The following is a 71,240-nucleotide window of genomic DNA, read 5'->3' on the forward strand; positions in this document are numbered from 1 at the left end:
ATGCTGCTGCTCCCTTGCATTGGTTTGGACAAATAAATCACAGAATCATAGAATCATTAAGGTTGGAAAAGACCTCCAGGATTATCAAGGCCATCCCCCAACCCAACACCCCCAGGCCTCCCAAACCATGGCCAAAGTGTTATGTCTACACATCTTTTAAATACCCCCAGGGCTGGTGACTCCCCCACCTCTCTGGGCAGCCTGTGCCAGGGCCTGACCGCTCTGGCAGGGAAGGCATTTTCCCAATATCCAACATAAACCTCCCCCGACGCAGCTTGAGGCCGTTTCCTCTCATCCTGTCACTGGTGACTTGGGAGAAAAGACTGTCCCCCACCTCACTACAACCTTCTTTCAGGTTGGTAGAATAATGCTGGTAAATTTGGTTTTATAACACCACATCTTGCAATTGAAATTGTGCGCATTAGATTCTTTTCACTGATTGGACCCCACATTTCAGTTTATAGAGCAGAAGAGTCCCTTTGCTCTGTTAACATGAAAAATGTATATAATTCTTTGATACTTCTGGATTTTCAAGTGAAGGGAGAGATGCGAGTGCACACAAAAACACGAATAGAGACTGAACGCTTTTAACCTTTATTGTTTTAGACACATAGTCTGAAAAAATACTATGCATTCCCAATTATCAATTCTTATTAAACAAGCATATACATTTGGTTATACTATCACCGATTTAAAATAAAAAAATGAAACCATTACAGAAAGACTGCTGCATCTTCAGAGAACTTTGCAACAATTTTTTCGTAGAAGATTGCTAAAATCAATCTCAGGTTCCAATATTCCTTTGGTCATTATTTTATGGTTGGTTTTTTTTTACAACACGTTTAGTATACGCACGCATTCTGAACGACTTCATACCGATTGTGAGGACAGAGTGCTGGAGTAACAACAGGTTTTATAAAAGAGCTTTTATTGTATGTTAGTCCGCGAGAAAATCTTATGAGCAACTTTTGAGAAATGTGACAATTTAATTCTTTACAAAAGTTTCCCTAGATGTAATTTTGATGTACATGCTAATATACCAAAACCGAAAAATCTTTAATTACAGTTAAGATTTTTTTTTTACACAAATGTATATGTTACATTTTAACCCCTTTACTTTCAGTTGAAAATAGAATAGGCAACGCTTACGAAAATGCCTCATTCATTTGCACCTTGGACTTTGCTAAAACACATAACAAAAAGCTGAAATGAAGTGCTTAAAGGGGTTCTAGATGCCTCAGAAAACATTTTATTTTGGAACAATTCTAGGGATCTAAAACATTTTCCTTCCCAGGCTACAAGCATCCAGTTTTCTCCTCCCGAAACCATAGCCTCAGCTTCACCATTTAACAGGAGCAAAGGTGGTGTAGAAACCATTGAATGTGCAAAGTACTGAAGAATGTTAATTCCAAGAAGAAACAAAGATCTAATTCTGATATCTTTTTTTTTTTCGCGGACAAAACCAAAATGAGCTAAAGATACAAAAAGTACGCAGATAGAATTGCCTCTAAATAAAATGCTTTTCCAAATTTTCTGTAAGGCATCAAGAGGTCTTTAAGTAATCTGTTACCATGCAAAAATAGTATATTCTTTTCCAGTTTACATTCATCTTGTAGCAGTTTATTTACATATAGATCACCAGTTTGTGCTTTTAACACATGGAAAATAATAATTAAAAAAATCCTATAGTTAATTTGTTTCATTCCAGAAGATTAAGTCAGATTATTTTCTGCTCTACGCAAGAATGTCCTATTCATGGCAAAAATTACACTGGACTTTACTGATGCTTATGTGTACTGACAGTGATGACAGATTGCAAAATAGTACTTCTATCAATAAGCAACTCTCCATCTCTCTCTTGCCTGAAGCGTATCAACCATTTTAACCTGCAGACGTGCCTTTCAGGACAGAACAACGCTTGTATTTCCTGCCAACACGGGGTTAAGACTGCTGTGGTTTCTGCCCACACGTGTGTGTGTCTTTGAGCATTTCTGTGGCAGACCGGTATTTGTGCAATATATTGAGCAAGGAACATACAAAACATGTAACTAAGAGACATTCTCTTCCTGCAAAAATATTTTATTCTGGTTTTCATATATGAGCACTGGAGACGGTCTTCCAGTGATTTCACAGGCATAGCACCAGGCCCAGGAAGAACCTCCCATATTTACAATGTCCGAGAACAGTGAACCTCGGCCCGCAGCGCAAGCCTTCGGGGGAGAGGGTGCAAAACTGCTTTGTCCCGCTTGGCTGCTCAAAGCAACGGTGCTTTTGCGACACCGAGTAACGGCCCCGCCGCAGGGGCTTGACTCCGACCAGCGCCCATCCCGCCGTCCGTGGCAGGCCGGAGCTGCGCTCACGTCACTGGGTTTGTGGTGTTTTGTGATTAATTGATCATGGAATGAACCCCCAGGTGACAGTGATTAGTTAAAACAGTCACCCTGAAGCCACCAACAACACGGTTCTTTACAGAGAAGGGTAACTTGCATTGCCGCTTATGCAATGGCACTTGAGTCTTAACTCTTTCAGTAAGATGAATATTAGAAATTAATTTTGTAATTGGTTATCTTCAGGGGAAAAAACCCTGGTAACTGGACAGCCCTTGGGGTTTTTCCTTGGTGATCGAAAGAAGTATTACAGTTTAAGACAGCTCAGCGCAAAACAAATATTCCCGGAATTTGAAAGGAAGCCTGTTTGTACCTAGCTCACGCAGTACACACGTATTCTCTTCAAGTTTTAATCTCTTACAACGTTGCTATGGCGAGAGAGAGTGACCTGCAGAGGAAAATCTGATTACACGAGTAAGTATTAAAGAGAGCTTTTCATTTATTTATACAGCTTTTCACAAGTTCTGGAAGTATTCACACTTTTGGTGTGACAACACAATTTCTCCCAAATTTTGCATCGGCCTAGTGTGGCCAAGTCTGTATTTTTCCTTTCTTACTCTTTTGGTGCTCTTATCTTTGGCTCTAGTACATCTGACATTTTGCATCAAATACCAGAAGAATACAGATATATTATTCAGCATTATATATGTAAAAATAACAGCCATCTAAGCCGTAAACAAACTCATACTGGGATCTTCTATACTTACACAAAGTCAGGGTTTAGTTGTCTAGAAAAGTCTAGTAAACTGAAATCATCTTAGGAGAGAAGTAAATTAAATCCATGTGGTCGAAAAGGATCAGCGGAAAATAGCTTTTCTGTACTTATTTAGATGACTAGTTGTTTTTGTTATTTATTTTAAAAGTACGTCACATTAAACCAGAGAGGAAATGGTACTGAATCTAACTGTTCATTGCTCTGAAACATGCGTATGAAACGACTGTCTTTTGGCTGATACAAAAAGGAGATGAACTAGACTCCGCAGAGATTAAAATCCTTTGTGACTTGACCTAAAGAGGCAGATTTGATACCATAATTCTTACCCTCTGTAGACGTGGCAGAGACAAATTCCCCAGGGGTGCTCTTGCTGCGTACATTGGTAAAAAATGAATGTACGGTGCCATCAGATCACAGTAGCCGTATTTCTTATTTGCTTTGGACTGATATGAGTCATTGCACTGGAATCAAATGAGGAATGAGGCGCAAAAAGGGGTTAAGACAAATACTTGCACATTTGATAAATCACCGTGTTCTTTATGTGATTACGTTAGCTGATGCAGTTTCCTTTGTATCATTCGGTTCTGAAATCACTGCAATAAATCAGTCTTCGTGTAACGCTAACTCATTAATTCAATTTATTTCATTTTGAAGCATGCATTGGAATTTCAGAGGAAAAATAAGAGGTCATTTAGATTAAAAATTTAAACTTTTAGCATCAAAAGTCTACGGTGGATTCCAGTTTAAGAGAGAAGATAAGTGTGCTTTCACTGTCCTAGCAGAGAAGATCTAGCAGGCACAGCTCCATGCTAGTATTCACTGGTGCAACAAACAGCAGCTATTAAAATACACATATATATTCAGGACCCTGTTTAGCAGAAGGAAGCCACCGACAGTCCAAGTATTCAAGCGACTCGATGTTCCAGTTTTCTCATTGTTTTGTACTGTGTTTTGAATCAGGAGAGTGCTCTAGAGTCCAATCCTGTTCCACATGGGACTTGGCCCCTTTCTCACAGCTACAGCTGGTTGTGAAATCTAAGGTTTCATCCAGACTACTTGCTGTTTATTCCAGAAAAGCCACTGGGAGTGATGACAGTGGGAACTGAGACTCCCAGATGTCCGAACTTAGAGATGTTTTCTTAGCAGGCCTTTCTGCAACTACGTCCAACGTTTTACCGTACCACGACACCTTACAGCAGCGAGGGCTAACACAGCCTCTCACCCATCCCTGCGGGCCTTTTGGAGCAATATTTCTTCCTCGTCCACGGCCAGCCAAGGGATGCCCCCCACAGCTGCATCTCAGGCCGGCCTTTCTCCCAGACCGATTTGTTTTTCTAAGCCCCGCTCAGAATCGCAGCTTATACCCTGGGCTCCGTTCCTTTAGCGCTGTTTCTGAAAGGGAGTTAGTCCAACTGGACTACGCAGTATTAGCAGCATGTAAAGTAATAAATTAGGGAGCGGGAGCATCTGGGTTAACGTGAACTCCCACAGAAAGCCGCCACAGAGCCAGCGATGCTTTTGCAACCTTCCCAGTTTGAGTAGTTCAGATGTCCATGAGTGCACTGTGCTGAAGGAGGCCCCAACATAAAACCAGCGTGCCATGTATAAATTGAGTTTGGATGAAAAGGAAATAGAGGGAATTCTATCGCTTCCTAACCTGTTCCTGTAATTTTAAGGTAATATTAATCCCTTAGGTGTAATATACTAATAGGTCTATTAAGTACAAATAGCAGGGGATTCATTCCTCTTTCTGTTCTGGTTGTTAGGTAGGTCATTAATGATTACATCAAATCAATGTAATTTATGTCCTGGAAAATACAAAATCTATCTCTCAAGTTCCAGATCAGGGAAAACAGACTTTCACCATCGATCACTGATTGTTTGAGGTAGAGCACATTATTGAATTATCCACGATGTTAGTTTCTAATGTATTAGGTTATATACAATCAAATATCAACAGACATACCTGAAATTTTCTCTATTTTAATTAGAAATGTTTGTAGTTATTAATAAAGTAAGTTTCCATAATTTACTCGGTCATAGATTGAAAGTTCTGTATATTTTGTGGCAATTTAGTGTAATTCTTAGTAGTACCCTACTGTGTACGTGGAGTAAAAAATGAATTGTATCACACCTGATGGAAAAAAGAAGGAGAATTATGGTGAATGGTGAAATCCTAGAACAAAGAAAGGCTCAAATATGAGATTCAGATGCTTATCCGTTTCAGCTGTGTCATCCTGGCTCAGTGTTTTTGAGTGTTATTCTAATATTGCTACGAAGTCCATTACTCAGAACATTCCTCCCATGGTTTCAGATGGAGATGCTTGAATATAGCTCTTCTATTTGTTTTTTGAAGTAATCTCTTAGTTCTGGTCTCTTAGCCTTTAACGTTGGTGTCAACAAACCGTTTTGTACCGAGAACATATCAGAGTGAATGTAAATGGCTTTGACCTAAAATAAAAAAGGGATATATTTATAGGAAAAATTGCAAGCATCCCACTGAAAAAGCATAGCCGCTCACACCAGCCTTGCTGTGGTTGCCTCTGGCTGGGCCTGGAGCCCAGGGGACCCTTCCACCGGGTCCCCAGGATTCTCCTCATGTGCCCAAGTTTTCCAAGGTGGCACTAAATCCCCACACCCCCCACCCCTCACCACTCCCGGCTCTCCTGCTTGTTTCCCCGTGTCCGCCCTGACCCGACAGCCGGCCAGCACAGAAGGCAGCTCTCCAAGAGAATAAACCTCTTTTCGGGATGAAACCAAGGCCAAAACACAGCGAGGCAGAGCACATGGGCCACTATCACCATATGTGGTGTTGTAACTGCAGAGTTTCACACGGTTGAAAGGCTGTGGGAGAGAGGGGAGGGGAGGGAGGGCAGGGAGTCAGGCTAAGAAACACCACCTTAACTGAACTGCAAGGAAAGTAAGCGGCACTAACTCAGCCTTGCAAAATTATAATGAAGGCACAAAGAACGTACATGATTATCATCTTTACAGAAGAAGAATTGATGGTGTTTTACTTGCTAATTAAAATGATATCAAATCATTCATCCTAGGCAAACAGGATTTTACAAGGCTGCCCTTGTTAGCGGCGGTGTCTCTGAGCACCGCAGGGAGCCTGGCAGCGCAGATGGGAGCGAGCTTTTCCTTCCAGTGCATTTGTGGAACTGCTGGTGTGGGAGAAAGCAGAAAACTGCTGCGTGACTGGTCAGAGTCCACCGATTTAAGACAAAATTCCCCAGCCATCTGCTGCTTTCGTGATTTCCCAAACCAGACCGGTTTGCATTTTGTTAGACTGGGAGTTGCAGGAATAGAGACTGAGAATCAAGTTTTAAATTCCCATTAGCTCTGCGATTCATTTTTTCCCCTGTAAGCATTGTGGTGCAGTTCCTCCCCCAGTGACATCCTTCACAAAAATCAGTGTTGGTGCTATTAATGCTTCCCCTGCTTGCAGCACTGCCTTTCAGAGCCGGCGCCCTGGAAGCTGTTGGCTGTAGAAGCCAGAGCTGTGATTTCCAAGCCACAGGTTGGCCTCTGGTGCTGCAGACAAGGACGAGGGTGATCGAGAGTGGCTCTTCCACATAAAGGGGATCCCAGCCCACAAGAGCATTAGCTGTAATAGCTGGCTCAAAGCTCGGCTTTAAGATGACGTATTGCAAGAGAGGTGTAAAGTTTGAAGCCCTTTTGTTTGGAAATGCGAAACATTTCTTCTTAACTTTCAGAAAGATGGCAAGGCTTTCCTCCCTACTTTATAGTTTATTAATTGCTAACTGCTGGTACACTAGATTCCTTGAGGATATTTCACACCGTGAAGGTTATGGCAGGAGCAAACCAGACTTATTGCTACAGACAATTTTGTGCATTACAAACCATGCTTTATATTGAATCCCATTTTTAAATTAATTTCTTTTTACTATCCTCCATTTGCATATGTAATGGAGAAATGAAGAATAACAAGTTTATGTTTAATGGTGTTTCTGCTGCACTCGGATATGGTGAATTACTCATTAGAATTACCACCCAGAAACAGTATAAACTGTTGAAGCAGTCTAAGCAGGAAGGCCCTTGCTAATTATATGTAACGATCAAGATGTTCGTTATTTTAACAGAAATAAGCGTTTGACATTTTAAAATGGGGTGGATTTTTTAATTATTATTGTTGTGTTTTTAATGCTATGTGTGGTTGATTTCACTTCTCCTGAAGTGTTTGTAGCTCTGCTGCAGAAATATTTACACAAGTACCAGAAAGCAATTAGTTCATGGGCTGAAAAGAAATAAACCAGTAGCATTTCCTAGGTCAGTTATAAGAATGGTAATTAGTGACCCAGTTTCTTAACAGTGCTTTCAGTGGCAGAAGCATCAGAGTCCTGCAGATATTTATTTTGACCCCTGGTTGTCAGACTGGAGATTATCCGTGTCCCTGGATTAGATTTTTACCTCTGCCCCCAAAACTCTCACTAAATTTAATTCAGATTTCAAGCATGAGTGGAAGGCGGAATCGCAGCATGTGCATTTTTCAAAGGAACAAATATAACTTGCCAGCGATGAAGCTCGCTCTCAGAAAACACTGCGTGCAGCTGCAACGAGGATGTGTGGTAACATAAGGAATGCTGACAAATCCCCATGCAATGCAAACAGACAAATTGCCTGTTCGACCACGCTGAACGACGAATTAATTGTTTCCTTTTACCTGCTCAAAGGAATGAAGTCCGCTCTCCTTACCTAACCGTACCATGTCTTCCATTATTGCTTGCTGCAGTTCCTGGGTTAAAACAAATAAGTTCCTTGTGAAATTTCAAAGTCAACCTTACACACAGTTAGCGTCATGGTTCATCAGGAGAACAGGTTTCTGAGTAAAGTTCAAGTGCCTTAGTGATAGTGAATACATAATCAGCAAATATTCTGTTAAAGAAATGTACAAACATTAAACTTAAGTGCGGGGAAGTTAACTCTTTCCTCAATATGAAAAGTAAAGTTATATTTTCAAACTTATATGACATAGATGCTTAAATTTGCCATCCATCAACTGTCTGCCAGACTTAGATGCAGAACTATCTCCCACAGACACCAGTGGAATGACTCGCTGGCATTGGTGTTCACAGGCGTGATGCAACTCAGTTACTCAGTATTAGAGAGTGTGTGTAAATAAGGCTGGGGTCCTTATTTAAGCCATCTAAATAAATACAACCTCTCCTACTGCCGAACTGTTGTTCTCGGCAGGACAGACCCTTGGGCCCGCCCAGGCAGGAGTTTGCAGAGGTCTGTACCATCAGTCAGCACACATCACACTATCCAGGTCAACCCTGATTCATTTTCAGTGAAGAGATAATTCTTGTCACTGAAATCATTAATAACAGACACCAACTCTTAACTAGGTTATGCTACAGGGAAAAAATGTCTGTACTGCAGATAGGTGGAAAGACAAACCTTATTTTTACAGAGTTCTGCATATGTTCCATCAAACCCTCTTTTCTTTGCCCAGCCTGGCATCACTTCAGAATCAGGCACCACAATTCCCACCAGAAAGGCCTGTAGGTGAAGGAGAAGGAGAGCTGCAGGCAAAGGCTGGATGACATTTGAGGCCTTACTCCGAAGTGAATACATCAGCAGGTTGAATTTGCTATGTCTTAATCACTTCTTGTTTAATTATGTCAATAATTTGCTAATATATCATGCTGAAGTACATTTTGCTGTATCTATCTGCACCTTTGCCTCAGATAAAATGGTTCTCTGTGACTGTTCCTGCATTTGCCAATTAACACCTACAGCTGGGGCTATGTTCTGCTTGGACATTAATTAAATTAATTACTTTTTCACAGGAGTAAGCCAGAGCAAAACACAGCCCGTATCATTTCTACCCATGCAGTTCATGGGCCTGTGAGTCTCAGGCAAACACCGATGCCAATGGAAGCCTCGTGTTTGTGGCCAGCGAATGAAATTCAGTGAACGAATTCGTCAAGGGATGAATTGCAATGGTTTCAGAAGCTGAACGTGTTTGTATAAATACGCGAACAAACAGGACAAGATTGGTCAAAATGAGTAGGCAGCAGGCGTGGAGCAGGGCTGGCTTTGCCTTCGTCTGGCTTTCCGCAGGCAACGTGGCAAAGGAGAGCGTTAAGGACCCAGAGGGTGACACTGGAGCAAATTTAAAGGCTTGACCTTTGGCCACAACATCCTCCAAGCTGCTTAGGGTCACACCAGCAGCTCAGCTCCTGCGTGGCTGCCAGCCAGCTCCAGAACAGGAGGGAGATATCAGGGCAAAGACGTGGCGTGAGCCACTCACGCTTTCCCCTTACTTCTCCCCAGCTCTCCGTCTTCTGTTTACAAAGAATAAAGTAAGATCTTCTGAAAACCTCATTTTTACCTGCAGGCTGTCTCCATGGACATAGATCTGGGCAACAGGGTCACTGCGGATATAGATATTCTCTATCTTCTCTGGTGCAATATATTCTCCCTGAGCAAGTTTAAATATATGCTTTTTCCGATCAATAATTTTAAGAGTCCCATTCTGTTAGGAGAAAGAAATGAGAGTTCCCAGAGAAGTTATTTAACTGTAGAGACTCAGTAAGCAGTCTGCTTTTAACAGAGCTCTTTAAATTGCCAGAAAATGCTTCACTGACATTGAGCTTACTCTGCAAAATATAAACTTAATCCTTTGTAAAGATAGATCTGGCTGGAAACTTAAGTTCAGTACTTGAAAATTTACGTGGGATCATACAATTGATGTAAGAACTAAGCATCTGATCAGTACGCACGGGTAACCATTTCCCGATGTCTCCGGTGTGAAGCCAGCCCTCCTGGTCCAGCGCTTCAGTGGTCTTCTCTTCATCCTTCAGATAACCTTTGAAAACATTGGGTCCTTTCACACATATCTGCAAAACAGTCAGAGTTGCTGATAAATTATTTTCTTTTTTCGGCTGTAAATACTAACAAGCCAAAGAGTAATTCGCTAAAATTAAAATATTTTAAAGGATGACGTAACGACTGTGCTCCATGAAAGGAAAATATATTACGTTACAAAATTACCTATGGATTTTTTTTTCAAACTAATGGAAGTATGAAGTAGGGAATGCAAAACTGATTTGTCTGAAGTTGCTTTGCGTTCAGCTTGCAGTTATAAAAGTTGTTTCAGTAAGTTTAATTTCTGCGCAATATAGAAATATCAGCCATGTAGAAATCACAGCAATTCAGCTCTCCTTAGCTGAACTAATTAATTCAGTCTTAGCTTTTCAAGTAATCAGGCATGGCATTGGCTGGAAGTACTGCCACAGCCCCTTCTTAATTAATGCGTTGCTGCTCTATTGCCGAATCGGCGTTCCCCTTCCCTGATGTAACATGTAACACATCAGCCGCCGTGCGCCTTACAAAGGTAAAATGCTTCTATAGCTACGTAACTACTTAATACAGTGACAACTAGTGAGAACTTGATATAAAAACGTGATTTGCTACCTCTCCTTCTCCTTTGGAAGCAAAATAATTCAGCTCTTCCACATCCTTCAATCTGATTAAGTTACAGGGCAAAGGGGCTCCTACATGACCTGGAAATCAAAGTTATCAAGTCACTTGTCATCTCTCCTATAGACAATAATTAGCATTTTATTATTAGCTGCTTTGCATAGTTGCAGATGCACTGGCTGTTCTTGCAGGAGCTGTCTGTGTGCAGAAATCATTTCCTCATTTAAGGTTTTGCACTATGAAGACTAAATACCCGAACCTCCTATTCAACTATGCATAAACCCTGTTTTCAAACACGTCAAAATACAGACCGTGTCTCCCTTACCTGTAAAGAGACTAAACCCTTCTTTAAGCTTAAGTCATTATAAAAGCACACAAAGCTCTGGACCCCCGTTGTTCTAATCACCTGGGAATACCAACTGCGGTGACATTAGGCCAAACTCCTTTCCCCCCACCCCTACAGTTTCTCCAAAGATGAAGCGAGGGTAACGCCAGCTGTAGCCGGCAAGCACTGCTAGAGCACAACCGGGCCCAAAACAGGCCTATTTTCCCCATAAATAACCACTTGGAAAACCAGCTTGGAAAGAGGAGCCACAACCCTGCGTCACAGCACTTGGTGCGCTGTGGCTGTGATGGGCTGAGGTCTTGTTTTGCAAAGGAGCCAGACGGAAGCGCGCTGAGGATGAGGAGGCGGCACTGGCACGCGAGCGGTGCTTTGCCCAGTGCTGGCCGGGGCAGGGGGCCGGCGGGCAGCGAGCCCCAGGACACACCAGTGTCTGCAAGGGGCTGGGTTTGGGTTGAAGACAGATGGCCACTTGTGCTGGGAAAAGAAAGCATGTGCTGTTCTCCAGCCACAGAAAATCTGGCTTGGAAAGAAGGAAATGTTTAATTGGCCAGACCCATTAGTATCTGATGTCCAGCTTTCCCACCAGTATTCATTTCAATGTATATGATACCCATGTCAAAGCATTTTTATGAATACAGATGAATTATATTAAGAAATTAAGCTGCAGGACTTATATGCATTATGTGAATCTTGCTTAATGCTAATTTTTATCTGATTTTTGTCAAGATCCAAAAGTTTTGAAAGCCTGAAATACATGAAGTATTGAGTAGCCGTGGATCTGTATTCAAAGCCTGAGCGTGCTCACTAAGTACATGAATGTATTAATCTTTTATTTGTTCCAGCATTTCCTCATAACAAACATTTCTTTAAATTCAGCCCCAGCACTCTAGAGAGGACTCTCAGGGCTGGGAGTGCAGAGGTGAGAGTATCGCAAATAACAGCTCAAGGGACAACTCCAAATCTCCCCAGGCAAACGTGCCCAACATCTGATCCCCGTGTATTTAGTCTGGACGAGTGGTGCTTTCAAAAGCATCACATTTGCTGAAGATTATTCACATGGTGGCGAATGTTGCATAACACCCTGTGACGTTACAGTCCAGAATTTTCAAAAGAAATGTGCGTTTCTTCTCTTTCTGGAAATGGTGGAAGAAAAGCGTTACCTGATGTCCAGTCACCTGGGGTCGTAAAGGTGCATCCAGCTGTGCATTCTGTTTGGCCGTAACCTTCGTAGACCTGGCAAAGAAACAGGTATCTTTAAAGCAGTGTAGGTGATTTCACTATTACAGAATAAAATTCTAAGGATTGCCTTCGGTGGCACGGTCCTGGGAGCTAATCCTGCCAGCCACAATCCACAGGCACACGCTGAACACAGGGACGCTCTCCCTGGCTCTTACTGTACACAAAATTTCATTTACATGACTACGAATTACCATGGCTCTGTAGAGCTGAGCAGAGTGAGAAGGCAACTTCAGCACTTAGCTTTTGAGTCGAGTCACAGAATCATTAAGGTTGGAAAAGACCCCCAGGATCATCAAGTCCAACCCCCAACCCAACACCCCCAGGCCTCCTAAACTGTGCCCTGAAGGGCCACGTCTGCACGGTGTTTGAACCCCCCCCCAAGGGACGGTGACTCCCCCACCTCTCTGGGCAGCCTGTGCCAGGGCCTGACCGCTCTTTCAGTGAAGAAATTTTTACTAATATCCAACCTAAACCTCCCCTGATGCCACTTGAGGCCGTTTCCTCTCATCCCATCACTGGTGACTTGGGAGGAGAGACCAACCCCCCACCTCACTGCAACCTCCTTTCAGGTAGTTGTAGAGAGCGAGAAGGGCTCCCCTCAGCCTCCTCTTCTCTATGAAAGGAATTTATCAGTGGGGAAAAGGTGGTTTTCTGGGACGTTTTGAAAATACACCTTTTAATATTTTTTTTTTTGCATAATTTTAGGCTCTTGAATGAGGCCCTTTAGTTGCCCTGAGCTTCCTAGTCAAAGAAACGCCACAGTGGACATCTTAAATGGGTTAAATTGCCATCTAAAGATTATCTTTCTCCATTTATATGTAGCATAAAACTCATGTAATGAAGCTCCGAGCACATGCACGAGCACATCTAATCGCACATACTCAGTTAAGTGCTGAGAGGCAGGTGGGATGAGTCCATGCTGGGTTTTTGGAAGCTGCCTGTAGGGAAAGCAGCGCTTGCCTCGCTGTTCTCTCCCCGGGGCCTCCGGTTGTTCCCGCTCCAGCCCGGCGGCTGCGGGAGCAGAGCTCCAGGGACACCAGGGCACTGCGTCTGCCCCAAGCCCTGCTGCTGCTGTTGGATCCATCCTGGTAAAGCTGTCCTAAATGCAGTTCTGAGGTCCTAACTCATCTCCTTTCTTAAATGCAGCGCGTTTCCTAGCTCATAGAACATGACCACCTCCAAACAGCCGCGCGAACCCACCTGACATCCGAGGGCCGCGCGGAGGAAGCCCAGGACAGTCGGAGACGCAGGGGCGGCGCCTGTTACTATCATGCGAACGCACCCACCGAGGCTCGCCTGTTTGACACCGTAAGACAAAAGAGAGCGACACGTGGCAAGACCAGCAGTGTCCACGAGCCTTGCTTACCCAGGGCTTGCACCAATGCTCTCTCTAGGATAGAGGCAGCCACGCTATGGAAATATGAACTGGCTCTGAATCTTTCCATAGGGATAAAAAGCCAGCTAAATCTTAAAAACCACAACTGGCCCCCTCGCAGGTGGAAATAGTGGCCCAAGAAAAAAACCACTCGACGTACAGAGGCGGGAGTCCCACATCTCAGTCTCAACTCCTGCGGCCGCCTGTGCCCGGGCGGGCTGCGGACCTGTGGGGAGGCAGCTGTGGCCTGCAGAAAGTGCATCTGGCTCTGGGGAACTGTTGGGTAAAAACCAGACTCTGCCCCCCTCCAGTTTGCTTTGCTTATTTGCACCTCGTTGTTTTTAATGAGTTGGCTCCCAAGCCATCTGAAATAATGCTGTCCCTTTTTTAAGGCAGACGACCTTGAAATACTTCTGGAGGGTATTACATCAATTCCTGTGTCACACTTCACTTCTTTTTTCCCCCTCTTCATTTCCTTTTTCTTATTCCAAAAGTAAAAAGAAAACCCAGAACAAAAGCAAACAACTCCTGACTGAGTCTGCCAGTCTCGCCAGATCCTGAATCAATATGCAGTCTGTCTTGCCTCATGTCTGCGCTCCCGTCAGCATCGTGTGAACTCTGCTATCTTTGCACACTGAGGACAACTAATCCGTAGATGAAAAGTACAGTCAGTTTCTTTAGTTAAAAATAAAGTGGCATGTCTCCAGAGAAGTTATCCAATTAAAAAAATGGAGTAATCGGAGCCTCCCGGAGTAGTACAGCTCCCGGAAAACCTGGTTTAAAGCCAATTTAATCTTTGTTTCCTGAGGAGATGTGTGGCACACAGCAGGGCATTCTGATTTCTTTCCCCTGTTGTTAAATCGTAATTTACTTGTGCATTTTCCTCTACACCCTTACTCATGTTTTCCTTGGAAAAAGATCAGTTTTGAATATGCCTAATTGAAACCCAACCCTAAATCCAATCATATCTATAGAGAATTTGCAGAAAGCGTTGCAACAACGTCTCTTTGATGATACCCCTCTTTTCACGACCACCTCATGGGCAACTTCACCTGGCAGAGGGCAAGTGCCTCCGCACCGCACCACGTCCCTCCTTGGTGCCCGTGCAGGGCCTCAGCTCGTGTCCAAGAGCTGCAAAAAATAGGCTGTTCTGCAAATAGGTGATTTCTCGGTGCTGCCGAAGGAGGGATGTGGCAAAAGCCTCCTGAGGCTGCCTCGTGTTTCCCTCTTCCCCCCTGGAAAACTATCCCTAATAGAAGTGAAATTGTGGCATCTTACACGTCATGTTTAAAAATAAATACGTACATAAAAATAAAATGTGGCAAAACGAATGCAAAAGTTAGTGGGACAACAGACCGTGCTCCGTTTCCTTTTTCTATTCAAACTCTCGGTCTGCTGTTCGCTTCGCCTGCGTTTTCATCATCAGGCAACGGGACCACACTGACTTTAAGGGAATTAAGCAATGACGCCTTGCCAAAAAAGCAAGATATTTTCTTGCTAAGCAAAGGAAGGGAAAAGCAGCGACGAATCGCCCGCAGGTCATCACCAGGCAGGCGGACCACGCTGACTTTAAGACAGACCACTCTTTGCTAGAAGGCGTGATGGTTCTTTGACTTTAGACTCATTTAAATCGCTTACCTGTATTTTATTAAAGAACAGTTTATCCCACAAGCTGTCGTTTCGAATGATCCCGTTTCGGACTTCAGCCTTTTTCCGTTTCGCAGCAAATTCCAGCACCCAGCGCTTGAGGGACGTGTCTGCCTGGCTGAAGATCTGCGGGAGCGCGGGGTGGCACCCGGGAGAGACAACACATCAAAGGCTGGTCTTACCCTTACAGCTGTTCTGCCGGTGCCGGGTAGGGCATAGCTATGTTAGTGGTGCAGTTAAATAAGCCTACAGCATGGCTTTTTTATAAAAAAACAAAGAGTGGTTAGTTTCGCTCCATTCGCTATTGTACATACAGTCCCTTTGGGGGAAAAAGAAGAGAGGATGATAGGGGAGGCTTTGACTAGATTTACGCGACCGGTATTTCTATATGATTTCTACAATAGGATTCAGTGAAATCATGCAATCTGAGCAACCAGGAACGAGCAACGTGAATGCTTGGCAGCTAGAGCAGGCGCCAGCGCTGGCTGGTGAGGTGATGGGGGGGCTGCGTTTACCTAAGCTTAATCAGGCACCGGCACAAACTGCATCTGTACAAATGAGAAACCCGCAGTGCCCATCCCTCCAGTGAGGCACCAGAACCCCTGACCCAACAGGCCTGACCCTGGGGAAAAATTAAATCAGTAGCTTGTGCTTAAGCCCATCTTTAGAGGATAAGTCTTCCGAGGAATAAATATTCCCAGCTGGTCAAACAGATTTAACGTGATGACCAGACGTGTCTGTCTTAAGTACCTTCCAAGACCACCTCTTAGTTTTAAAGATTTCTAGATCCAAAAGCCAACCTCACAGTTCCACTGCCTAAATCCTCGTAGTCTTTTTGCAGTTCTTGCTTTTCAGCTGTCACTGCCTCCAGAAAGAGGTTCAAGTTCCAAAACTGGTTGAAGGGCACAAAAAGTCCTGGTGCATCGAGGTTTAATTGGTGTTTCTCTGATGAGAGAAATCCTTCGTCTCTGGAAACATCACTAGGGGCCTCAGTGAGAGCAGGGTAAGAGGCTAATGCGGAGGGATTTCGTATTAACAGGCAATAGCCATGCCTGCAGTCTGTAAATCAGCATAATACAGACTCACAGATTGGAGCAGCTCTATCAGTTGCACAGGGTAAGAATGTGTTTGCAGTAAGGCAGAAACAGTATAATCTACTCAGGAAATCACGGTGACTAAGGGAATGCTTTCACAGAAGTCCTAAAGAGCCATAAACTTTATCATTACAAAAAGAGCAAAATTAAACTCACCTTATCGTACATCCTGTTCAACAGCCGCGGCACGACGGGGAAGATGGTTGGACGCAAGGCTTTCATATCGTCGGATAAGAGACGAATGTCCCCTTGAAAGAACCCGATTCGCCCTCCGTGGCAGTATACTACAGACTGACGGGGAGAGAAGGGAACGCATGTAACCTCTTTGCTTTTAATTCCCACGGCACAGCATCCCTCCCCAGCGCAGAAGTGCCTTTCCTGAAAGTCTGCTCTCAGTAAGGCAAAAACGGGGCTTTAGAAATATATATTAACGTAACCGTAAATTTTGCACTGAACAGAAATATACGGATAGTTCTGGGCACTTTTCAGTACTGCGATTCAGCATCCACCAAATTTGCCACTGTTTCTGGAAGAACAAGGAACCAAAGCTTTTAGAAAGGATTTCCTCTCGTCCCCTGCATACGGGGATGGGGAAATCTGAGTTATGGTCAGATTCGGGATCTGAACTTCTCCTCTGAAGCCCAGACCTACCACAGCAGCTCGCAGCATGAGGACCTATTGTCGGTAAAGAAACGCGTATTAAGAAAGATTGTAAAACGTACTGAGCGGCAGCTGATTTTTAGATGTTAATACTTTAGTTTGGTTTAAATAAAACAATATAGACTACATTAGCAATACAGTGCCTGATCCTGTATCCCGGAAATAAAAGCCCGCTTCATAAAAGGTGCTTTACTTGTATGGAAACTACAGATCCAAGAAGTTTCATATTTGGAAAGAAAACAGGTCACTTGAATCCGATCGAAACGGAGCTGGGTGTGCGGGGGGGGGGAGCACGGGAGGCTGCCTGCCATGAGCCGACCGGCAGCTGAAGCGCTGGTGGTCAGTCATGCTGCAGAGGACTAGTCCCTAACGTGGTAAAACTGGCATTTTGTCGCTGGAGAGCATGACGAGACCAGCATCCCTACCCGGCTTTTAGAGCCCAAGCAGGAGCAGGCGTCCTCAGCAAAGCGCCCGTGATGCCGGGAGCTGAGCCCAGCCTTCCTGAGCCCGGCCCAGCGCGCTCGCTTTTCTGAGCTTTCCAAGGAGTAGATGGAGAAGGCTCCCTTTGGTTGAGTTTTCTTTCCCAAATAACCAAACCAGTTAAATATTCCTTAAGAGACACTTAAAGATCTGTAACACTAACCGGCGTGCCCTCACTGCTCTGTCAACCTGGCGAGACTGTCTCGCCATCGACTGAAACCACAGGAATTTTAGACATGTGACGTGGGTGTAATGAACATCACACTGCCAAACCTGTGTTTTACCCTGCCTGTGAATTTAAAAAAAAAAACAAAAACAAAAACGAACAACAACAACAACAAAAAACTAACAAAAAAAAGGAAAATGTAATCAGTGTGCTCATTGGGAATTATAAATAACTACTAGAAAGTTTTAGCTTTAAAGAATGGATCTGTATAATTTTAACTGTAAGTTCCAGGAACTAAGAATGTTGGCTAAAACTAGGGAAGCTGACACAGTGCTTGCTGATCAGAATCATTTTGAAAATTATTTTTTAGCCTTTTTGAAAAAAACCTTTATATTAATGAGCTTTTTTACCAGAGGGGATAAACCTGAACATCCATTGGAGGCCTGCCCCTTTCAATATGGCGACATCCTGTGAAATGAGGTTATCTCAGATGTTTCAGATTTTGGTTTTCCCCATCAGATGACTTTTTAATAACTATATTGTTGTTTGCTGGCAAAGCGGATTGCCTGAATAGTGGTGCTATAACCAACCAACCGGCCTTTGAAAATTAGACTTACGAGTAAAGGTAGGCTGGGCTGTAATTCTCCAACTCTCTCATGGACTTTCACTTCCAATTTGCAAGTTTTTTAACAGGGCAGAATATATTCTTTCTAGCACAGTCGTTACGAAGAAGTGGGAGGCTTATATCGAGATGCTTGTCTGACTCAAAAACTACGCTTTCAGCCCATAAGAGTCCTCCCTGAGGCTGTACGGAGCGGCAGCTGAATCCAGATCCAGTCTTCAGATATTAGATCGGTTTTTAGTTCGCAGCTTCTCAGGCCCCATCTGACTTGCCTAACACACCGACTGCAGCACAGATTATCCCGTCTTGTCAGAAAAGAGACGTGAGAAGTCAGTTCTGCGGGCTGGCACGGGTTAGCACTGCGATTTGCCATTATTTCCAGGGGACGCTGGCTCCCAGTTAATGCCCGCCGTACACTGCCCTGCCAGGAGGATCACGTGTGTCACACCATGATCTTAGTTTCCTCTTTTTCGGTGTCTGCAATTTTTTTTTTGCAGATCTGGTTATTTATGCAATAAAAGGTTTTTAGCTGATATAGAAAATGGCACAAAATTGGTTTTACTCCCATGATGCCTGACCCTAGAGTGCTTTGAAAAGCCGCCCCCAAAATCGTGCGGGTAGCAGTTTCTGCTCGTTGCTAAAGGGCGGTTTTCCAATCTCAGAGCCGCCAGTGTAAGCTGGAGAGCTTGGGAAACTCTCCTGGAATCGCTCTGGACTCACGGCCGTGTCACCGAGACCAGAGGCCGGGCCCTGGTGTTATGCACGTGGCACTTCTGGAGTACAAGCTGTTTTTAGTGCTACAAGATATCACCGGTTATTTAGTATTTTATTCTTTTTTTTTTTTTTTTTTTTTTTTTTTTTTGGTGTGGAAAAAGATGATTTCCACTGCCCCCAGGACCTTACCTGTACCATTCTCTCAAACATGTGTGCTAAAGGCAAATAGGAAATGTGTACATCCTCACAAGTAGGAGACCACTGACTCTGGAAGAAAACACAAGGAGCCCCACGAGGCCTCGTCAGTTCAGGCAGGTTTCTTACCTGTATAACTCTTTCAAACATGTGAGCCAGAGGCAGGAAGGAGATGAGCACATCGTCCTGTCTCGGAAAGATCACTTTCTGCAGGTGAAGGGCATGGGAGACAGAAAGGAAAGAAACACTGACAGGAAGACAACAAGAAAGTCATAAAACAATAAAAAGAAACATGGCACCAGAGGAGCAAAAGGGTAAAGATTGTCAAGAGAGGAAGGGAGCGGCGTACGAAGTGAAGCGTTAAGCCACAGCGTCAACGAAGCTCAGTTAGCAGGAGGAGGAAAGAGCACGGAGATGTACACAGAGGGCAATGGAGAGGTCTCTCCATGGCAGGAGGCGGATCGTACCCACAGAGCTCGTGTGGGAAACGGAGGCTCACCCTGAACGGAGAACCCCATTTTGATTCATTGCTTTCTACCACGAGATGCTGAGACCATGATCTGCACTCTCAGCTGTGTGCAGACCTGCAGGAGCCTCCTGGAAATCAGCGGGGCTCTACAGCCGCGCTGTTTTTCCACATTGCACAGAGCCCATCGGAGATTCACAGTGTTACTTGAGTCAAAGCTATAGATTTTTTTCCTTTTCCTCAAATCATTGATTTGAATAAGAATATGTTGGAAAAAATTAAAGGTTTTTTTTATTTTGGCTGCAAAAATTAATGACTTCTCTTTGTGTTTCTCATGATTTCAGGTGATTAAAAGGTGATTTTAAGGGCATTACCACTGCCCCACAGACAGGCGGAGTGGGGAGAAAGAAGGCTGGGCAAATTACGGGAAAAATAAAAATGACCAAAGTCTTTGGTTTGCTAAGGTTTTAGCTTTGTTTCACAGGCTGGAATGAACAAAGGCCCTGAAACCCTTACCTGATCCATGCCCCAGAAGAAAAGTAGCCTTTCCAAGGGTAAAGCTTGCCATAACATTATGGATTAGAAAAATCTGAAAGCTTGATTACCCAATAACTTCCACCAAAGCCAGTGGTTAGTGGAAAATGGGTATAAACTCTCTTAGCTCACAGTATTAGTAGTTTATACCCACTTCGCATCGCCACTGCTGTGACAGAATCGGTAGTCTGTGAGCTGGGACACGGCGGTGGATGGAGGCACAGGAGTTTCTTCCTCGGGGGATATTTTATTGGAGTTAAATCTGGGCAAGTCAGATTTGGGTACGCCCTCCCAACCATTACCTAGTGAAGTCAAACATGATTGACCACGTGGGTGTTTTCAGCATCCCGTTTCCTATTATTTTATGTGTCAGTCTGAATTAAGCCATCAGGGCCTGCAGATCTGTTTATACATTACTTCAAATTGGCCTCATTTTCTGCAAGCACAGTAAAGTAAAACCATTAGCATCACTGCCTATGCTGCTTTTTTTTTTTTCCCCCTACACTGCTTTACGTGCCCAGACAATAAATGATTTGCTTTTAAACAGGACCAAAATGATGACGCTGGATTGTGTTTCACAGCTGGCACGGTTGTCCAGTTAAACATAAAAAAGAAAAGAGCTTCTTGGCATTTCAGAACGACCTTATAATAAAGCTCTGCATTCACTTCAAAAAACTCTTCCATTTATAAAAATCACTGAACTAAGCAAAACTGACACAAGAGTATGTAAACAGAAAACCTACAATATTGCTCAGCTTTAGGCATTTTTCTTTTAGTAACTGATGTTACTTTCAAGCATTTTGCACTTCGCTCGATTTCGTTACTGTGGTTAGATGTCACCCCAGTCGTGTGGATCGGCTACAGGCATTTACACACTACCTCTGGTGACCGCAGCTATTGAATTTACAACCACTTAGACCAGGCTTAAGTCTCAATCTCACACCTTTGGGAATAACCAGTGTGCCATTGCCATCACTGAACACTGAATCCGTTCCCGTGGGCCAGTCCTGGAAGATGCCAAGTTCCCTCAGCTCTCTCTAAAATAGTTCTCTTCCAAAATAAAGGTTCCTGCCCTTTGAAACTCAGACATATCTACGCAGCAGCTTGCCTTTGTGCGCCTTGCTGCCTCTGAACCCAGCGAAAGCCCGGGGGCTGGCTGCAGCGCGCTGCTGGCTTGACGTTTCGTCCTGCGAATTACCCGAGTCGCAACCCTGCAAGTACTTGAACACGTGAGCTCGGTGGGATTCCTCACATCACGTGTCCAAGTTTCTTTACAACAGTGGTCTGGAAAGCTCAGAAAATTCAAGGATTAAGGTAATAAGACTGCAGTGTTTTCAGCACCAACGATAAGACCAGCAAGGGGCATAAGGTAACGAATTGCCCATCCATGCGTACATCGCTATTTTATAGCGTTACCCGCTTACTACAAAAAAAAAACAGATTCTGTGTATTGGTTCAGTACAAGCTGCAGCTAATCCTTAATATGTTGTGCTCAAGCGATCCTGCTTCCTATATCGTTTCTAAACACAAGTTTACACGTTGCATGAAACGCATTGTACGTGTACTTGGCCAGTGCCAAGCTTTTTTAAAAAGATGTAAAATGGGAACAGAGATATAATGTCAATGAAATTAACCATTCTTGTAAAAACATATATGTTCTTATATAGACACACTTTATATGCAGAAAGCTTTCAGATAAATTGAGGATGACTTTGAGTGGGCACCCTTAGAAGTGGACCCTGTAACCTTTTTGATGCGCCAGTTGCAACTGTACGGGGCTTGTTTGCTTTCCTAATTCTTTGAAAGGAGTCAATTGATTGACAGGAGCCAGCATTGCTCCTCAGGAGCACTTTGAGCCTTACAGAGCCAGGGAGCCAGTGCTGGAAAGGGGATCTAATGCCCTCCGGTGCTGTAAGCTCCAACCTGCTCCCGTTTCCATGGATGTGGCCCTCTGAGTAAGAGAAATTTCACCTCTTATCTGCAGGAGCACATTTCCAGCCCATGCAGGGACACAGCTTAACCCACACGCTCTGCACATGGCAACATTTTCTAAATCATGGTATTCACCTCCGTCACTTTCAAAAAGCCTGAAAAATCAGCAACCACGTTCCCGTGAGTCAGCATGGCACCTTTGGGGTTCCCTGAAAGGAAACAGACAGGGATTTTAAAAGATGAGGCAGCAGGTAATTTAAAAAAAAAAACTTAACAAAAAACAAAACAGGAAATGGGTAAAACATTAAGTTCTCTTTTTGAATTTTAAAACCTATGTAGTTTTCACGGTCATTTCTGTGCCGTAACATGCAGCCAAACCACTTATTGCAATAAAATTGAATAAAATGAGACTGTAAACATGGCATAACACGAATATTTCTATTGGAGACTGAACAACAGTTTCCACCAGAAATAGCCCAACTGAAGCGTATTAGAGTACTCAGATGGAGCTGCGTTGGAGGCACAGCCATCAGACCTGCCTGGTGTTCCCAGCCTCTCCAGGTAAGATTTATTTCCTACAGATTTTGACTAAGAATGATCTCGAATACTAACAAACCCCATTTAAAAGGCCGTTAAAGCTCTTACTGAGCCAGTGTGCTGGATAACCTGAACAATGCAAACAACGGGTAATACACGGTAAAAAATCAGGCTACAAGAAGACCCTATGAGACTGCGATTAAGGGCAGTGATTAATATTGCCAGCAGCAGAGCTGTCCCGGAGACAGGGGCGGCGAGCTCAGCCCAGGGCTGAGCGGTGCCACCGCGGCGGGCAGCTCCGCGCCCTCGGTATTGGCTTTGTCACCCTCTTTTCTGAGCTGAGAATCCCGCTTCGCACCATAACAACGCATCTCTCACGTTTTGTAGCTGTTCGTACGCCAAAAGGCAGGGTTTGTTAACCAGCAAACGCGCAGGCTGAAACCCCCGGGCGCGCAAACCAGAGCCGCAGCGCTGGCACGCGGGACTCTGCGTGTCCTCCTGCCACAGCACTGTCTCTTCTCATCACCCTCAGAAGGTTTATTTCCGAAAAGAAGGTGTAGCTCAGCTCGAATAAAGATTACAGAGCCAGCCTCTCTCTCCAGCGCGTTTTTAAGCAGATTGTTTTAATTTGATCACACCACTGCAGCGTCGCTCCTGCTACGCGGTGCGGAAGCAGATCAGAGGAGCTTTACTCGCAGGTACCCTGCGTGGCCCCGGCACGGCGGGCGCAGGGATGCCCCAGCAGCTCTGCAGTGCTGTTACAGTTAACGGTGGATGCAACAGCCTCGCAAAGCTGGAAACCAGCCAGAATTTCATTCTGGCTTCCTCAGATTAGGAAGGAGCAATGGTGTTTTGTGAATTAGTTCCAGCACAGGAAAATATGCTTCATCCTCTCGGTTTCAGAGCGGTTTGCAGGCTGCGTCACTGGCAGCCCTGCAGTGTGGGCATGCACCCACGTGGCACAGCCCGGCTCAGGCCCCGCTCCAGGGGCCGCGGTGCCGAGCCCTGTGCCCTGCCAGCTTCACTGACATCGCTGCTACCCGCTCTACAAATAATGAAATAAAGGCCCGAACAAAAGCAGTCATTATCGCACACATTTATTGTACTGAAGCAGGACATTTTGAACACAACGTATTTTCCTGAAAATCCATATCTGGTGTTCCAAGTGCCTTTGAGTAATTCAGTCGCAAATACTTTCTGATGAACACCGTGCACAGGAGCTATTTTGGTCTCGCTTACATTCATCCCTCTCCGAAGCTCAGAGGTGAAGCCAGCGTGACATCTTTGCCAACCAAAACGTCTCCTGTCCTAACGTGTTGTACAGACAGGCTTGTGGGCGCTGGCTCAGCCAGGCAGGTTTGGTTTCGAGGCGCTTATTTTCTCAGCTGGGTGCACACGTGGAACCAGACCTCAAGAAAATTCCACGAACCAACATCAGTTGTAAATACATGCCAACGGCCCAGAAACCGCTCTGTTATTTCAGTTGTGTCTAGCCAAACATGCGTGTTCAGCTCCTGCAATTCTACAAGGCGTCGTACTCCCACGGCGTTGCACAAGTTCCTCCGCGTCCGCAGCCCCACAGGTCACACGCGGGTGGAGAGGACGTGCTCAGTACTGGTTTGGAAATGCAAAACTGCACCCTCCGGCTATAGCAGCGGTAGATCTGGCTCCTGCACCTTCACACAGCTCTTCAGATTCCTTTGGAAGATTTCTCACATGCTTTGAGACCTCATACTCATTGACTTACTCCACCTCCGACTTTTCCTTTGTAATGCAAATTCAGTACCTCTGCTCAAACCCTCAATTCACTGCAACACACCTGGAAGCAGCGTGAACCCTCCTGGTCCTGCCCGCAGCAGGTTCAGCATCCCGGACAGGCTGTGGTATTAATGGTGTCAAAGCAGAGCAGCAGCGTTAGAGCCAGGATAGCCTTCAGCAGGAGAAATCCAGAACAAACCACGCTGCCACAGGGGAGATGGTGCTTTTGGGGCTGAGAGATACCTGTACATTTTGACCTCCTTTACTTCTTCTGTTTTAAGAGGTGCCCCTTGCTACGAGCCGTTTCTGGGAATTATCATGTCAAGAGAAAAAGGTTAGCGGTGATACTGCTCTTCTTTTTGAAAAATCAATGCCAGATCTGTAACACTGCTCTCAAGTTTGAATTTCCTCGTAAAGACACACCTTGTGTGTGTCCTGCTATGGAAGTGGGTGCACGGCGATCCCGGTCAGGGCAACCTCTCCTTACCTCAGTGCCAACCTGGTTTGAAAGTTCTCAGAAGCAACAGAAGAACCTTTCCCATGTTGCTAAATAGGTCTTTCAAGTAGCAGCTCCAGCACTAACGCCGTGGTGTGATCCGTCAGCATTTTGGGATGTAAAGCGCTTTCGGCACCCTGGGAGCCTCTGGGAGTCAGGGATGTGCACTGGCAGGCTGTGAGAAACCGCCGGGGAGCAATTTTTATCCAGCTGGTTATAGGCGGATCCTTGAGGAAATAGCAGTTTTCTTCTCTGGAGTAGCCAGCGTGAAAAGTTGTATCCTGATGGTTTGGGGGTATCTGTGTGCCTTTGGCCCATTTATGAGCACTGATGATTTCTTGGTACAACAATAAAAGTTGGTCTCATGATCTGAGCTCAGCAGCCTCGGTCTCCCCCTTCAGCCTGTGGAGGCATTTAGACATCTGTTCCTATCAAAGAAAAGCACACATTAAAGTCCACTTCTGGTTTTTTTTTTTTTAATAAACAGCTAAAATTGTTTCCAATCTGCAACTTTTACAAACGCTATAGCGAAGGCTTGTTTCACACCATACAAAAATACTTGGAACCCTTCAGAACTGCAAAAGCCCTTGAGAAGATATCTGTTGGATGAAAACTCTAAATCTGGTCATTACAAATATCCTGACGTGGGCTATGCACAAGCCAGGCCTTTTATATCAAAACATAATGTTGAAGCCAGGCCAGAGTGTTGATGCAACCCCTGGAACAGCCAGAAAGTGATGTGCAAAGTCCTCCAGCACCGGAGGAAGAGCTGGTGGCTCACACAGCACTGCTCTGAGAGAGCTTAGTTTGCAGATAACCTGCAGAATTTGAAAACTCTGGTCTGGGTGGGAGAAAGCAAATGAGTTCCCTCGTTTTCTGTAACTTCAGACGTGTTCCTAAAATAACCATAAAGTCAGAAACTGGCCCATGACTGCAGTTGCAAATAAAAAAAAAAAAAAGAAAATCAAAACACTTTTCTCTATTCAGGATTTCTTATTTAGAAATAAAAATACCAACAAAAACGTGTCTTGAAAAAATAATTGCTCTGCACTTGAAAATCCACACAAGAAAATTGTGCTCCCCCCCATCCACAGGCATGGCTCCTTTGCTTTCCTTCACTTCCCATTTGTGCCCGGCCACTTTGCGCAGGCACAGCCGGCGCTCGCAGCGTGAGCTGTGACCTCCATATCCTGCACTGGGCTCAACCTTTTCCTTTTGGGAATTCCCACTGCTGAGCCAGAGCAGAGTCGTGGGCTCCTTTCGCCCAGGGCACTGCCTCGGCGACTCTGAAGGGCTCAGCTCTCACAACTAGGAATGATGCATGAAGGTAAAAAAACCAAAGCCAAATACATTTTGGGTTTGCACTTGGGGTTGATAAAGCAGTTGCCTACCTGATCTGCAGCACAAGTCTTCTCCAGGAGGCGGAAGATGAAGACATCCCCTCTTGCTCAGCCTAATCTGCAGGCTTTGCACTCTGCGGCCTGAACAGCACAGGCATCTCCCTTCTTGGAGGGCAGCTTAGCGTCAGGCGGCATCTTCTGCTTCCCTGAATGAGTGGAAGCCAAATCGAGGATGCTTTGGGGTAGGACCAAGCGTTAGGCAATGCTGAGAGCACAGGTCAGCCTGGAAGAGCTGCCCCAGCGGTCCCTGGAGCGTGGTCCTTCCCTGCAGGTGAGTATAAAGGCAGCTTCCCGAGCAATCACGCCTCGTGCATCTGCGCTGCCCGCCTGTGTAGCTTTTTGGTAGATGTTACGGAGGTCGAACTCTCAAGAGCAGGAAACCCCTGCAAGCGGCAGGAAAACCAGAGTCTGGAGAGAGGAGAAAGCGCTGCGTCTGCCAAGAAGAGGCAGGAAAATGATGCTGCTCCTCTCCAAGAAAAAGGGGCCAGCGGCACGGGAGGACGGGCAGCGTGGGCTGCCCTGGCTCGTCCCCGAGGCTGCCCGGCACGTGGTGCCCCAGGGCCACCCCAAGGGACATGGGCAACACACGGGCAAGCTGGGGCACGCTGCAGAGGAGACAGAGGTGCTGAGGGCGTTGGTGTGCTCAGGATACAGAGAACAGAAAGCTGCGGACCCTCATTTTCTTTTTTTTTTTAAAACATTTGCAGAAGATAAATATGAATCGATCAAGTGCTTCACAACTACTTTGCAAAATGGGAAGCAGAAACATGGGCAGATTTCCAGACAGCTGGAAAATCGTACTGCCAATGGTTACGTCAGGAAATTCAAGTGAAAAAATAAATATAGCGTTATTTTTGATTTGCAATCTACAGAAATGTATGTACATATATATTCTTAAATACTAAAAATGCATCAGTATATGCATCGCCATATCGGTATAACAGCAAGTTTGCACATATTGAGGTGGCGTTAGTAACTCATTTTATAACCTGTTCTAACATATCAAGATGAAAATGCCTCTTCTTTTACCTGTAGTGCCACTAGTAAAACAGACAATTGATAGATCTTCTGGTCGAGGAGGCTAGAAATACACAAGGAGAATAAGAAAATCCCATCAATCAAATGCAGAAGGGTCAGTGGTAGACTGTTGTCCTTGTATAAACTTAAAAGTGAAACCAGTTATATTTCCTCTCTGCCACAAAAAGCTTTCATTCCCCTTGGCAAATATAAAAGACCACCATAAAACTCTTTTTACCAGGTTTCTTCAGTTGATGCAGACTCTATCCCTCCCTTAGGTTTTGCTCCAGCTGCATTAAGGGCATTTTTTAGTGTAAGAAGAGTTTGATGGAATATTTGTCTTGCAGTTGTTTTCAAAGACACCGTCTATACCTGTAGGTGTTTGGGAAAACTTGAGATAATTTACTGATTTCCAGATAAATTCTGGAAACGTGTGGCTACCCACAACAGGGGGACAACTTTCTGAGGCTGCTGATCGCTCCCATTTCCAGCAGTATCGCTGTATTCTCAGCACCGCTGCATGCGTGCACTATTTTGGGTCACAAACGAATAAGTGGCCTGAAATCAGAGGCTGCTTTTGGAAGTTTTGCACGAGTGTGAGCAGCCAGTGAAAAATATCAATGCAATTTTCCAAAAATATCCCCGAGAAATAGTGCCAAGTCGTGCTTCTGAGCTATAGAACCCCCACTGGAAAGCCAAGGGTGCAAACACGTTCCTCTGGTGCCACCTGGGTAGGGTAAGGGAATTAGTGTGGCTTCACGATGGCATTTAATTACTGTCTCGTTAACGTGCAGCAAAGATAAACTATCTCAGTTAAGTGTCCCAGGTGGAGGGTAGGAAGCAAATACTGCACATCTCCAGTGGACGATATTGACTGTCCCTGGGTCCTTCCAACTGCCTCCCACGTGGAGAGGGTCCCAGGGCACTGCCCCGAGCACACGCACGCTTCCTTCTGCCCAGAGCAAACCCTCCCCTCCTTCCTCCGTAAAATAAACGCAACACGGTCAGCTGCAAGCGTGAGTGGGAAAAGCAGCGTGCCAACACTCACCACAGGCACGTGTCGACTCTCAAGGCCACAGTCCTGAAAGAGATTAAAGTAACAAAAATTATTTCCACTTTAATTCCTGTGGTGTAACCCACTTGCTAATGATCCGCAAACCACCAAGGCAGAGTGTGAGCTAGAGCAGAAAAATTTGTGGCTAACGCTTCGGTCACCTTTTCTACCCAAAATTTCTCGCATCAACTGCGATGCCGTGCTTGGATTTCAAGTAGTGCCTGGGTTGGCTGAGCTGGATCCAGACTGTTTCATAAAAGTGTAAGGCTGTAGGCTTACACGTAGGAGGACAGTGTCTCGAACAGCAACCCCCCTTTCCAGGCTTAGTTAGCAGCTGATATCTTATTTGAGCAGGAAGGACTGAAACGTTGCCTCCTATCAGCAAGGAATAATACTTAAGAGGCACCTGCACTGAGCCATGCATCAATATTAACAGCCACAAGCTGCTCTGTTTTGCCCTCCAGACACTGAACCTACCACAAAGTTCACAAATCCCTGTATATTTTACTGTCTTTTTACAGAAACTACAAGATATAGTAAAAAGAGAGGGAGAGCAAACTTACCTCCACCTCCTGCATGGTCTGGATGCGAACCCCGCAGCGACTCCCTCTCTCCGTCAGCTCCTTCTCGAACGGGTCCATCAGGATGATGGAGCTCAGACCTGGCGTTTCTCTCCTCTCCACGTGGTCAAGGAGTATTCTGGCCTTTTCAGGTTTGTCACAAATGACTGTGGAAATGTCAGCTGGAAGAAAAGCAGCCAAACAAGGTGGCCCTGGAGTAGTTCCCACTGTCAGAGCAGCCCCATCCACGGCTTTGCACGACCGGGCGTGCGGGAAATGCAGCAGAGGCAGCCCTGACCCAGCATGGGGACACACAGCTCCCCAGAAATCTCTCTAAGTGACTTTAAGACACTCAATGAGTAAAATGACCCATCTTTTGGAAAGCAGAAGAAAATGAACTGTTCTGAGCAACAAAACTGCTTTCTGAGATTATGTCAATTTTGGTTTTACCTGTGTTGACGATGTAACGAATGGCTCCAGGACCTAAGGTGTCGTAGAGAGGAACCACCACCATGGAGTAGGTGTAGCAAGCCAGCTCGGAAATGATCCACTGCAGGAGGACATCAAAGCGTGAAGGTGAAAGGGGGCCATGGAAGCAGATTTAACAAACTTGAGAACAAGCTTTGACTATAAAGCAAGCTTGCAAGTCAGGAGCGTTATTAATACAGCATCAAGTTGAACTTAAAATCTCACCTCTGGACGGTTTTGAGCAAAGACCCCAATGAACTGCTTCGTGGATGGCTTGCAGCCCTGCTGAAGAAGCCCCGAACCCAGAGCTTCTGCTCTTTCAGCAACCTGGAATTTAGAAAGAAAAATAATACATAAAAAAGAGAAATATGAGCAACACCAAACTAAGCAAAGACTTAGCTTATACAGGGAGGCTCTCGAATTATTGGATTTGCTATCTAAAAGCCCAATTTTTTATGTTGTCACAAGACATTAGTAGTTGATTAGCAGTTGACTTCTGGTTGGCAGCGCCCCACGGCTTTGAGCGCGTCGGTGCCGCTGTCAGGAGCCGGCTAACGGCATTGAACCGGTCCCCGGCAGCCGACACGCCTGTACAACACCGGGATGTGCGCGGCTGGGGGAACCGAGAGCCCTCGCACGGCGCGTTAAGCAACCTCCCGGTCTAGTGCGTGCGTGTTACTGATGGGCATCTTAACACCCCCTTCTTCTGCCGGGCAGGGCGAGAGGACTCTGCGGAGGGGTGTCATTCCCAGCTCACCTCCTTGTAGGACAGCCACTGGTAGGGCTGCTTGGGCTTCCTGAACCCCAGGCAGGGGCCGTTTTCTGGAAGACACAAGCAGAGATGACGGAATTACAAGGGCAGTGCCAGGAGTTGACACGCTTCCCGGTACCACGCTGCAGCAGAGCCCTCAGAGAGTAAATCCGTTGTTATCGGGGTCGGCTCTCGCTCCTGGGGCAGGGCTCACAGCAAGTCTGATCGAGCTACACGCACGAGCACAGCTAATGGGAGGCGGGCTGCTGGGGTCTCCCAAACAGCCGCTGCGGTCCTCCTCCCCGAGCTGCGGAGGGGACCGCGGCAGAGGTTTGCCTCCAAACAGCCTCATTAAAGACACTTCTCTGAAGGCAGCGTGAGCATCAGTGTCTGATGAGGGCTTTCATCCCAAACACCGGCTCCTGCTGCTTTCGCTGCCTTTTTGATTTAAACACTTCAAAGTGAAAGATGCTATTTTTAGCGCAGCCTGCTCTGGAGGAGGGTAGGAGTACATAACAGGAGGAATATTTGAGAAGTTTAATTAATTCGCTAGATGTACTTACCTGCACAAGATCTGTCCTTCCATACACCTACCGGGTTATTTATTTACCCCTATTTGTGGGGTGGAATATTTGCAATTCCACTGAGGCTGTTGGTAGTACCGAAAATAATCATCTGACAATGAAATTGGTGCATTCAATGAGGTGGGATGTTGTAAGCAGTGGACACAGAAGTAGTTATGATATAGCAGGGAGGAGTCACGGTGGCTTTTTGGAGCGGGAAATGATGTCTCACAAGTGTGTGAGAGCTCTTTGATGGTCCCGTCGGCCATGGGGTAGGGGCAATAGGCTGATACGCCGCACTAAGCTTTCCTAAGAGCTTTTGGCAGAGTCCCTTACCCTGCCGTGTTGTGGAACAAAAGGTAAGCTGGACGAGTTACTGATTAAAAGGCAGCAACAAGCAGAAAGAAGTATCAGCATTTGCAGTGGAGGAAGAGCTCTGTTGGGTTCCACATTTCTATGCTTGGATCAACCTCATTTAATGTATTCATAAATGTTGCAGAAATGAATAATGTACGATGAGCTTTGCTGATGCTGCAAAATTCAGGACGTGAAGCTGTCTGCCAGTGGCAGCAAAAGGGTCTCATGGTACTAAGAGACTGCACAGTAGAATTCCATGGCATTGCGGGCAAAATAATGCACATTGCAAATAATAACCCTAATTACAAGCCCCATGCTCCAAAAGCAGTGCCAGGGCCACCACAGGCAGCGCAGGCTGCAGCACCCACCCTGCCCCTCACTGGGCCTCCTCCTTCCTTGGCCTCTACTCCTTGGACCTCCCACTCTCCTGGTCTCTGCCCCTCAGGCCTCCCACTCTCTTTGGGCCTCCATCTCTGGGTCTTCCTTCACTTTTCCCCCACTCTATTGGCCTCTGCTCTTTGGGCCCCCCATTCTCTGAGATGTTCAACTGCTGGGCCTCCCACTCTGTGGTCCCCTCAATCACATTCTCCCTCCCACACCTTTTCGCCCCCGCCACTCTTTGGGCTGCTACACTCAGCTGACCTTCCACACTTTTGTGCATTCCCACACTTTTTGGGCCTTTTCACTTCTTTGGCCACCCACATTTTCGTCCTCCCGCGCTCTCAATGGGGCTCCCAGCCCTTTTCATTCCCACAACATTTTGGCCTCAAACACTCTTTTGACCTCTCATACCTTTTCAGCCTGACACTCTCTGGGCCTCTACAGTCCTTGGCCCTCCTACAAGTTTGGGGACTCTATACTCCTTGGGCCTTTAAATTTTCAGTGGGTCTCCTATGCCTTTTTGGCCTCCCACACTTTTTCAGCCTCCCACACTTCTATCAGCCTCTACACCACGTTGGCCTCCCACTCCTTTATTGACCTCTACACCTTGTCAAGCTCCCAACACCTTTTCACCCTCCCAACACCCCGTCAGCCTCCCACTCCTTTACCAGCCTCTACAGCCTTTCAGCCTCCCACTCCTTTATTGGCCTCTACACCTTTTCGGCCTCCCAACACCCTTTCAGCCTCCCACTCCTTTATTGGCCTCTACACCTCACTGGCCTCTATACCTTATGGCCTCCCACACCTTTTCAACCTCCCACTTGTTGGGCCTTGCACAACTTTTAGGCCTCAACACTCAGGCCTCCCAGTCTTCGGCCTCTACACTTGTGGGTCCTCCCACTCTTCTTGGGGCTCCCAGACTGTTTTGGCCTCCCATACATAGTGGTCCTCTACAGTTTTTGGGCCTCTGCTCTTTTTTGGCTTCCCATACTGTCTCAGCCTCCCTCCCTCCTTCAGCAATCATACCTCCTTCTGCTTCCCCCACTCTTCTTGCTTCTACGGTCTTTGTACCTCCTGCGCCCTTGGTGGCCTTTATACTTCTTCAGCCTCTCCACTATCTGTGCCTCCCCCACTCTTTCAGCCTCTCGCTCTCTCAACTTCTACAATTTTGTGGCTTCCCACATCCTGGTGGCCTCCCACTCCTTTTTGGTCCTCCTTTGGCCTCCGAGTCCAAAAGGACCTCAACACCATTTGGGCCTCTACATCATCTGGGCCTCCACCGCTGCTCCCGGGCCTCCTCGTTGCCATGCTCTCACCGGAGATGCTGAATCCCCTCCTGAAGACCTCATACATGGTCCTGGCGTCGTCGTAGTAGTGCGTCAGCAGCTGCGGGCTGTCCCCGATCACCGACCGGCGCGCCCCGGCCAGGCCCTGTGCGACACGACGTGACACGATGTGACCCGGCCGTCAGCATCGCCCGAGGGGCGGGAGATGGGGGATACCCCAAACCAGAAAGCAGGAAACTCCCCGAATGCTGGAGGGGCCTCTGCAGCCACCACCGTGTTCCTGCCCCAGCACCCAAAGGGACAGGAGAGGTGGGACATCCACCTCGGCACCCCAGTAACATGGAGGACCACCTTCCCAGAGAGAAGCGCTTGACCTTTTAGAGGGGACATCACAAAAGGCTTTAAAAATTGTCATCTCACCTTCAGATATTAATTTAAGTGGAAACAATTTTCAGAAATATTTCTGCTCTTTAAAACAGAGCAGCTTCATTAAAATTTAAAACCTTTTGCAGGCATGAAAATTAATAACTCCTCAGCCTCTAAGCAGTGATTCGGGTCTATTTCTTGTCTTATTATTACAAAGTTTGCAGCAGCAGGCTCAGTAATGGGCACCCACAAGAAGCGCCAGCTGATTAGATCTTATCAGCTGTTGCCTTTCAGCGGTTTCTCCCCTGCAATGGCAGCTCCTGCAATGTTTGGTCACGGGTGGTTTAACAAAGCTAAGGCCACAATGCAAAGAGAATGTGCAAATGCAAAGAGAATAAATTAGTGGGCTGTATTCTGGTTTTCCAGTTTACAGAAGGTGAATTAAGGACCGAAGTGATCCCCAGCACAGTGCATTACATGACTGATTTCAGGATGAGGTTGGGAAGCCCTCAAAACCAAACAGAAACACCTCCAGGCATCCCCTCTGGTCATTTCCAGGCGGGCGAACCGGGGGTGATACCGAGCCTCTCCCGCCGGCGTGCCCTTGGCCTCACCTCCACTTCCTCCGACTGCATCCGCAGGTCGCAGGGCGGCTTCACGGCCCTGGGCCGGCTGGCAAACCAGTAGGCGATGACGGCCGCGAAGGCACCGATGCCAACCAGCGCCGTGGCCGGCAGGTTGCGGAAAAACTGGCTGAGGTCGTCGAACTCAGGGAGCCGCAGGCTCCGCAGGATTTCCTGAGCCTGCATCTTCTCCACGAGTGAAACGACAAACTCTGCAAGAGCCAGAAGGATGCAGTCAGGCCATGCCGCGGGACGGGCACGGGCAGAGCGGGTTTCTGTGCGTCTCGGGAAGGGACGAACATGCTTTCCCGTGTTGGCCACTGCAAACACACCGCTCTGCTGGGGCTGCCTACAACAGCCTTAACTTGGGAAGAGCTGCATCTATGGAAGAGGTGTAAGGAGGAAACCTCCCCAGGAGGGTGAGCCGGAGCAGACAGCTCACCCCTAAAGGACAACTGAGTACAAACATGCATTAGGCGATGCAGCTGCCATTATCACAGGGTCCCAGACTGGCGGGGGTTGGAAGGGCCCTCTGGAGCTCATCCCGTCCCACCCCTGCTGGAGCAGGCACCCCCAGAGCAGGGGCACAGGGCCGCGTCCAGGCGGGGGGTGAATGTCCCCAGGGAAGGGACCCCACAGCCTCTCTGGGCAGCCTGTGCCCCTGCTCTGGCACCCGCACAGGGAAGGGGATTGTCCTCATGTTCAGGGGGAACTTCCCGTGTTCCACCTTGTGCCCGTTGCCCCTTGGCCTGGCGTTGGGCACCACTGAAAAGAGCCCGGCCCCATCCTCCTGACACCCGCCCTTCAGATATTTATAGGCACTGATGAGATCCCCCCTCAGCCTTCTCTTCTCCAGGCTGAACAAGCCCAGGTCTCTCAGCCTTTCCTCCCAAGGGAGATGCTCCAGCCCCTGATCACCTCGGCAGCTCTGCGCTGGCCTTGCTCCAGCAGCTCCCTGCCCTTCTTGAACTGGGGGACCCAGAACTGCTCACCCTTCTGGGGATGTTTCCTCCTTTCTTGTACCTCTAATCTGTTATTAGGTTATCTGTTGCAGACAGATGCTGTGACAAGCTCTAGGATCCAGCTACGACAGTACCCCCAGGGCTGCTGGGAGCTTGCTCTGCCTTCCCTGAGCGGGACAGGGCCGCGCGGGGGCCGCAGCCCCTGGCAGGGTCCGGCAGCACGGCGCCAGCTGCAGCCGCAAGCCCTGGGCTCACACGGAGCCGGGCAAAGCCAGCGTGCCTCTGTGTGCAAAACGCTGTGCAGACACGCTCTGCAGCACCGCTTTCTGCCTTTATGCCAGCTTCGCATTCTCAACTTCGAATACTTCATGGTTTACATCAGGGTAATTTATAAGTAAGTGATTCAAGCCAAGGAAAGTTCCATTTCATTGCTTAAATGTTTCCTGGAAGAAACAACAGACGACTGCAGAGTGGGGATAAGGGAGTGCCGGGGTATCAGGCTGAGAGCAAGCCACCGCAGGGTCCCCACCCTGCAGCCCCACCGGACGCAACGCCTCCGGATGCTCCACGGGGGTGATGGGTGGCTCCCGGGAGGGAGAAACGCCAGGGCTTTCCCCAACAGACAGTCCCGCAGGGTGCAGTCCTGGCACAAGATGAAAAGGGCTGGAGGCTCTGCTCCTCCGACACAGGGGGCTGCTGGGGAAGCCCCCGCCCCCGTGCTGCTCTGACAGTGCTGAAGCTAAAAGCAAAGGGAAAACCTTTTCTCTGATTCTGTAAGGAGGAGACAGGCAAAGGGACAAGCTTTATGCCACGGGATGGTAACCCTCTGCCATCCCCAACTCATTCCCTTCGCCGAGGGCGGCTCTCTGCCGTACGGTTTGCCGGACTCACGGAGCGAGAGCTACTCACTGGGAAAGCAGAGGGCAAGCAGCTGAGCGGACGTCTTTCCCAACACAGTCACTACAGGGTGCCTTACTTTTCTCTTTTGCAGAAATAGCCACTGGAGGGAGGAGCTGGGTTCCCGGCTGGCTGCTCCTGGGGTGCGAGGTGAGGCTGTCCTCAGTGACTTGTTTTCGGGTGTTGAGTACACAAGAAGCATTTTAAATAGCTCGTATTTACAGTAACATCCCGGTATCAACTCCCCACCAAGGAGTCTCCAGTAACTGCCAGCCCTGCGAGGGACAAGCCAAGCAGATGCTGCAGAGGAGCGGATCCAAACATTTAAAGTGTCCCGCTAAGCCCCACAGCAATATTTATAACTTTAGCAGCAGTCAAGATCTTAAAGAAAAACCTTTTCTGCTGCAGGAGACCAGGCAGCCCCTCTCCTCTCGCCCTCTGGCCTCGCTCCAGCCTGCAGAGCCGAGTGATTAATGGAGGGGCTTCACTCCCATGGGGGGCCAGGACTTTCCACACAATGGCACCACTGACGCTAACACTAACCAGCTTTTGTCCTCCTGGGAACAGCGTCTGGGTTACGCTGAAGGTCAGGACTATCCTCTCGCAGCCTTTTCCCCTATTTGTACCAAGTGAGCTCTGGAAGCCGTCGCAGGCCAGCCTGCAAACAGGGGGGCACCCCTCGCGCAAGGCGCTGGAGGAGGTTTTTAACTTTGCATGAGCAAAAAAACCACAGTGAACAATTAACCTCACCCGTCGTCGGGCTGCAACGTGGTGGGGGTCAGCAGGGAGCGGTGGCAGCGACACAGAGCCCGTGTTCGGGGCCATCCCCCTCCTGTGGGCTCTGGCCCAGCCACCCCTTGGGCCAGACGCTGCACCCCAGTGCCAGCCCAGCATAGCGCAGCCACCTCTGCTCCCCCACTCCCGACTGTGCAAACCCTCTGGGACCACAGCCAGCCCCTCCAAGAACGGCTGCAATGATCACAGCAAATGAAGCAGCACCCAGATAATCTGACCAGGCGATACCCACCCATGGGGTAATTTTCTTAGGAGCTTTAAGCATCTTTCCAGAAACCTTCACATCTGATAAATATTGTCTACATGACTGCAATGACATTAGGATGAACTGAGACGGAGTCCTGATTTCTCCCTTCAATATTTCTCTGCGTCAGGCTATGAAAAGCAGCTTGCCAAACACACTTTTACGAGTGAACTACAAAAAGTGGGGGAGCTCAGTGAGGGAGCTATTCATTTACTGATGAATTAGCTATTTGTGCAAAGGCATTTCAGCCAGTCCCACTTAAAACTGTCTGCACCCAGAAAACACAGCCTGTCTCACCAAAGGTAGCCGCCCAATTTGCCACGATTGCTGGTTAACACTGAAATCTTGAGAATTACTCCCTAGACATCAGCCTGTGAGCAGTGTTTCAATACATCCACCTGTACAAGCAAGGGGAGAGCTGGGAAGGTGCTCGTGGGAACAGCGTTGCGGTGGCAGCACTGCCATGGGGGGGATGCTCGGCCGCAGCCACGTGCTTCTGCCCTGCTCGGCTGTGGGTATCGCCTGGGGAGCACCAGGGCCAGGCCTTTGTGCACCTCTGTCCAGGTGCAGGGCACCCATGGACAGCTGGAATTGGCAGCACCGGCAAAAGGATCACGGGAGTCGGGGTTGCAATAAAAAGAACAAGCGTTGGAAGCCAGGGCCTACACAATATGGGAATAAAATTCTTTGTAATAATGCAGATAATTTAAAAAATGTGATTACACCATTACTGACTTTGCATCCCTCTGACGTGTCAGGTGTTATTTATGTCAGTACCTGGATTTTTAAAAATCTGCTCTAGAGACATCAAAAGCACACTTTTAACCTGCCAAAACGACCCAGTGCTTTAATACAGAGTTAAGCATCACTTATATTTGCTGGGAGGTATTTGGCTTGAGCAAAGTGATGGGCTTGGTGCTCCTTGGATTTGCTTGTGTCATGGTTTCAGCTGGGATAGAGTTAATTTTCTTCACCGTAGCTGGTGCAGTGCTGTGCTTTGGATTTAGGATGAGGATAACATTGATAACACACTGAGGGTTTAGTTGTTGCTGAGCAGTGCTTGCACTCGTCAAGGCCTTTTCCAGCCTCCCACGCTCTGCCAGGGGCACAAGAAGCCGGGAGGGGAGGGGGCCCAGCCAAGAGAGCTGACCCCAACAGGCCAAAGGGATATTCCATAGCATGTGACATGATGCCCAGTGTATGACTGGGGGGAGTTGGGCGGGGGGAGCAGCAATTGTGGCTCGGGGACTGGCAGCGTCGGCCAGCGGGTGGTAAGAGGTTGCATCGCTTGTTTTTTTTTTTCCCCTCAGGTTTCATTTCTCTCATTATTTTCCTTTTCATTATATTATTATTATCATCATAAACATTATTGTCATTACCATTATTACTATTACTATTTTTTTTCATTATTAAACCATTCTTACCTCAACCCATGAATTTTTTCACTCTTGCTCATCTGATTCTCTCCCCCATGCCACTGGGGTGGGGGCAGTGAGCAAGCAGCTGCGTGGGGCTTAGTTGCTGGCCGGGGCTAAACCGTGACAGCATGGAACATATTGCCCTAATTAGGGTGGCGCTGGGACACCATGGACCATCGAGTGCCACGAGCAGGGTGGTGTTGGCAGCCCCTGCCTCTGCAGCAAGGTAGAATATGCTGCAGCATCCAAAGTTACACAAGACCTACAGGGAAACTAATTAAACCGTACTCATTCCATCCACTCCCAGGGGAAAAAATCTGAGCATTTCTCTCAATCAAATGCTTGTGGTACATTCATTATTTCTGACCATGTGTGCCACATTCTGCTGCCTTCTAAATTCCTGCCTGGGACATCATTTCCCACCAACATGAAGTTTTTGCTATGCAGCAGATCCTATCCCTGGAACAGGTGCCCGAATCCTTCATTATAACCGTATCAACCGGGTTAAATAAATAAGTATGACTGCAAGGCTGAAATTCACTTTTCCCTGCTCAGAGGAAGCTGCTGGCCCATTTCCATGGTGAACTTAAAATCCTACCTGGAGGCAGGAATCTTTTAGATCCTTCGTGATTAAATAAAAAATACGTGCTCGTTAGTGACTCACTTTAAGTACACTGGAGGGCATCTCAGAGGATGCCACAGTGACGGAGTTGTTAGTAATGGCAAATAATATCAGCAAATACACTTGGAAGCAGAAATCCATTTAGTTTTCAGTGACAAGTGTGCTGGGACCCCTGGGAGAGCCAAGTAGAAGTGCTAATGGTAAGGCGGGGGTTCACAAACTCATCTGCTTATGTTTTCCCACTTTCACTTAATACCCTAAGTTCAATGAAGACTAAACATATACATTAAGAACAAGACCCTGTTATCAAGAGTGAACTTACCCAGTCAAGGGAAGTCCCCAGCACCTTTGAATCCTCTTATTCATCCTGAGACCTGTAACTTCAGCCACTGGCCCCCATTTCTGATCCCGGTTGATTTTTGCACTACAAAGCTCATCCGGCTTGGCTTTTGCAACCACCAGTCTTGATTTTTGCTTCCCAAAGTGATTCATGATGAGCCCGCACTTGATCTGCTCAGGGAAGCAAACCTGCCTTGGGAAGGTGGCCAGGGAAGGAGCTCAGGTGTGTTTGGGAAGAGCAGCACAGTCCAGACCAAGGAGAAGTGCCCTGGCACCTTCTACCCCAGGAGAGGCTGTTTCTCCCTTGCCCGCAGAAACAGGACTCAGGTTTGCCCAGATCACAGCCTGCCCTGAGGATGAGCACCTCACGGTCATGCACTCTTTGGGAATATATTTCTCATGTGATCAGGAATAATAATAATAATAATAATAATAATAATAATAAGAAGAAGAAGAAGAAGAAGAAGAAGCAGCAGCCAGCATGGTTGGGCTGGGTTTCTCATCAGCAAGGCAGCGTCACATCCCAGAGCTCACCACGAGCAGCCACTGCCATCACCTCAGTCTCAGGTGATGCAGCGGCAGGACGCCCTCTGCACCCCTTCTCCAGTGGTTTTCACAGAATCCTGGGCTGGTGGGGGTTGGCAGGGCCCTCTGGAGCTCACCCCGTCCCACCCCCTGCTTGAGCAGGCACCCCCAGAGCAGGGGCACAGGGCTGCGTCCAGGTGGGGGGTGAATGTCTCCAGGGAAGGGACCCCACAGCCCCTCTGGGCAGCCTGTGCCCCTGCTCTGGCACCCGCACAGGGAAGGGGTTTTTGCTCATATTTTTCTCATATTGAGACAGAACTAATATTTTGCCCTATTTCTGTTACCGGTGGTGACTCCACCGCCCTGCTGCAGCACATGCTCCCTGCGAGCAAGCGGCCCTGGGTGCAAGCATCCATGCACATGGCATGTGGAAACACTGACGTTTCCATTTAATCCAAACGGGACTCCACACGACCGCTGGATTTCTGAAGTATTTCCGCGACAGAGAAAAGAGAAACAATATGCAAGGGGGGACAGAAAAAAGTGGTTTTGGGAAAGGAAGAAGTGCCGGTTAGTCGCTAGGAGGGAACAGCCATGGCGGGAGGCTGGGGTTGCCAGAGTTGGATGGCACGCCTGGACCTCCCACGCCTCGGGTCTGGGGCGGGCAGGACTCCTGCAGCCCATCTTTGGGCAGCTGGCAGTGACGCTGGGCTTTGAATGACCCACAGCCTCTGTTAACAGGCAATCACTGCAGGGACAATGCCTTTGGTTTTGTTTTTTAGTTACAAATAGCACTATTGTGCTATTTCGTTCTGACTTTCCTGCTGGAAGTGATTCTGGAACTCCAGTGCGGTCAATGGAGTTTTAGTAACATAAACCAGTGTGGGAACAGCTGCAACCTACTAGTGTATGCATAATGCAATTACAGTTTTACCCGTCCTGTGCAGCCGTGCGACCACATCCGTCCTACCATGATGTCAGTGCCCGGGTGCCTGCTTGGGAAGGAAAACTCCTTTTGAGATGCCTTCATCTTCCTGCCCACCATGCATTCACAGCGGGGTAAGGAAGAGGCGGGTGACTCATTTTGTGTTGGAAACTGGGCAAAGCATCTAATTACTATCCCCATGTTCAAGCACCAAAAAAAAAAAAAGGATACTTGAATTTGACTTTATAGCACTAAACCAAAATCAAATAAGCAGCTTTTCAGTATGCCTGAGAGAATTAACTCTTTGCAGGGAGGAACTACAAAACGCAGCCGGCGGACGCGCGATGGCTCGGAGCCTGCAGACCCGCGGCTTCTCTCTGGGCGAGCTGCAGTGAGAGAAACACCCCCGTCAGCCGCCGCAGATCCGTGTCCCTGGCTACGGCACCGGCTGCTCATTCATCTCGCTGAGGAAACAGACTTTATAGGATCTAAAACATCTCAATTCTGAGAGGCAGATTTAGAGGGATTTCACTCCAGTGAACCAGTATGAGCTTTTTGAACTTTTCAAGCTGTGTTTTCTCACATTCAGCCCCGCAAACCCCAGGCCCTGAGATTTGTAGTTGCTTTCCTGAAACGGAGCCGGTGACTGAAGATTTGCACAAGGAAGCACCCAGCAAAATTTGGGCCATGCTCCCTTACCTTCCGCTGCAGAGGGACAGCGCGCTCGCAGTGCTCTGTACACAACGTTCAGATGACTTTGAGATGAGGATTCAAATAGTTTTGTGACTATGTCACTATGTGAGAGTCTCCGTTTGCAGATGGGAAGGGAGCATCAGAATTCACAGGAACGCATAAAACTGGCAGGTATTAGTTGAACTGCATCACCGGAACCTATTTGCTAATTTAAACAAAAAATATTGAAATTATTAACGTGTTTCTGAAAACATGCGAGCAGAGGCTGCTGTAACCGCACAGGCAGAGGGCAGCTGGGGATTTTGTGTGTTGCTTGCAGAGTACAGTTCTTTTTTATTTTATTTTTTTTCCTTTTCCCAAGCTTCATGCAAGCACACGGTAGGACAGCGATCCAGGGAGAAGCCACTGTCATTAAATGCAGCTCAGATACCACTGACTTTCTCCAGCTTGGCCAAGGCAGCAGCACTTGGGAGACCACAGGCTCTGAATTCCTAATCACTGCTGTAATTAAAACCAGAGAGGATGCCAAGCCAGGCCCTGCCATGCACCTCCGCAAATTTTGCTTGTATGGGCACAGAAGATGAGGAGTTGGATGAACCTTCAGACCCCAGCCTAAGGCCCATGGGGGTTGCGGTCGGGCTCCGCCGAGGAGGCAGGACACCAGCCGTTGTGCCACAGGCCGGTCTCACACTTGCATAGACAGAGAGGCAAAAGATTTTGTGAGAACAAGTGATCTAATGATGTCTCCAACCACCAAAACTAAAGTCCAGCCTTCGCTGTCCTTCAACCACAGATGCAATACCCGGTTTATTCTGAACCTGCAGATTTTTTTCTCATTTGTTTTAATCAAAGAGGAGAAAATCTGGGGAGCTTAGGGCCCTTCCCACCGTTCTATTTCCAGCTAGTTTGAAATTAGGTCAATTTTATTTTCTGTTTCGATAGTTTTATACTATACTGTTTATGGAAATGGTAATGCCATACTTTATAGGAGGCACAAAGCCGGCTAAACAGTGGTAATCACAGAAAGGAAGTGCCATTATATAGTTATTGGTCATTACAGATAGCTACTGAAAACCTTACAGAAGAGTTGCACTGCCCTGAGAGAGGAAGCCAGACAACCTGCGAGTCCTACAGACTGCGTGAGAAAGAGTAAGGGGCATGATAAACATAGAATCACAGAAACATTGAAGTTGGAAAAGACCCCCAGGATCATCAAGTCCAACCCCCAACCCAACACCCCCAGGCCTCCTAAACCATGTCCCCGAGTGCCACATCTACATGTCTTTTAAATACCCCCAGGGACGGTGACTCCCCCACCTCTCTGGGCAGCCTGTGCCAGGGCCTGACCGCTCTGGCAGTAAAGACGTTTTCCTGATATCCAACCTAAACCTCCCCTGACGCCACTTGAGGCCGTTTCCTCTCATCCTGTCACTTGTGACTTGGGAGAGAGGTCAACCCCCACCTTGCTACAACCTCCTTTCAGGTAGTTGTGGAGAGCGATAAGGTCTCCCCTCAGCCCCCTCTTCTCCAGGCCAAACACCCCTAGGTGGGGAAAATATGAGCACCAAAAGTATCTGAAGCTATGGAAGAATCAATGTTCAGAGGTCCAATAAACAGTCCTGAAACGAAGCAGAAGACAAATGCTACTTGGCTCACATACTTTTAGAATCGTAGAATGGGTTGGGCTGGAAGGGACCTTTAGAGCCCACCCAGTCCAACCCCCCTGCAGGGAGCAGGGACATCTCCAACCAGACCAGGTCACTCAGAGCCCCGTCCAGCCTGACCTGGGATGTTTCCAGGGATGGGGCATCGACCACCTCTCTGGGCAACCTGGGCCAGGGTTTCACCAGCCTCATAGTAAAAAACCTCTTCCTTATATCTACCTAAATCTACCCTCTTTTGGTTTTCTTGCAGGACTCCTATCCGCTCCCCGGCCTACGCGTGTAATTGCGGTATAAAGACGCCCCTCAACAGTGACTCGAAATCCCTCATTCCATGGCCTGCATCCCTCCACGAGCGGCTCGGGCACCGGCGACCCTCGGCCCTGACCCATCTCGCACTTACTTCAATGTGTATGCAGGGACCCTCTGTACTCTGCAAGGATTAATCAGCTGTAACTACTTGGGATTCACCAATTATTGGGGTTATCGCCCAAGCCGAGGCTGATACTATTTAATATTTTCTTAAACTTTACCTGCTTTTGCTGCTCTGAAGGGATGTCCCTTTCCCCATTTAATATCTCTCACCTTCAGTGAGATCCCACAGAAGTGAACTCCCACAGCTTCCATGTGATGTACCACTGCTTTGATTTTTGGACAGTATATTTTCATCAAAACTGTGTTTTCCATTAAAAAAAAATGCTCCCTGCCCACGAAAACCAGACCAAAACCAACTTGTGCAGATGCTTAATCTTCCCTGCTGCTGAGTGAAATAATTGACTCTCAAGTGCAACAATATATAAACCACAATTACTGTTTTTTACTTAGATTATGCAATCCTTTGTGGGGTCAAATCATAATTTCATATTTAATTTAAGAATCAAAGCAAAGGCATTAGTCCTCATTAACTATGGTTCTGCTATAACCCAGTGAGTCATAATCAGGAAGGAAAATAAAAACAACAAAAATAATAATAATAAAAAAAAATAAATAGGAACCAGTTTACAGATAAAATTGGGTTTTTTTGATTATTATGCCAGGACTCAGACAACGTAAGAAGGCGTGAGAGGCGCTGGATGGATGCAGAATACATATTTGCTCTGGGACATCTGTTTGCGTGGGTAGCGAACAAGGGAGGAAAGGCACAGACCACCTGCGAGGCTGCGGCATCTCTCCGGGGAGCAGACGCTGGAGAGTCACCCAGTGAGCAAGAAACGTAATAAAAGCAGGTTATAATTTTTATATTTTATTTTTACTAATGAAAAATGTCCTTATCCTCTTCCTTTGGGAATCAGACCCGTCCAATCTGTTAAACTGGCTGTTTGCCAACAAGACTATTAAAGAATGAGGTTTCAATGGTAGATAAGCCTCTTTAGCTCGAATTGCTTCCGTGCTGGCAGAGCCGGACGGGGGCTCGGTGCACCCCGAAACTGGGTGTCTGAGGCACGGGAAGCCGCCGTGGAGCTGCGGCGAGGCCATCGGGGACCGTCCCCGTGCCACTGCCTCCCCGCTCACCCCCCCCCAGCGCCGTCCCTCCCCAGTCAGCGCAGCAGAGTTAGGTGCCATGGAAAAAGGCTTTACAGCCGGGTCAAGCCTCTTTGATCTGCTGGAGAGGAATAAGGCAGATGAAGTTCAGGGCGAGGGAGCTGGCGATGCTTTCGCGTGACCTCTGGTTACTGCGGGGAGAGGACAGGGATGAATGAAAGGGAGCGGGTCAGCATGTGGTTGGGGCTGTGGTATAAACTTGGCCCCGTGACGTCAGGGAGACTATTTTTTAGGAGAGTCAGGCAGAAAAATGCCTCAGAGAGAGCACTGGAGAAATGAGAAAAAAAAGTCTCAGAGAGAAGGCTGCCAAAGGATTTGGTACCATTATATAAACATATACACATACATAAAATTATATATCTACATATATGGATGTATATGCTTATGTGTGCGTGTGCATATATATATATTTTTTAAAAAATTTCCCCTGCTGTGGATGACTGGTGATTAACCCTTGTGCCACCAGCATTACTGCAGAGACAGCTCACGTTCCCTCTCTGTGTTCCTGAAAAATCTCCTCCTCACCAGCTACCTGGTGCAGAAACAGTACGAGCTGCTCCTCAGCACAACCACGGCACCACGCAGCGCTGTGGCTCCCGGGGACGGAGCTGGTGGCAGATCCCAGCGCTGGGTGCAGGGCCCTGCTGAGCCACCAGCCCCCTCCGGCCCCCTCGCCACCCCAACACCAAAGGCAAGGCGCCTACAAAGGATGGGAATCTCCAAGCAACCCGGAGGAGCGGCACTGGCCTCCGCTCCCTCCTGCTCTGCACTGCCCAGAAATGCATTTGCAAGGAAATGCATTTGCAAGACACAAGGTCTTTGCAAAAAGGGGAAAATGCTAACAAGGAGCACAATGTCCTGAAAGTCCAATTTTACAGAAAGAGCACAATAATTGCGCATAAATAGAAGTATTTAAAGTATCTAAAATATCTACAGCATACCAGTCCCCTGCCAAGAGAAATTATTCAATAAATAATTCAGTGGCTCTGCAGAGATCTTACTTTATACACTTAAAATGTTTCAAAGAGCAAAATCCACCACCCAGCTGGCTGGCAATGCCCCGTGCTCGGAGCCACGCGGGGGCCATACCGCCGGCTCACCCCTCCGCGTCAGGTCCACCTAATTCAGCCGCTGATGCCAAACCCCCACGGGAAGCTTCATCCTTCAGTCCCACACCTCCTCGCCACGCTCGGGCACAGCTCGCACATGCGAACCAACCTAAAAATACCTTTCGCACCCCTGAGCAGATTGGCACAGCCGTACTCTGAAACCACCGTGACTCACGCGTACAGGAAAGCTGAGACTGGGATCCTGGTCCGAATCTGCCACTCGCATCGGGAAGCCTGTGCGAGTATTTTAAGTTTCCTACCAGGAAGGAAAAATCTCAACAGCTCAGATCTCTGTTGTCTCTGAAGTCTATCAATTGCCTAAGGCACAGTGACGAAAAAGCTCCTCTAACTGCTGAAATGTCCTTAAAACGTTACCCAGCGCCAGCATGCGATGAACCAGTCGCAAGATTTCATTGACCAGGCTAAAAAGCTCAGCCTGTGGTTGCAGAGGGTGAAGTTCAGGTGGCAAAACCCACCTCGGATGTTTCTGCACCCGCTGTCTCACCCATCGTGCCTCATGCTTACCCTGAGCGGGCTCAGGCGATTCCTCCAAGCGAAATCATAACCCAGCCAGAAGAAAAAAGCAAAGCCCCGAAGCTGTGTGGTTTTCATTTCTCTTTGGTCTTTCGCCTGCAGCTCTGTCGGGACTGCTCACACACCTCTGCCAAAACCAGCTCCGGGGCTGCAAAGTTTCATGTGGGGAAACCACAGGCTGATCCTTCCCTGCCCGCATTCTGCCCGCTTCCTCGTGCTCGCGGGCAGCGTGGCCCATGCCAGAAACCCACGGGGGTGACTAAAGCTGGAATTTGCCCCTCAGCCTTATGGAAAAGAGTTTACAGGTGCCAGTGAATCCCACGCATGTTTGCTGGGGCTCACGTTTGAGCACCGCGCCCTGCAGACGCCGATAAAGCAGGGCTGGTTTCTGCCCCTGCGTTGCACCGCGGCGCTGCTCTTGCCAGGGCTGGGATTCAGTTCTGGAAGCTGCTTCCAGAGCATCTGCAAAGCTCCCCCACTTCCCAGAGGTACCCATGATCATTTGTAAATCTCAGTTCTTATGAAGAAGGGGTTTTGTTAGGGTGTTTTTAAATTTTTTGGGGTGTTTTTCTTTGAGTGACTTCAATGGTTGATTGTCTCATATACTGTACAATTCGTGAATGCCGTGTGACAGGCAGCGAACAAACAGCTTAACTGCATAAAAATAGTTATCTGGGGCAGAGTACAAAAAGAAGCATTGAATGGAGAGGGAAGAGGCAGCTGCACCCATGACAGCTGGTTTTGCAGAGCGGGAAGGCTAAGGTGCTCTGCAGAGAGCTTGACAGCTTGTTGCCAGGCAAAGTTTTGACATTTCCCTTCAAATAATGATTTGATTTAAGGAAACCTTAATGTAGAGGCCACGGTCCAGCTAAGAACCCCAGGAACCACAAGGTTTGCAGCAGCGGCAGTGCTGGTCACTACAGGGGTGCAGGAACCACCAGCCGGACGAGGCCGAGGGTGTCCAACACCAGCACCCAGCGGGAGGGGGAAGTTCAGCTACAGACCTTGCTAATTCCCATTTCATTGCTCTAGTTTCTTTTATTTTTTCTTTCTTTTATGAAAAGCTCGCCTTTCATTACTCAGCAGAGGCTGCAACTTGCGATAGTGCTCTCTGCCTCAGCCTCGACCTCACTCCCAACCCACAGGCTTCCCAGAGCCCCCAGGGATCACTTTTTGTACCCCTGCAGACTATGCGCTGCCCTTCAGCGCACCCAGGTGGGATGTAACCCCCTCTGCACCTCCCTGCAGGGCTCATTTTCAGTCTCCCCACCTGAACACGCCAGATCCAGGCCTCCTGTGGCCATCTTAGTCTGCAAAGCCCAGGGTGGAGGAAAGGAGATGTGGGGTGAAATTTTCCACTCTTGCATGCCTGGGCAGGGAAGAAGCAGGTACACGAGTATGCATTGCCCTGGCTGCTGTGGGCTGGCTCTGCTCTGTCCCCACAGCAGGTCGCTGCCAGGCAAGGACAGGCACGCAGGCAGGTCCCTTCGCTGCCAGTTCCCAGCCCGGCTCAGCTCTCCATGACCATTCACACCCTGCCCTTGGCCGTATCTGCGCGGTCGGTATGTGCGAGACTGGTCGCAGTGACACGGGGGGCTTGAAGGGACACCAGAAGGCAGGGGCTGGCCCTGGCTGCTCTTCCACTGCGTGCACATACTGCACCAGGCTTGATTTCTGCTTGCTGTTTGCACAGTGGGATGGGGTGACCCAAACCCACGCCGCTGCTGGACGGGGCCACGGGGCTCCCCTCTGCCTTACGCCCACCCTGGGGCGATGGCTGTTGGCGGAGCAGGCAACTGAGCTGGCACAAAACTAACTGTCCCACAAAAGTAACAGGAAAAATGGTTAGTTCCCAACAAAATCCCCACCTGGGGTGATCGTACCGCATCGTCAGCACGGGTGCCATGACGAGCCGTAAGCCTGCACGCAGGGAGGGCAGGCAAAGCCCTCGGCGGCAGCACGGCTCAGGGTGGCTTCGTTTAATGCTGGAACTGCAGCGTGTGGTCGCAGGGGCCACCCTGCCCTTTCCCTGGCCGTGGCCGGTGGAAGCAGGGCAGCTCCCCGACCCACCACACCCCCACCCACGCAGGCTGCCGTGCCCTGCTACATCCCCGGCCGTGGCAGGGTGGCATCGCAAGTCCTCCCAGTGCCAGGAGCCCTCCTGCCCACCTCCTGCCTCAGTGCCGTTCCCTCTCCACCCTGCCTTTCCCATCTGCCAGCACAAATATTTGTGCAGCGGCCCAGGGAATGGTGCAGGGGGACTGATCCAGCTGCAAACCTTTTTGGGTTTGTTGCGGGCTTTTTTCTTTTGGTGGCAATACCGGAATAAAGTGGTTTCTGAATAGCGCTCTGAGCATCCTGCACGGCCACCGCTTTATATTCAGGCAAGTACGGCAGCCCTGGGAATGCACCATCCAAACAAGCTTATAAGACGACCACCTTCCATAATGCTTAAGAAGCGATGCAATGGCATGCTCAGACCTAGTCCTGCAGAGGCTAGGAAAGAACAAGAACATTTTGTACACCACTTCCCGGCCACGCGTTAGCCTGCATTGTTTCGCTGACAGCTCAGACTGGACTGAAACCCTTGGTGAAATTTCGATTTCGTGGTGCTTTCTGTAATATCAAAAGTCATGTAAAAAGTGGTTGCAGCAGGGTTACGGGGGCCAAACTGCAGCTGGCATTGCCTCCAGCCACGGTGACCCTGGAGGTCAGACCCGTTGCTGTCTGCAGGATGCTGCCCATGCAGGATCACACCGCACATTTCCATCGGCTGCGGCAGAAAACGTAGACTGAGGCTGAGACCTGCTAGCTTGTACCGTATAACAGCTAAGCGCTCTCTTTATTATATGAAGCAATTCTCTTTAAGCCAATAGTACAGCTTGAAGAGCTCCAAAACTTGCTGACCTGCCACCGCGGTAAAAGCGGAGCCATAGGAACAGCGAGCAGACCGAAAGGCCCTGTGCCAGCTGTGTGTCAAACGCATGCCGTGACGGCGGTGTTATGGCTGTCACGCTGGAATCTGAACCTAGAAACTTATATAGAAAACGGGAGCTTAAAAAAAAAAGTAACAGTCATGTCATGATCTAACTGTAATAAATGCAGTTGTATCCCTTACTTACAGTAAGCTGTCTATAATTAGACCAGGCTAATTACCAATCAAGTGCCCTGCAAGTTGTAGTGCTTTTCGGAAGGACCCTGTCCACGCAGATGGGAAGGAGTGAGGGGATCCCAAAGGTATGAGAGCACCTGGAGAGAGCAGGGTTTTATCCAGACCCTGTGCACACATAACATGACTGCCTTTATCCCCAAACAAGCTAGCAGCCAAAGAAGGCTTTGAAAGTTGCTCACGGCTTATTTGGCAACCTTGCAGCACAATAAGGGGCAAGAAAATAAGGATTAAGAAAGTGGCGGGTCATGCTCCAAGAGACCTGAAGGGAAGCACCTCCCTTCTCCCGCTGCGGGCTGGCAGAAGGCAGCGGGACAGGCAGCAGGACCGCGACGGCCAGTCCAGGCAGGAGAAGCGCGGTGCGGAGGCCCGCGGCTCCCGCCGTGCCCTCTGCCTGCCCGGGCCCCGCGCCAGCAGCCTACGTCCATCGCCGAAGCGCAGCGCCCGCAAACAGCCAGAGCTTCTCAAAATAACCTCGGCATGCGAGAATATCACCGTGCTTTTAAAGGAACACAACTACGTTTCTCTCCTGCACGTGGAAGCCAGTAAAAAACAGGTGGCTCGCCGCAGAAACGGACACCGTGTGGGGGATCGCTCTCGCCGCGCTGGAAAAAGCAAATAACCACATTTGGTTTCAGCAGGTTTTCCGAGGAGGCCCCGCAGCTGCACACAGCCACCTCGGCAGCTGTACTGAGCAGCCGTGCCCAACCCAGCACACCATACCCACGAGGAACAAGCGGGGACCCTCCACGAGCCTCTCTGAAACCCCTGAAAGCATCATCTTCACATCCCCAACCCAACCTGTCCCCATCATGCCAAAGGGTGGGATGCACCAGGGTTGAGCACGCACTAATGCGACTTGGCAAGGAAGAATCCACACTCGAGGTCCAGAGCGGGGATTTCGTGCCTACCGATAAGGTTTCCACGCTCTGTGCCTTACACCAGGGTACAAGCCCACCGGCGTTTGCACCTCGCATGCTGGCAGGCTCTTCCTACGTGGACGGAGCCCGCACGCTGTTATGTTTAATGCTGGTCACCAGCAATCGCCGCGGAGCTTTGGCAAAGGCACGTGTCGGTCACCAGCATTTGGAGATCCCACAGAGGGCAACGTCCATCACAAAGAGCCCACCTTGAGGTCTGGGTGGTTGAAACATGAGATACAGAAAGCCTGGAAATCCACAGGGTGCCAACCACAACTAAACGAGTTTGCTGGTCTCTGCAGAGCTCCTGCTACGGGAAGCAAGCCCTGATGCGTGGGGTCAGGAATTTGGGGGAACAAAGCCCAAATGAAGCCAACCTGGGGCAGACCCAGAAACCAGCCTCTGTCTCTGCATCCAAGCGACCTTGTCCCCAGCACATGGCTGGGGTGCAGGCCGGGCTGCCATCACCGGGGAGCCCACGGGGTGCTGGGGGGGCCCAGGGCCAGACCCCTGAGCTGGAAGCAGCCACCACCACCCAAGACCTGCCACCCTCTGCCTTGTGATCTCCAGCCAGAGCAGGGCCAGACCTTTCCCACCCCCTAAAGCTGTTAGAAACATCTGAAACAACAGGAAACTGAAAAAGCCACAAACTCTTTCTGATGCTGGCATTTCACCCCCGTCCTGCCAGCCACGCCGGGCTCTCCCCGCATCGCAACACCGAGAAACACAGCCGAGACCACCTTTTCCCGCAGCAGCCTCCGTGGGGTCCCACTCTGCACACAGGGCTTCTCCCTCATCCCTTATTTATAAATACATTTATATTTATATTATTTATATTGCTCAGCATCCTGAAGCCCTACAGCCTTGGGGCTAGGCGAAGCCCCCCAGGGTCCCGCCCAGAGCCACCCAGGCTCCTTGCCTGGATTTCAAGAATTTATAGAAGAAAAATAGAAGACACCCAGGGAACTCACCAGCTGCAGGGAAACCCTCCTCTCCCCTAGCAGGCAGTCAGCTCATGGCCGGGGCTCACGCCGCCGGGGCTGCCGTTTGCGTACTTGTTGAAGAACTGCTGACTCCAGGATGTCCCACCCCCTTCCCATCTGCAAACTGCTGAAAGAAGTTAAGCTTGGCTAATATCAGCTTAGGCTGTATTAGCTCGGCAGCAGCAGTGCCCCGGTGTAACCCTTGAGGCACTGGAGACTCCGCAGCCCGGCGGTGGGAACCTTATTCCAGCTCCTCGCAGATGGGCAAAGCTCCCCCCTTCTGCTACTGAATATTGCATGGTTTTGACACATCTATTTGTCATACTGGAAGCTTTATGGCTCCTAACAGACTCAAGGCGAGGCTTTGGGATATAAAACTGCAAAGCCTTCCTGCAACTGCTCAGTTTAAAATGAAAGACAGCATGATTTTTTTTTTTTTTCTTCGGGAATAGTCATCATAAAACAAAGTTTCTGACTCTGAGAAAGTCTGCATTGCCAGTCCTAGTCTGCTAAATTAGGAACTTCATAGCTTGAGTAGGATAAAGGTAAATCATCTAAATCAATAAAATAGTAAGAGAATAAGTCTTGCCATCATCCTTATATTGCTACCTATATTAAAAGCAAATAAAAGAACTGGCATTTAGGCCAAAACCAGGTTTTGTTAGTTTACACCAATAACAACAAAACAAAAACTTAGCAGTTCATTTGTGGTGCTGAAAATATTAGTATTTCACATTTGAGAGGTCTGGCTAAGATGTTTATCCTAACTAAAAGAACATTCCTTTCAACTGAAAGCTAACAGCGTCTGATTGCTTCCAACTCCCCGCTTCTGAGCCAAGATAAGCCTGGGTGGGCCACTCCTCTGGGCCCCACCAGGAGCCTCTCTCCACATTGCCATCTTATTTACTGTTGGATTCCTTCTCAGAATTGTGGCAGATAGCACAGCGCTCAAAGAGTCCACCTCTCCCAGGCGTGGATACCTGGCTTTGTTACTATTGAAATTATTGGTTTCCTCAACTCTTTCTTTCTTTCTTTCCTGAAACCGTGTGTAGGCTGGGTATCTGCCGACACTTGGCAGAGAAGAGGGGTGCAGAGGGGGAGATGCTGCCTGGACTCTTTCACTATTATCATAGCTAATTAAGTTTCTGCCTGACCTGTCCTAAATTGTACTTGCGATATTGTACACTTGGAGTGCGTAGGAGAATCCCCGAAGAACACTTAACACTCGTGAATGAAGAGGGACAGATATTCAATAAGGTTTCAGGCAAGCTCATCAAGCATCACTCATTTGGCTCAGAAGTGAGTGTTCTGCAATCAGGCTTAATTCATAAATTTGCCGGGGTAGGGCAGGGAGCACTGGCCTAACCGGTCTGCAGGTATAAATCAGCGTCACAGTGCTGGCTTAACGGGACCTCAGCAATATTTACCAGCTCAGATTCTTGCCCCTTTGCTCCCTATGAGCTACAGCTTGAGAGCAACTTTGTAGTCAGGAAAATTGGGGAAGTTTAGGTTGGACATTAGAAAAAACTTCTTCACCAAAAGAGTGGTCAGGCACTGGCACAGGCTGCCCAGGGATGTGGTGGAGTCTCCATCCCTGGAGGTATTTAAAAGAAGGGTAGACGTGGTGCTTGAAGATATGGTTTAGTGGTGGGCTTGGCAGTGCTGGGTTAGCGGTTGGACTCGATCTTAAGGGTCTTTTCCAACCTTAATGATTCTATGATTCTATGATATTTCAGGTGGGTGAGCAGCCCTGGGCTGGCTGGGTGTGGAATAACCACTAGAGGTGACTTAGAAATTAAACTTATGTTTTTAGAAAAGGTACAGCATTGAAGAAGCTGTCAGGGTGACGTGCAGCTGATATGTGAGGAATCCATTCTTCGGAAGTTCCCTTGTAACCATAGATGTTGGCAACACCAGGAGACCTCGGCGTACCGACTCTAGGAGGAGCTGTCCGGAGGGTGGAGCGGTGTGGAGGCATCGTGGCCAGGCTCTGGGATAAATGGGAACGTGAGGTACCCTGGAGCTGCTACGCTGCGTATTTGCTACCCTGGGCCAACAGTCCATCATGCTTTTGACAACATGCTGTCCTTTGGTGAAGTTTGCTCATTATAATATCATTATCATACCAAAACACACCTCCATCCCAAAAGTTACCCACCTCTAAGGTGCGACCACCCCTCACTGGGCATGCGCTTTGAATTTCTTCTAGTCTACACTTTTAAAAGTAAAGTGAGGAAGTCTTACACCAATCATAATAGAGGTATGTACGACTAGAGTCACTCAAGCTCTACCTGACAGATGAAAAAATAGTATAAAATGTGTGAAGAGAAAGAGGGTATTAGGGAAGATCCCATCGCGTACCACTCTGACTTCTGGGAGCAGTCGACGGGCTGAGCCTCTCTTCCCCCCCACTGGGACGCCTTTGGGTAAGACTGGAAACCTCTACAGAGTCACTTTAAATCCTCAACGTATTAGAGTTGCTTTGCTTCATATTAAAGTCACTTCATATTTGTTGAGCATACTTGTAGCCTAGCAGTGTACTCATAGCTTTGGTATTTTTGTGTGTCTTGTAACCAGCAATATTATCACCGGTAATCCAAAGAACCTGTGTATCTGTTGCTTTAATAAATTGCACTATTCATTAATCTGGCCGTGATCGTTCTCACTGAACGCAACCGGCCTGGGCAGCTGCCAAACTAGTTACTAACTACAACTACTCTGATGAGTGGTTACTTCTACAACCCTTGGAAAATAAACCATTGACCAAGTCTGAGACTAAGACTGGGCTTAACCGCACCTAGACTCCTCTCAGAGGAGGAGTTTAGAAAGCAAGGGGGTCCTGTCTGAACCTCGTGACTCAATGGTAGGGTCTCTCCCGAGCCAATCCTCAGACTCCTACCATTAACACAACACTGGGTGCTTGGGTGCCTGCAGCCCACAGATACAACACCATTATGCTTGTGATGGAGTGCTCCCAAGGGGATGTAGGAATACTGATTTTAAATAACTACTGGATTAAAACCAAGTTACTGTGCTGCATTTAATTAGAAGAGGTCTTCTTTCAAGCGCCTCCTGGTAAAGGATGCTCTTGCCTACCTCCGTGGAGAGGACAGTGGGTGACATACCCTCAGCATAGGTGGAGGGCTTCAGTTAACTGTTTCAGGACACATTCGACCCTTCTACCTCCCCGGTAAATGCCCCAAGCAGTTATTCTCTTTCCTTGTCTTGCTTTCATTGCACATAAATACAGCATAAGGACTCACTTGGTGAAACCACCGTAGAAACATGAGACAGAACAAGGGGAGAAAGTTGGATTTAAGCTTCCTACTTTAAGGGAAGATGGATGTAAGCACGCTTTAAGTAATACAGAGTATAAAAAAGTATACAGAATAAAAGCTTCCTCAATGCCCCAGTGTTTTCTGTCAGGTGATTTGCAGAGCAGAGTAATCAGGAGAACATCTTATGGGAAGAAAATGTCCTTTTTTGGACACGCAGCTGAGGGAAAACATGCCGTTCACCATAAACAGGGTTCTGCTCTAAGAGCCTTTGGCACCGGCACAGGACAGTTCTAGCGCGTAAGACCCTCCTGCAGATGTATGAGCTGTGCTCTGCAGAACGTGAGGCTGGGTGAGGGCTGGCGGGGCCGAGCCCGGGTGCTGAGCACCCGCGACCCGGCCAAGGCAGGAGGAGCTACAAAGCCCTTGTGCTTCAAACCAGGACTCAAGTGACTTCTGCTCCTGTAGAAAGCTGCCCCCCACTGACCCTCGCCTTAGTGTGTTAAGTAGCAGGGATGTTTATACTCTACAAGTACAAAGGATATAAGAGTTCACCTTTTGTGCTGATTACTGCTCAGTCTAAAGCCCAGTGAGATCCAGCTACCAGTAAAATCAATGGAAAGACTTCAAAGGACTTTTATGGGATTTGGCTGAGACCTCACCTGTCCAGGAAGAAAAAAAAGTTATATCAGTAAATCACAGCTCTTTTAATGCCCCCAAACACAACCTGAGGGAAGGGTAATGTAAGAGCGAGGCACGTATTGAATTTCTCTATGCTTTTATGCTTTATCAAAATTAACGAGAAACACAGATTAAGGCTGAATTTTAAACAGAGTGATGCTAATGGCCAGGAAGATGCAGAGCCATCAGAACAGCTGACCGAGGCTGTAGCACCAGGAAACCACTCTGGGCTCAGAGCCAGCCCCTGAGCTCCTGGGCTTCCATCGCTCCAAGGCCCAGAGTCCCACACAGCAATTTGAAATTCAATAAAAACTGCTACTTCGTGTTTCAGGACAGTCCCATGACCCAGGGCGATAGCTTTGGTTACTGAACAGAAATCTGCCAACAGTTCTTCTACATTCCTTAAGGCTCATCCATGGAAAATCCTGCCACGACTAGAAATCAAAACCAGCCATGAATTAAAAAAACATGGAAGTCAAACAGGGCAACTTTACTCCCTTGTGTTTCTTTTTAGCAGTCAATTTTTCCTTTCTGTGACTTTTGGTGACTTATTATGCTTGTATTGATTATACAGTGTATATTTGTGACCATTTACAAAGAGCAGCAGGAAGGAAACATAGTGCATGAATAGGGGATTAATTCAATAATTAGGAACGCTACTGTGAAGCTCCCAGACAAGTTTTTCTGCCTCCTCTCCCTCTAGCCCTCCATTTCCTTACACCACAAGGATGCCAATGGATGGCAACGGAACAAAAATAAACCCACGGTGATGATTTTCTTGCTTACGCATCTCATCCCAGCTGTCATCCTCAACACAGTTTACAGGCACCCAGAAGCACAGTCTCCATTTTGCAGCTGAGCACGGTGGGCGAGGCACGCAGTGAGGTGCAGGGGCCATATCCTGCCCCAGTCCAAAGGGCTCCCTTCTGCATCCTGGTAAGTCAAGGGGGCCGGCACCCCCCAGCCCCAGCCCCCAGCCGCAGCCTGCCCCCAGCTCCAGCACCCTTGGCAGCGAGGGCCTGGCGCTGCGTCGGAAAGTGAGGGAAAACGGGGGATTGGCATCATCTCATGGAAGGGTTTTGAGGAATCTGTGGTAGGGCTGTGGTTTGAGATGTCCTTAAATATAAAGTTAAGTACTTCACTGAAACTTTCTTTTCTTCTGACAGTAATAACAAGTGGTTACGTTGTTTGAAAGTCTTTAAACACTTGGTTTATGTTTCAAGATCTTCACTGTTGCTCTAGGGTTTTTTTTTTTATTTTTGTTAACTTAAGCAGCAATTAGGTTATTTGTATTTTTGTTTCTAGTCCATTCCACTTTCTGGTTTCACACCCTGCAGCACGGTGTACGTTTCTGTGCCTGGCACTACTGTAACTCACTTTTCCTCTCCTATCTTCACAGATATTTTCAAGACCTCACGAAGGCATTTCTGTCCAGGCTAAATTTTTACAAACTCCCCCCAAGTCTCCCTACGGCTGCCCATAAGCACATTTTTCAGTTCAGAGACATATGGCACCTTCCCGCTGCCTCCTTGCTCTCAGGCATTTCCCCATCTCCAGCTCCCTTCCTTCCCTGCTGCAAAAGCAGCCTTTAAATCCCACTTTCTGGATATTTTATAGACGTGGCTCCTTAAGACACTGGAACAAGGTTTCAAAGAGTTAAGGCAAGGGGTGAAGCCCTCAGACAGTCCATTCTTCAGTCTCAATGACCCAGAGCTTTTGCCTTTTCAAATGTATTTAACCAAATAAAGTGAATAGAGGATATGCAAATGCATTTTCCAAGAGGAAACACAGCCCTGAATTGTTGTTGGCAGGTCAGAGCATCACACCACCCTCAGCAGCCTCTCAGCTGCCGGGATTTTCCAGCCAGGGGAGAGGCGGCCGCCACAAAAACAAAAAACCACCCTTTTCAGGCAAGATAAAACCAGGGCTCGGCCATTCCCCAGGGATAGAGGGAGGAGGTCACTGGGGATTGCTCCCCCGGTGTCCCCAAAAAGCCCGGCTGGTGCTTGGGGACCCCAAGCCAACACGGCGCTGGGGGAATCAACCTCTTCTCAAAGGTTCAAGGGATGTCAGGGCGCTGGTACCACTCGGGTAACCTTTCCCAAGCGGGTTGCTCGCCAGCTGGCTCTCAGCTGGGGTGCTCGAAGGAGTTATCTGACTGTTTTGCAGAAGGAAGAATAACTCTGAATTAGGTCATCTGGAGTCACGGCAAATGGTTCTACCTAAACCTGAACTGTATCGGACATAGGAAGTAAAATATGTTTATCATTTCAAGAGGGATTCTAATATATTTGTCTCCTTTCTCCACCATTTGAATCTTAAAACAAGCTCTAAATAATGTTCTTTCCAATTTTTATACCAAAATACTGGCCTCTGCAGAAAAGACATTTAAACCCACATCATTCGCATCTTTTGTAATTCCAGTGCAAGTTTGGCTTAAATCACTTTCAATTCATTTAAATCAGCAACAGAATGATTTACTCTTTCCTCTTTCTGGATACTTTTCCAAAGAAAGAAAAAGTTAATTTAAATCAGCTTGGTAATTCTAATGCTGGTTCCTGTGCTGACCAGCTCATACTCGCCCTTGGAGAAAAAAACAACTGAATCCCAGTTCAGCAAACACCTCAGTGCTTTCCCCAGCCGAAGCTCTCAGCTGGTGCCATCTAGCAGCAACTGGGCCACCCTGGCAGTCACAGCAATGTCTGTGTTGCTCACTGAGCTGATTTTAGGGCTTTGGTAGCCCTGGGAAAGGAGCTGCTTGTTGCTCTGGAGGCAGAGGGCAGCGTGCCTCTGACCCTCGCCACGCAGACACGCTTGCAGGTCCTTCCCCAAGGAGGCTGTTCCTGAGCCTCCATCTCTCCACAGGCACCATCACCAGCCCAGGCAGGTCAGTGCAACCCAGGGGCTGCTCTAGCTTGTGCACAGGGGCAACTCAGCCTCCATGTCCTGATGGCTGGTGGGAGAAGAAAAGGTCAGTTTAGCCCCTTTTCTTCTTGGCCATGAACAAACTTAGTGGCTTGGCTTGCCTAGCCTGGGAAGGGAAGGCTGTGCACTTTCACAGAGTCCCAGACTGGTGGGGGTTGGAAGGGCCCTCTGGAGCTCACCCCACCCACCCCCTGCATGAGCAGGCACCCCCAGAGCAGGGGCACAGGGCTGCGTCCAGGCGGGGGGTGAATGTCTCCAGGGAAGGGACCCCACAGCCCCTCTGGGCAGCCTGTGCCCCTGCTCTGGCACCCGCGCAGGGAAGGGGTTTGTCCTCATGTTCAGGTGGAACTTCCCCTGTTCCAGCTTGTGCCCGTGGCCCCTTGGCCTGGCGTTGGGCACCGCTGAAAAGAGCCCGGCCCCATCCCCCTGACACCCGCCCTTCAGATATTTATAGGCACTGATGAGATCCCCCCTCAGCCTTCTCTTCTCCAGGCTGAACAAGCCCAGGTCTCTCAGCCTTTCCTCACACAGGAGATGCTCCAGCCCCTGATCCCCTTGGCAGCTCTGCGCTGGCCTTGCTCCAGCAGTTCCCTGCCCTTCTTGAACTGGGGAGCCCAGAACCGGACACAGCCCCCCAGATGTGGCCTCACTGGGGCAGAGCAGAGGGGGAGGAGAACCTCCCTCGCCCTGCTGGCCACACTCCTTTCCATGCACCCCAGGGCACCGCTGGCCCCCTTGGCCCCAAGGGCCCGGTGCTGGCTCAGGGTCACCTCGCTGCCCCCCAGCACCCCCAGGGCCTCTCAGCAGAGCCGCTCTCCAGCAGGTCCCCCCCAGCCTGTGCTGGTGCGGGGGGTTGTTCCTCCCCAGGATCAAGGGAGCCGTGGCCCCTGCTGCACCCAGCCACGCACTGGCTGTGCTCTCCGCAGCGGGAGCACCCCATCCTTCCCAAAGGCTGCCTGCCAGGCTGAGGAGGGTACCCGGCCCCGGGAGCAGGCAGGACAGGGACAGAGAGCTGCCGTGTGGGCAACTGCTTCAGAGAGGAGGGTGGGCTGCAGATCAGGGAGGAAACACTGGGGGGAAAACAAATGGCTTGGCTGAGACATCACGCTGGCATTGAAACAAGCAGGATCTAGATTAGTTATAAGCAAATCTGAGCTGAAATTTGGAAGATTTTGGAGCAAATGTTTCTAGAACAACTTTCCAAAATGAAAGCGTGTTCGCAGCAGGGAGGGTCACGCATCTGCCAAAGGGCCAGCCAAGGTGGCCCCCACACCAGGTCCCTGCCACCTCAGCACTTGCGCTTCTAGGTCTAAAGATGCAACTCAGAAGTGAAGGCTTTGCGGTGACTGGGATCAGGCTGAGAGCCCTCAAGGCAACCGTCCTTCATCTGTGGTCAAAGCACAACCCCCACTGTCCAGATGGAACATCCAGGTGTCTGTTCCCAGGCATGGGACTGGTGCCTGCCCCCTTCCTACCATCACCAGAAACCCTCAGCAGGGAGAGCGGTGAAGGCTATCTTGGAGTTTGGCCACTAGAAGATGGGCTTATACAGGTAACCACCTCTGCCACAGGCAACAGCGGATAAAAGACCCTTCTCTGGGGTTATTTTCCTGAATCACCCAGCCACCGACCACTTGTACAGCATTTCCACCAGACAGGAATCACTGCTTTCTGCCGAGTGACACGGCTGACCTCAACGAGCAAAGCCATGTAACAAAACCCAGGTATCTCTGGAGCCCATCAGCCTCACCCGGGCTGACCCATCGACACTGATTTTACAGTAACGAAGTGGAAACTGTTCACTGTAGTTTGCATGTGGTGTTTCTGAGATCGTATCTACACCACAGCAGCCACATCATTGAGCAAATGGAAATGTGAGCAGCAGTCTGGCAATACCATAGCACGCAGGTCTAAATATAAAGACTTTTCCTCCCTTAATTGGGGGTTTCCTAATGAGATAGTGATTTCCAATGAGTGACACTTTTTGTGACAAGTGACTTTCTTCCTGTGGTGCAAAAGAAAATAGCTTGGACAGGGTGGTTGGATTTTTCTTCCCACATTTTTGAAAGTGGTACACCACACAGCATGGAAGACAGAAAAGCACCCTGTGTGGCTAACAGGGGAGTTTCAGGGACAGCAAGTGCAACGCTTGGGTTTTGTGGGAGAATCATTGCAGGGTCTTGCCTAAAGCTTGCCGCGAACTCAGCCCACGCCGAGCAGGGGCTGCATTTTCACCCATATTTTCCCAAAGCATCTGCTATACGTTGTACCTGCATCACTGCTTGTAAAAGCCCAAGCAGTGGGTAAAGAGTGGGCGAAGCACAGGGACCAAGTCCGCAGCCCTGCGGGACGGCACCAGGGGCTGAACTATCCCTGCGGCTTTGAAACTCTTCCCGGCTAGAAATTCCCACTCATCTCAGTATCTTATCCTTTCTCATCACCAGCTGCTGAGTTTTCTATAGCACAGTCCCCAGTAGAATATAAATATTTTACCAAATTCATCTATGTATAGAGCATAAGGAAGAAGCAGAATCAGGCAAAGCCTCCAGCTCCTTCCCTCCCTCGGCCTCGCCTGCCTCCCCTCCGTCTGCAGGTCACCTTGAAGGCTCCGTGACAATGTTTACAGTAGAAGGAGGATTTGACACAGTAAATGACTTGTCATCAATAAGTGCTGATAGCACACCATGGTGATCAATCCGAGCCCAGCAAAACATTTACTCATATCATACCATTCGGCATCAACGCTACGTTCCTCAGAGTTGCTGAAAAAGGATTTGCAGAGACTGAATCAGCACGTCTGGGAAGAAAAGCCCCTGGAGGGTCAGGCATGGCTCACAGCAGACTACAGGAAAGCGCAGAAAGGAGCACGAGGGCTCCTACTGGGGTTTCATAGATTTTACAGGTCTATTTCAAGCATATTTATCCCTATTTTAAAGCTGCGTGCTCTCTGGTACACCTTACTCCATTGCGCTTGACTAGTTTCCTGGGTAAGAGGGTATCTGGGTTCACGAGCTCCGTAAGCCCTCTTGTTCAGAGGGAGAGGAGGAGAGAGGCTGAAGCAGTTTGGACACCGGTACCATCTCCAGAGGGGATGAGGCCGGAGAGCTGCAGGAGCAGAGCTCTGCGGGTGGCCCTCCTCAAAGCTGCCCGAGCTCCTGGCACCCGCAGCCTGCAGGGACGGCAGCAGATGGGACCCCGGTGCCAAGGACCTGCGGGGCTTTGGCTGCGCATGGTAGCACAAGAGACATAAATAGCAGTGATGGAAGAAACTCATTACTCATATTGATCCATCAAAGAACTCATGCAGAGCACTTAAAAATAAAAAATGGTATTAATAGATGTTCTTTCCTGTTAATTTCAGATCAGAAAAGGGTGATTAAGTCAAACATTTTGTTTGGGTCTGTATGAATAATCTAGCAGAGACAAGAAAAGCCACAGGAAGAGAGCAGCCCTTGATGCCTGTGTCATGTTACCTACTACATCTTCTTTGGTCTCACCCAGGCTTGCCTCTAGTTAGCAAGAAGTTACCCAGGTGCTGGCTGCAACTGCGCAGTGATAAGGAAGGAAGGTGCTGGTATTTCTCTCAGAGCTCTCAGAAATGTAATAATAAGGAAAGGTTTAAACCCTGTGATGCTCTGCAGTGTTTGGTGACATCAAAACAATAGCATTTATACTCTTACTGATGTAACGTTGCATTTCTTTGTTCCTGGCTTGCTCCCAAGTCAGCTTTCCTATTTTGGTGGGTATTTGGTTAATTCAGTTTACCATCTGTCTTCAAAGCTTTTCTCCTCTTTTCATTACTTGAATATATTTGTAATATCCATAGTAGCATGGAGACAAGAATCAAATAAATGTCTAGGTTAGTCCAGAGAAGAACTGCTGTGTGCTGTCTTTCCCTGCAAGCGAGCAGGGGAATCCAAATACATTTACTCTTTCCTTGTGATGGTATCCAGCAACTGCTTAAATGGAGCAGTAACAGAGGGATGGAGAATAAAAGGAACTAAATATACCTCATCAAGTGACAGGCGCTGGCTCTCGTGCAGCAGTCAGCACCCCACGGCTGGGCTGAGCAGCCCTGGGCATCTGCTCCGTTTCACACACAAAGCACAGCAGGGAATGTTTCTTATCCAGAGAACTACATTTCAGGGCATCATCAAGGACTCCAGCGCCACAGTGCACGAGCCAGGTTCAGAAGTGGGACTGTAGAAGTCTATTGCAACACCAGAGGAACCTCCTGCTTCTTTTGCAAACATGCACTGAGAAATACTTGGAGATGCGCTGGTGGTGGCAGGGACAAGGGACACCCTGACGGCAGAATTCCCTTCTTGTGCCTCCAAACACAGGTGCGGGCACCTGCCAGGGCCTCCAGCAGCTGCCACGGGTCCATCTGGAGAGCACACCCTCCTCCTCCTCGCTGTAAGACAGGACTGACAGGGCAGGCGAGTGGCTCAGGGTTGCAGTCACGTGAAATGAGGTGGGAAGAGAAGAGCAGAGGAGTCTCTGGAATTTCCTGCCTTTACTCAGGGGGAGAGGAACAAGGGGTAAGATGTAACCTCATACTACTTCAACCAAACTGGCCCAATGTGCAAATCCCTGAGGGGTCTGTTGTCAGGTTGGTTTGGTTTGTTTACTGTACCACTCTGTGCATCCATCAGACCATCCAAATCTGCACCCTGGGAAATAATGATCTTTGTCTTTCTCTGACTTCTACCTTTATTTCATTGAGATGAGCATTGCAGATGTCTTCTCAACTAGTCAAATCCCTTGTAATAGTGTCAGAAATTAATTAAAAAAAAAAAATAGTGCTGCACTGGGCCATAATGGCCAAGGAGACCCTTGTTCAGTAAGTCAGTGCAGCCACTGTGACTCCTTTGCGGCCTGGAGCAGTGTCTAATGGGATGGAGCCACCAGAAAACTGAGAGCATCTGTGAGAGGAACAGCTGCAGGTACAGGCCGAGCAAGCGCCACGCCGCCGGCTAAGGCAGGGCCCTCGCCTCGCCGGTGGAGTCCATCTCCCATAGATGACCTGCGTTGATGCACATCCCGGCTGCTGCTGAGAGTGCTGCTGCAAATGGTGATAACGGCACATGTTGCTTCCAAGGGCGCCTATTCTGTAGATCAAAAGGTTGGGCTAATGTCATGTCTGCACTAAAATAAACAGCTCCCTCCCAAGGGGAGGAGGGGGGGCAGGGCTGGTCTCTTCTCTCTGGTGACCAACGCCAGGCCCCGAGGGAATGGCAGGAAGATGTGCCAGGGGAGGGTGAGGCTGGGCGTTAGGAGAAGGCTCTTCCCCCAGAGGGTGGTGGAGCCCTGGCACAGGCTCCCCAGGGAGAGGCATCACGGCACCAGCCTGGCGATGTTCCAGAAGCACTTGGCCAAGGCCCTCAGAGCCACGGTGTGAATTTGGGGTGTCCTGTGCAGGGACGGGAGCTGGGCTCGGTGAGCCTTGCGGGTCCCTTCGCACCCAGGACATTCTATGATTCCATGTTAAAACGAGTATGGCATTAAGGGAGGCCACGAGTCAGAGCCGCACCTGAACAGACGCCTACTTCAGAATAGCTGGGCACGCAAAGGAGATGCGTTTGGACGCAGCAGACTAAACACCGAGATGAGAGGAACAGGGATTGATACCACAGGGTGGATGTGGGGGCCTGAGAGCAGAAGCTTGCACAGGAGACCCGTTCCCAGCAGGCCCAGTTCTCCTCCTGTTGTCATAAACAAGCCTAGTGCATCCAGTAACAGAGCTTGGAGCAGTCCCTGGGGCCTTGGGGCCCAAAATACTCCAACAAACACTTGCCTGCAGCCTCTGAGCCAAGTCCTGCTTTCTGATTCACCCACGTAATTCCCCCTGGGCCATATTTGCACTCTGTGAGTTTTGCTACAGTTCAAAAGCAGCTGATTGAAGCTGCTGATATAAGCAGCTGTAACCCCAGACTTTAATGGGAGCCACCAGGATATTTTCAGAGACAAAATTCAGGCCAGTGATATTAGGTTCCCTTAATTTTTTTTTCCAGTGTGAAACACCCTTTTTCAGAATCAAAAATATCAAGTAGATAATGACTATAAACTACAATGTTTTTCATTCTTAGCACTGCCCCCCGCCCCCGAATATTTACCAAATGATGCCACGATGCTGCCTTTTAAAAATAATTTTCCTCGTTGTACTTCTTCCCAGTCTGCTTGCCTAGAGGCAAGCTGCTTGATAGATAAAGGGGGAAGCAGCGCAGACATTGAACGTTACCTTTCCTTAGAAAAGCACTTTGCACAGATTCAAAAGACTCATTTTTGAATCAGCACAGCAGATCATTCAAAGCTGAACCTTTAAATACCTTACACACAACCTCCTGTTTTGGTCTTGCAATAATTTTCTAGTCCAGATGCACTTTGAATCGTTACCGCCTGCCCACAAAACAATGGGATTCACGGGGTCCCCCCCGCCCGAGCGCACACACACACGCGCATCCAAGCGCGCTGCCCTATTCCACCTCACCGCAGATCAAGCGCCCTTACAAATATGTCAAAGATGGAGCAACTGAATAAACCGGCAAGGTGATTTGAGAGAAATTATGTAATGCATTTGCAGCTGAGCTTGCTCTGCCGCGCTGCGATAACCTCTCCTTGTGCCGGCTCTTGAGTCGCACGCATAGAGCGGAATATCCCATTTCCATCTTCGCTATGAACGCGCGCTCCCGCCTCCCTTTTCCCTTCGAAAAGCGCTTGAAATACCCTTACTCCAGAGCAGGGGAGGCGAGGGGAAGCCGGATAACGGGCCCGGAGGGAGAGCAGCCCTGAGAGGTCCTTTCAGAGGGGTCGGGTCCCCCGCAGGCTGCGGGGAAAGAAGCTGGGAAAACCCCGGGGAGCAAATAACAGACACCGAGGGGGGGGGTTTGGGGGGAGCACTCACCCAGCAGCAGCCAGCCGGAGCCCGCCGAGCCCAGGAGCGGGGCGAGCATCCCTGCGGCGCGGCCGGCTCGGTGCAGCCGCGCACTGCGGCGCGCTGCTTGCGCTCCCCGCGCACGCTGCGCTCACCGCGCCCCGGGGCGCTGCAGGCTCCCCTGCGCTCCCCCGGCACTGGGCGGCATTTTTAGCAACCCTCCTCCTCCTCTTCCCATCCTGCCGAGCCCTCCGGCTTCGTCTTAAAAGAAGCGACGCTGTTGGCTGGTGCGCGGGAGCATCCCTTCCCCCTCGGAATGGACAAGAGCATCAGCGGCTGGGGAGAGCAGGGGGAGGAGGGAGGGGAAGGGGAGAAACTTTACTTCATAATGGCTGTTATTTTCGCCCTTGGCCGATGAAATTGCCACTGGACGGTGAACTTCACAGGAACGGTCCTAAAAACCCCTGACCAGAGATGCTGAAACACCTACAGCTTCGTCAGCAGTGCCTGCGAGACAGATCCGCACTGCTTCTAGGTATTTCAGCATCTTAAAATACAGTTAACGTCTACTTTAAAAAAAGGAGACAAACTGTGGGATACGAAATACATTGGGGGAGGAAACAGCAGACTTGCATTCTTAGCAATTCCATCTTTCCCTGAGCAAGCTGGTTGTGGAAGAATTAATCTCCAAGCTCCGTGGTACAAAAGCTTTGCAGAAAAAGGCTTTAAAAGGGCTGCACCAGTGGCGAGACCCCATCTTGCATCCCCCCCGGCAGTCGCAGTGCCAGCAGGGTAAACAGGACAGGAGTGGCAAGAGGTAGAAGATGCACGGTGTCTTTTTTTCTTCAGCTTTTTGAGGGACTAACATGGCAGATCTGCAAAGCAGGCAGAACGGCTTGCTCAAGCTATGAAATGCAGCTGTTTAACTCTTTGTGAGCATGAAAAAAGATACACCAAAAAAATCCCTCTCTATACCAGGAATTAGCACTAGTTTAGGTACGATCACAGCTGTCCAGGACACACATTTCCTTGGAAGACAGAGGCTTTTGGTTTTCTTAAAGGTGAGAATGAAGGTGGTGTAAATGAGGAATTTCCATTTCATGACAAGTGATTTTTCACAGTGCGGTTTCCTTCTGATTCACTATGAAAAGGACTTTAGAAAGTTTCCTGTATAAAGAGGACTAAAGCTGATGTCACCACTTGTGTTAGTGTCACCACCGCGCACTCCTGAAAGCTGTTAGAGAATTGCCCCTCATCCATTTTACTCAAGGGCTATTGGGCTTCCAAGACCTCCAAGCAGAAAAATATCATCAAACATGCTGAGAGGTGAGCTGGGAACCAAAGACAACTGTATCTGGTTCCTCAGACTCCAGTTCTCACAATAAGTCCCTCTACAGCCTGCAGCAATTGTGACTTCAGCTATACTTGGTGTCGTAAAATCAAATAAAACAGCTATAAAATAGGGCTTAGCAAAATCATATCTACTGCAATCTATTTTGCTTTAGAGTAAAATAGATTATGGATTAAATCCTGCTCAATATATTTTACTTAAGAGCTTTTGTCTAGCCTACTCCTACAACCTTCTCTTTCTTGATAAGGATAAAGAGTTTCCACCCCACTTTTTACCTTCCTCTCTGGGGGAAGATTTGTGTCAGAAAGCGGTTAGCATGTTTCATCTTCTGCGGGTACCAGATCCTACAGTCCCTGTGTCTAAGCAAGCCCAAGCTTTTCCCTGAACCACCAGCATCATTTGCTGAAAACCTCTATTAACTAGAAACGACAGTACTGAAACTCATTTATAAGACAAACTCAGTTGCCCCAGTGATACGGGAGCTCTTGGGCTTTCTGGAGATGGACCTTTTTAAATAATACTGCCTTAGGGAAGCTGAGGGACCACAGAAACTGGTTGAAGTGTACCAGCTCCCAGAACTGCACTAAATAGGTTCACAGCAAACAGATTTGCACATACGGTTGCACAATGAGTCCTAAGACACCTTTTCTCCATCTAACATAGGAGGAATGAAGATCATTGACACAACAAATACCACATGAACCTCCATGCCCTTGCTTTAGGGATCTGCAAGGTGTCTGCCTTCTGCCTGAAGAACTGGCCTGACCTCATCTCTGGCAGCAGCTCCTCCAATATCTATACACATTTAAAGAAACCAAGTGCTTTCCTGTGTTTCACCACAAACTTCCTGCCTCTCTGAAGTTCTTATGAACCTTTTTCTTATTCTTGACTTTAAAACTTTGCTTTCTGCTTCTCTTGCCCGAGGCAGACTTGGCCCAATTGGTTATCAAAAGGCCCAGCTACTCCATTTTCTGAAGTTGTTCACACCTCAACAGCAGCCAGTTTGAGTACTCTCAGTGTCTGTCACCTGGGATAGTAATGGGGACTTAGTCTTTGGAGGTGTTAGTGACAGACACCTGTCATAATGATGCTGATATTTTCCACAGTAAGAAACCACCCAGAACCTTGAGTCACAGAAGTGCCCCAGATTGCTACTACACCACAGAGCTGTCTCTCCTGCAGAGGACATACCTTCAAGCCATCAAGAAAATTAAGCCTCAGCCACAGGCCAACACCATCTTCCTAATAGCCAGAGCAGAAGACAACAACAGAAAAGACTGGCCAAGGAATCTGAGCTTAGAGCCCCTCTAAACTAGGTTGAGTTTACCAATTCACCCCAACACCTATTACTGGAACCCTCTGTGTTCCTTCACAGGCTGGGTTATAGAGAATACACACCGTACCACAGCCCTGTGAATAAACAAATCTGAAGAGGCTCCTACTTGTTCTCAATTAGGTGCAATAGCATTGATCTAGCAAAGAAATATCAGTCTCATTTCTTGCCTGAATACTTTTATGTATCTATTCAACAGTCCAATGTCATCTGTTTGCCCCAAGTTACACTAATACAAAAAAAAAACCTTAGAAAGCATTGAATTCTGTTAAATCTTTTAAAAAGACACACATTTCAAGCTACAACTTCCCTGATTTTTATTTCAGGGTTTTCAGTCTCTCATTACCAACCAGCTGGTAAATAGTTACTATGGCAGCACTTAATGCAGAGTGACTCAGCACTCCCCCACATTTCAGTAGCAGCTCTGTCAGCCCTCCTGGTTTCTTATGAAGATAATGTTGCCCTCGCGTTCTCATTTCATTGCAGAATTGTGATTTTTAGAAAATCATTCTTACCTTGGGTAATTTGGCATTTATCAAGGAATCAATGCAAGAATCTGCTAAGTAAAGATCGTTCCTATTCAGGATGCTATCTCAGCTTCCTTTTTGTATTGTTCAAAGATATTTGAACTGTTTCTGTCATCTCTCAGAGCCTCTTTGGAGCTTTATATTACCCATTGCCAAGTACACTAGCCTAATATCAAACCACAGCATGCCTAGCTCCAGAGGGTCCCAGGCCAGTTGATTGTGAGCAGAAATTCCCCTGCCCTTCAGTACTGTTAAAAGTTCCTTGCTTTCTGTTCCTGGGCAGGAACGCTTTCACTCTCAAATTTGCCTTGTTTTGAAGGTTGTATTTACACCTTGGAGTTCTCCCCTTGATCCTTTTAGACTTCAGAGGGAACTGGCCATCCAGTTCTCATTACTACTAGAAATGCTGCTGTTCAGGTGCTGAGAGAAGCCACATACTTTTATATCAGTACCTTAAGGCTAATTGCGGAGAACAGAATCCACTGCAGTCATCCGGTTTGCCATGTCTAAAAGGTTTTGGCAAGATATCAGTTTAGAAATAAGTAATTTTTGTAACAGTGAAATCTGCAAAGCCTGTGGCTTTCCATCTCATGATCGGATTGCCCCAGGGCTAAGAGGGTGTGAAATGTCTCATGGCTTTTCCTGCAGTTGAGGTATTTGTTTTACCTTCTTCTGGCATGTGATAATACAGGTGAGTAAATTGGCTGGCTGGGGCTCTCATCTGAGTTCAGTTCTTGACTTTCACTTTCTAAAGTGGTAGCTGACAGGTTTACAAGAAACTGTATGTCAGATATCTGTGGAAAGGGTTAAAGTACTTTTCCAGTACACTTGAAAGTTAAGGTTTTTAGAGCCACAATGCAAAAATGTGCCTGAGGAAGAATAATTTATTTTTCTGTAAAGCTCTTTAGCAGCCTCCCACTTTTCTCTCAACTAGTCCTGAGCACTCACCCTCCAGATGTCACACAGGAAGCGCGAGGCCCTTCCCACTGCGTCAGCACCTTCCCTCGGAGGGTGCCAAGGAGCGAAGGAACACGACAGTCGCGGCCGGAGCCCGGAGCCGATCGCTCCCTGCGGGCCGCCTCCAGCACCACGGACAGCGGCGGCCCCGGCCCCGCCCGGTGGTTGCTGTTAATTATCATTAATTAAAGACCCCATTATTTGCCCCAGTAAATCACTGGCATTTATGCTGGGCTCCCTCCTGTGTTCCTTATTGCTTGCCAATATTAGAGGAAACAACACTGATTAACATATTACCCTAGAAGGTGCGCTTGTTCCTTCCCCGTCTTCCACTTCTGCACCAGCCTCTTCTGTAGCCATTTTTTCTACCTATGGAAGAGAAGACAATTAGGCCCATGCAGTACTTCCCACTGGCCATCTCACACAGATGAGCGTGGTCTTCTGGCTGAGGGCTGGAGAGCAGCATGCATGTTCACGATGAGCAGAGTATATATTTACCAGAGGGACAGCACACAGATCAGGGCTATTTGGCAGCCCAAACCAGGATGAAGTGATAGGCCTGACGTTAAAATAAGCATAGTTTACATCTCACAGCCAAGAGAACAGTACAAACGGCTGCTTAAGGCTATACAAACATGCTGGATGGTGTCAGCCCTCCCTACCTACCCCACCTTGAAGATTTAGAGAAAGATAGTTTGGCTAAATAAAGGGGCAAGGTGTAACAGGTTTGTGGGATTCCTATGCATAAAATTCACCCAACACACAATATTTAAAAAGCACAACAGTACTTATTGCTCTATTATAGCCTTGCATAAGCTGTTACTAGCATATTGTTTTCCTTATATGAGAGTCTTATCAATCCAACTATGCCCAAGACACTACCGAGCAGGAAGGTGACTGTGAGCGGGGTCATCGCAGAGAAGGGAGGTAGGCACAACACCTTCAGGGCATCCCCTGTGGTTCATGTGGCTCTGTGTCCTCTCTCCCTCCACTTTGAGCCACCCCTTTTTACACCCTCAGCAGATTCAAGGCAGAAGTACTGACTAGGCATCGCTGCACGTGTGGCCAGCGCATGCAACAAGGCCTGCCGAGTACGTGCTCTGCTGGCTGACAGCAGTTCCCAGATTGCAACATATTGTTCAATAACAATCCTCCAAGTTCCCTTCTTCAAGGTCATGTTCTCACAGCTGTGTTCAGCTTGTAATTTTTCCATCATGGCCCTACACAGACCATCATCTAAAATCCCTCACACACAAGTCAACCCTTTGAATTCAAATATTCCCTCAAGTCAACAGAGACAGTTACTTCCTCTGACCACTACACAGGTGCCTAAAGCATTCTCAACTTCTGTATTAGTCATATTAGCTTGAAGAGCATTTTTATTTGCCAGCAGCTCTCATCTAAGCTATGTTCCTGTCAGCATGTATCTTACCTCACTGGCAAGCGCATAGTTACAGTCAGGGTACAGTGTGGGCTGAATGCTCCCTAAGATATAGCAAGCTAGGAGCCAAGTACAATAATGCAACTAACCTCACCAGGGTGCAGTCCTGGGGCATCCAAGCACAGCAAACAGGACAGGCCTCAGGGTGGCAGCTAGGGGTCACCCAAGAGCCCAGACCATCAGGTAACTCTGTGGTGAGGAGGAAGGTTCAAGGTCAGTCCGCAGGTCAGGGTCCAAATCACCAGGGACCGTGGTCAGGCACAAGGATGAATGCAACCAAGCCAGAGACCAACACTCCTGCAATACAGACAAGGAATAAAAGCTCCTGGGACTGAGTTTAAATAGGCTCCTGGGCCCATGGGAAGGGTGTGGGCAGGAGCCCAGGTGAGGCTGGTCAGGACCAGCAAAGCCTGTTAGTGCCCTCAGGACTCCAACAGCTGAAAACTTTCTGCAGCAAGAGCTGTCTCTTAATGTTTGACTCCAGGTACTTGGCATAATGAGGGCCCACGTGATGCTGTAATAGCACTAATTAATTGCTTTTTATCTGTTAAAGTTTCACTAAAGACATTTCATTTGGTAAATGCATTTATCTCTAAACACACACAAATTAAAATTCTTGGACTCTGAAGCAATTTACCAAGTACAAATTTTTAATATGTCTCATTAACTTCATCAAATTTTACCTATGCGTGACTCTTAGCTGGGATGAATGGCCTGGGTGCTAAAAATCTTCCTGGCTATAAGGAGAAGGCTGAAGACAAAACCTGTACTTAACTATTCACAGGAAAAACCAGCTGATTGCCTATGCAAACTAGGAAAAATAGAGTATTTCATTTTGGGGATACAAAAATACCAGCAGGGATTAGATTAGAAGTTGTATAATGCCCTACTTTATTC

The 71,240-nt window shown here is 48.2% G+C and overlaps 1 protein-coding gene across 3 annotated transcripts; it reads right to left on the reverse strand.

Annotated features, from left to right (window-relative positions):
* Positions 1-3,718: 3,718 nt before the first annotated feature.
* On the reverse strand, positions 3,719-51,059 carry ACSL6 (acyl-CoA synthetase long chain family member 6). Of its 3 annotated transcripts, none has more exons than XM_075102951.1 (21): positions 50,968-51,059; positions 33,633-33,853; positions 32,683-32,797; positions 30,072-30,136; positions 29,540-29,641; positions 29,297-29,396; positions 28,850-29,028; positions 28,281-28,313; positions 27,245-27,296; positions 22,160-22,233; positions 19,087-19,164; positions 16,412-16,546; positions 15,153-15,287; positions 13,340-13,435; positions 12,061-12,133; positions 10,549-10,637; positions 9,855-9,971; positions 9,464-9,607; positions 8,527-8,628; positions 7,790-7,861; positions 3,719-5,553 (listed from the first exon to the last, which is right to left on the reverse strand). In XM_075102951.1, the coding sequence occupies exons 2-21, from the start codon at positions 33,825-33,827 to the stop codon at positions 5,413-5,415; spliced, it is 2,097 nt and encodes a 698-aa protein (XP_074959052.1). In that variant the 5' UTR covers positions 33,828-33,853; positions 50,968-51,059; the 3' UTR covers positions 3,719-5,412. The 3 variants fall into 3 exon arrangements, with proteins under 3 accessions (XP_074959052.1, XP_074959053.1, XP_074959055.1); XM_075102952.1 differs by lacking the exon at positions 19,087-19,164 and adding an exon at positions 19,222-19,299; XM_075102954.1 differs by lacking the exon at positions 50,968-51,059 and having other exon boundaries at positions 19,087-19,299.
* Between the last annotated feature and the right edge of the window lie 20,181 nt (positions 51,060-71,240).

This window comes from Phalacrocorax aristotelis, chromosome 8, assembly GCF_949628215.1.
Source record: "Phalacrocorax aristotelis chromosome 8, bGulAri2.1, whole genome shotgun sequence".
Taxonomy (NCBI): Eukaryota; Metazoa; Chordata; class Aves; order Suliformes; family Phalacrocoracidae; genus Phalacrocorax; species Phalacrocorax aristotelis.

Coding starts and splice junctions, on each gene's coding strand:
- ACSL6 (XM_075102954.1), bottom strand. CDS start 33,827: ATGCAGGCTCAGGAAATCCTGCGGAGCCTGCGGCTCCCTGAGTTCGAC. Junction 15,288..16,411: donor TGAACAGGATGTACGATAAG/GTGAGTTTAATT, acceptor GCGCTCCCGCAG/ATCTTCAGCCAGGCAGACAC. Junction 12,134..13,339: donor GCGCGGCCCTCGGATGTCAG/GTGGGTTCGCGC, acceptor TTTCTTTGCCAG/GTCTACGAAGGTTACGGCCA.